This window comes from Ornithorhynchus anatinus, chromosome 4 (genome assembly GCF_004115215.2).
Source record: "Ornithorhynchus anatinus isolate Pmale09 chromosome 4, mOrnAna1.pri.v4, whole genome shotgun sequence".
NCBI classification, from domain to species: Eukaryota; Metazoa; Chordata; class Mammalia; order Monotremata; family Ornithorhynchidae; genus Ornithorhynchus; species Ornithorhynchus anatinus.
Genome location: NC_041731.1, coordinates 42,613,480 through 42,683,256, shown reverse-complemented (window position 1 = coordinate 42,683,256; position 69,777 = coordinate 42,613,480). Strand labels below are relative to the sequence as shown.

Genomic DNA, 69,777 nt, shown 5'->3' with positions numbered 1-69,777 from the left:
ATGATTAGAATGAGAATTGGAGCTTGGGGTTGGTGTTTACTTTGTGCCACTCTTAGTGCTTCTATAACGTAAAGTTAGTTTATTGGAGCTGATGTTGTTTGACCACTTAGTCTATCTTCACTCCATTATATTATCCTGTTAAACAATGATGAAAATCAGCTGTAGTATAAAATCCCTGTTGAACCACAATGAATGAAGGTTTCCAGAAGTCACCTAAGGTAAATTTGGGGCTTATGAAATGAAGGTGCTCATAAGAATGGGCTGAGAGAGGTTAGGGCACCATAGCACAAAATGAAGCAGAGGGTTGGCAATCAGTTAGCCATTCAGGCTCCCCCAAACCCTTCCTTTTCCTCAATAATTGAATCTGGGTAATTTGGACTCCCATTTTTTTCCCCATCTAAATAATTTGGAACACTTGCAGTATATATAATTGATCAGAGTTCAAAAGCCTCAGTTAAACAATAATCATATTTACTGAGCATTTACTGTGTGCAGAGCACTGAACTGAGCTCTTGGGAGAGTACAGTACAACAGACTTGGTAGAAGCATTCCCTGCCCACAAGGTGCTTACAGTTCAGATAGGGAGAAAGACATTAAAATAAATTGCGGTTATGTACATAAGTGCTGTCGGGCTGAGCATTGGGTGAATAAAGGGTATGAATCCAAGTGCAAGGGTGACACAGAAGGACAATTCTAGACTGTAAATTCCTAAACGTGTCCAACAACTCTGTAATATTGTACTCTCCCAAGGGCTTAGTGCAGTGTTCTGCATACAGTAAGCACTCAATAAATATGATTGATTGATTCATTGAATGATTGAGAGTGAGCAGTAGGGACAGGTCCCTTGGAGGATTTCTGATTTTAATAAAAAGCTATAACCTGAGATAGTTTGATTCCCCTAATAGGTCTGTAAGGTATTCTCAACCCTGAGATCTGCTCTTTAAAGTACCCACTGGACCGGATAGAAACACTGATCTGACATTTGCCTACACATAATTCATGGCTCTAAAAAGTGTCCATAGTGAATCTAATCTTAAACTGAGACATCCAACTGGGTGTTGGATTTTTTGCTGCTTTCTCTTAGCCCAGTTGTCTGAATAGTTTGAGGAAAACATAGGCTGTCCCACACCCAACTGAATCAAGGAAAATGATACTACCTTGTACATGGAAGAAAGCAACACCCGCTGGTTGCCATAATCTGTCAATCCAGGTTTATTTAGCACATCAGCCAATGAACGAATCACTTGGGCTTTAGAGATAACAAAACCAAAAATGTGAATTGAGCATAGAGGTGAACTGTTGGATTTCTTCAGTCACCTTCTAGTCTGCAAGCTTGTTGTGGGCAGGAAATGTGTCTGTTTACTGTTGTATTATACTCTCCTAAGCGCTTAGTACAGTCTCTGCACATAGCAAGCACTCAGTAAATATGATTGAATGAAAGAATGAACTTGACATAACCCAGCTTGACTAGCACACCAGCCTCATCACACCAGTCTCTCCCCACTCCTAATATGTCCTTTGGCAAATGCCTGCCCACTCCTTCCAGACCTCCCGTGGTTCCCCCATTTCTCTCAGTCAATCAATCACATTTATTGAGGGTTTACTGTGTGCCAGGCACTGTACTAAGCACCTATGAGACTATAACACAACAATATAATATCCACATCAAGCAGGAATTCCCGGTCATTAACTCTATGGCATTCCATCAGTTCTCCCCCTCCTACTTTATCCACTCTATTCTCCCACTTAACCCCAGTTTGCATTCTCATTCAATCCTAGTCAATTCATTCAATCATATTTATTGAACACTTACCTTGTGCAGCACTGTGCTAAGTATTTGGGAAAGTACAATACAATAATAAATAGACATATTCCCTGCCCACAATGAGCTTAAAGTCTAGAAGCGGGGAGATGGACATTAATATAAATTAATAAATTACAGATATGTGCCTAAGTGCTATGGGGCAAGGAGGGGGGAATCAACAAAGGGAGAGAGTCAGGGCAAAGCAGAAGGGAATGAGAGAAGAGGAAAGGGAGGCTTAATTAGAGAAGGCCTGTTGGAGGAGATGTGCCTTCAATAAGGCTTGTATTGTGCTATGTTCTTGCTACTTACCTCTCATTCACACCTTCCTCCCTATCTGGAACTCCTTTTCCTTTCATAGCCAACAGCCACCTTCAGAGCCCTTCTGTAAATGTATTTCCTCCTGGAAGCCTCCCTCAATTAATTTCTAATATCTCCTCCTTACTTCTCCCAACTCATACTTACAAGCCCCCAGATAGAACATGTACTGCTCTACATAAATAGAACATGTACTGCATTACTTTCCCCCTACATATAATTTAATGACCATCTTCCCCTCTAGATTGTAAATTCCTTGAGGGCAGGGATAGTGTTTACTGATTCTACTGTACCCTCCCAAGTGCCTAGAAAAGTGTTCCTTACAAAGTTCATTCTTTCATTCTATTTTATTTATTGAGCATTTACTGTGTGCAGAGCACTGTACTATGCACTTGGGAGAGTACAATAAAAGGATGAACAGACATGTTCCTTGCCCACAATGAACTCACAGTCTGGGATGTGGGGGCGGTTGGAGGTGGGAGTGACAGACATTAATACAAATAAATAAATTACAGATATGTACATAAGTGCTGTGAGCACTCATTCAATCGTATTTATTGAGCACTTAGTGTGTGCAGAGGACTGTATTAAGCACTTGGAAAGCAAAGTTCAGCAATAGAGACAATCCCTGCCCCCACTAGGCTTATAGTCTCAGTAATGAGTATTGATTGATTAATTGGAAAAGACCTGGGGCTAGGCAAAGATGTAAAGGACGTGATGTGTGACCTTATTATTTGAAGATGTAAATGGGAAATATTTGATTATCAAATTAGCATCCTCTCTGTGGCCCTTTTGCACCTGCGGGAGGGACTCCAATACTAGCTGTTAATAATAATAATTATTATGGTATTTGTTAAGTGCTTACTATGTGCTAAGCACTGTTCTAAGCTCTGGGATAGATACAGGGTAATCAGATTGTCCCACGTGGGGCTCACATTTTTTAATCCCCATTTTTACAGTTGAGGTAGCTGAGGCATAGAGAAGGTAAGTGACTTGCCCAAGGTCACACAGCAGACAAGGGGTGGGACTGGGATTAGAACCCACGGCCTTTGACTCCCGAGTCTGTGGTCTTTCCAGTAAGTCACACTGTTTCTCTAACATACTCCTTCTCTGTTATAATTCAGAAAGAGACAAGCGGTGGGCTGCTACCTTTCCCAGGTGTTGATCATGACAATGTCAGCCTCCATTACAGCTTGTGATGCAAAACGAGCAGCTGGACGGTATTTGTTTAGCCTCCCTCTCCATGTTTGAGCTCCTCCGTGAGCAGAAATGCCTGCTGCACTAATCCACAAGGCAGAAAACATCTGGAGTAAGTTGACCATTTACTGAAAAGAAGTTTAACCTCACCCTTTCTACAATAATAAATAAGAGAAAGAAATGATCCTCTAGACTGTAAGTTTCTTTTTGGGCAGGGAACATGTCCATTACTGATGTAATGTAGTCTTCCAAGCACTTAATACAGTGCTCTGCAGACGGTAAGAGCTCAATAACTACCATTAATTGACCATCTACTTTTTTTCTAAGAAACAAAGCAGTTTAGTGGTGGAGGGCAGAGGGTGATCATCCTAGTTTATCCAGAGTTTGCTTTATTTTCTGCTCCTTCATCTTCTTCTTCATCATCTTCTTCATCTTCTTCCCAATTGCGTGTCATGATCTGGACTTTTCTCATTCTCGCCTCATTCAGGAGCTTCTAAAGTTTAGTTGTGTTTTTTTTGGTCCAACACACAGTTCAAAATTATTTATTGGGGACCATGACAAACACTTCAGCTTGTTGCTCTAGGTCCAAACTCAAGGCCAGCAGAACAAGTCCTTTAATAAAGGACAGTGGCAGGACCAGCTGTTATAGCCTTTCGCAGGGAATGGATTCCCCCTAGTAATGCACAGTAAAGCAAGTCCATAATAATTAGGCAGCCCCAGGTTGCCACCTGAATGCTCTCCCCATACGAAGCTTAATTTAAGCAAGTTCATTCATCTCCCAACTCCCTGTACCTTTCCCAGAGTAGTGGATAATCTCCTTTACTATATAACTGGCAATAGATATTGATGAAAAGAGATAGGGAAACCCCAGGTAAATGAGAAGAAATGGAGGAATTGAATATTAAATTGATTATGTAATCTAGCTTTCAGTAGTTTCCAAGGCTAAGGGCCTATCCTTTTGGAAAACTGTGCTAAGAATTGCATATTTCTATTTCCAAAGTCACAAGCCAAGTTAGATAAAAAGAAACTCTTCCCATCATCAAGAATTTGGACTGACAGTAAGTAATAATAAGGAGCAGAATGAAAACTGATCCTCTTATTTTTAGGTATGCGAAATCTAGTAGTCAAGAGTCCAAAAGAGTCAGAGAAAGGTGGAGAAAAAGAATCAAAGAGATGAACACTGGACTATGAACTTTGTCTGATCTGCTTATATTCTATCTACTCCAGAGTTTAGTATACTAAGCACTTAACAAATATTGGTGGTCATAGTAACAGCAGTAGTAAAGGCAGGCAAGTCTGTGAGCCCGTCATTGGGCAGGGATTGTCTCTATCTGTTGCTGAATTGTACATCCCAAGCGCTTAGTACAGTGTTCTGCACATAGTAAGGACTCAGTAAATACTATCGAATGAATGAAAGTCAAAAATTTGGGATTCAAGTTGACAGCCAGAGAAATAGAAAAATCCAGGAAGGAGAAAATAGAAACTTCGTAGTACTTTCACAAATATTTGCCTAGAACTTCAAGTACATACATTTCATACTGGTTCTTGTAGAACAGGAAGGGAGATTCCTTCTTGTAGAAATACCATTTGAGTTTGTGTTTACATACAAGTTTTTACATATAAAAACTTTGTGTTTACATTTAAGAGAGATACTTGGGGAGGAACAGGACAGACTGGATGGGTAACAGTAAATAGTTGACTTTCTTTTGAAGAATCCTAAAAATTAACCTTTTAATGGTACCCTGATAATTTTATCCTTTTTTATAGAAATTAAGTGCTTACTATGTGCCAGACACTGTACTAAGCACTGGAGTATATAAAATCTAATTAGTTGAAAACAGTCCCTGTCCCACATGGAGCTCAAAATCTTAATCCCCATTTTACTGAGGTAAGTGAGGCCCAGAGAAGTTAAGTGATTTGCCCAAGGACACACAGCAGACAATTGGCAGAGCTGGGATTAGAACCCAAGGTCCTCTGACTCCCAGCCCTGTGCCCTATCCATTAGGTCATGCTCTTTCTTAGAATGATTCTTAAAAAAAAAAACTCAATTTAATGAAATATGACAATCTGAGTTTCTTTTAAAGGAGTCTTCCTCCAGACTGTGAGCTCACTGTGGGCATGGAATATGCCTGTTACATTGTTATACTGTACTCTCCCAAATGCTTAGTACAGTACTCTGCACACAGTAAGCACTCAATAAATATGGTTTATTGAATGGTTGATTTAGAAAGATCTCCCTAAAGGCCTAAGGAAGGAAAAATACAATTTTACCAGTTAAAACAAATACCCAATATATTGTATATCCTCTCAGTAATGCCCCCAATCACTTTGGAACATTCATGGTTTTTAAACTCTGTTGCATTCTACTCTCCCAAGTTCTAGGACAGTGCTCTGCACATAGTTAGTGCTCAGTAAATGCGATTGATTGATCAATTGATTAAACAGAAGAGGACTCCCACTTCCCAACCTTTCTTTCTCTCACCTACCTAGCTACCCCCTCTCTCCTACCTTTTCCCACCTTCCTATCCTCCAATTTCTCTCTCTCACTATGCAGTGTCACAAACCTACACTTATAAATTCTTCCCCTGCTTATTTCAGCCTCTCTGGCAGTATCATTGCTGTGTTCCTGTGTAATTTTCTCTCTCTTCTTTTGTTTCTTCACCTTTCTCTATCTTTTTGTCATAACTTTCTCTGTCTTTGTCCCTTCAACTCTATCTTTCTGTCTTTGAGTCTCTCCATCACTACTTCTCTGAACTTTTCTATTTCTGTCTCCCCGCGCCTGTTTTTTTTGTCTGTTTTTCAGCCTCTGACTCATTTTATTCCCTCTCCTCATTTAGTTTCTCAGTTCTTCTCTCTACCTCCCTGTCCTTTTCAGTTTCTTCTCTGCCCCACTTTTTCTCTCTCCCTTCCCTGTACTTATATTTTCTTTTCTTTCTCTCTCCCTGTCCTCTCCCTTTCTCCCCCTTGATGTTCTGAATGAGAAACCCAAGTCCTCCTCCCATAATCCTTCTCCCGTCTCTCCTGTATCATCTCTCCCTTCCCCTCAATGATAAACTTACACCTCCTTTCCAGAGTTACTCTGGTCCTGGGGACACTCTCCACTAGATCAATCAATCAATTGTACTTATTGAGTATTTACTGTGCATAGTACACTATAATAAGTACTTGGGAGAGTACAATACAACAGAGTTGGTAGACACATTCCCTGCCCTCAACAGTTGGAGGGAACCTTCATTTAGAGGTCTTTTCAGTGTGATACAGGGTCCCTTGGCCAGTTTCCTCAGTTAATATTTCTATCAGGGACCTTTCTTCCTCCAGTCTGATGGTGCATCTACCCCAGCTCCCTGGTGTTGAGGGGTGGGGGATGGAGAGAGGGCGAGGGTGGAGTATGGTGATGGCCTGTTTTCTCCCCCCTCACCTCCTTTTAGAATCAGAGATGGCAGTGATGGGAGGATGCTGCCTGGCAGTAGTTCCAGCTCTAAGGAAAGCCGGGAAGAGGGGGAAGGAATAGGAAGAATGAGAAACAGCATGGCCTAGAACAGGCTTGGGAGTCAGAGGACCTGGATTCTAATCTCAGTTCCACCACTTGTCTGCTGTGTGACCTAGGAAAAGTCACTTAACTTCTCTGGGCCTCACCTCATCGGTAAAATGGAGATTAAAATTATGAGCCCCACTTGGGACATGGACACAGTCCAACTTAATTAGCTTGTACCTACCCCAGCACTTAGTACAGTGTTTGGCACATAGTAAGAGCTTAATAAATACCATTTTAAAAAAAGTGGTGGCAGCTATGGCAGATGAGCAGGGCCACGATGTCAACCTGAGCAATGGGACCGACCAGCTTCCTTGGCCTTTCCTATCTGCTCTTTTCATTCACTATTCCCCAACCCGCTGCCTTCATTCTTCAAGTCATATTTCTTGCTAAACCTCGCTTTTGACCCTCCCAACTCTGCCCCCTTGCTCATGCTGTTCCCCCTGCTTGGAACTCCCTCCCTCCCCACATCAGACAACAGTTCTTCCACACTCAAATCCTTCCTAAAATCCCGCCTCGTCTCGTAGACTTCCCTAGATTGATTTCCCAATGCCCTGAGTTATGTCAACATTTCAGCCAATCCTATGGCTTAGGAATTTATTTACCTCACCCCCTTAAAACTCATGTTTATAATTCCTCTCACTATTTATTTCAATCACTTTCACTGTAAATAGTTGTAAGTTGGGAATGTATCTACCAACTCTGTTATATTGTTATGTTGTACTCTCCAAATAATAATGATATTATTTGTTAAGTGCTTACTATGTACAAAGCACTGTTCTAAGTGCTGGGATAGATACAAGGTAATCAGGTTGTCCCACGGAGAGCTCCCAGGCTTCATCCCCATTTTACAGATGAGGTAACTGAGGCACAGAAAAGTTAAGTGATTTGCCCAAGGACACACAACTGACAAGCGGCAGAGCCAGGATTAGAACCCATGACCTCTGACTCCCAAGCCCAGGCTCTTTCTATTGAGCTATGCTGCTTCTCCTGAGCACATAGTACAGTGTTCTGCACACAGAAAGTGCTCAATAAATATGATTGATTTATCAATTGACTGACTTTTTGCTTCCCCCAGCAGAATGTGAGCTCCACTTGGGCAGGGAACGTCATTTTATTATTCTGTCTTTCACAGTAACAGTAATAATAATAGTAATAATGATAATAATGATAACAATGGCACTTGTTTAGCACTTACGAAGAGCTTGGCAAGATAGTCAGGTTGCACACAGTCCCTGATCCATGTGGGGCTCACAGTCTAGGTAAGGAGGGAGTAGGATTTAACTCCCATTTTACAGATGAGAAAACCGAGGCACAGAGAAGTTAAGTGATTTGCCCAGGTTGCACAGCAGACAACTGGCAGTGCTGGGATTAGAACCCTTGTCCTCTGACTCCCAGCCCTGTGCTCTTTCCACTAGGCCACACTGCTTCTCTGCTTCTCCCAATCATCTAGTACAGAGCACTGCACTAAGTGGGTTCTCAATAAATACTACTACTACTAATAATGCTGGTATTTGTTAAGCGCTTACTATGTGTCAAGCACTGTTCTAAGTGCTGAGGTAGATAGAAGGTAATGAGGTTGTCCCATGTGGGGCTCACATTCTTAATCCCCATTTTACAGATGAGGAAACTGAGGCCCAGAGAAGTTAAGTGACTGGCCCAAAATCACACAGCTGACAAGTGATGGAGCCAGAATTAGAACCCATGACCTCTGACTCCCAAGCCTGGGGTCTTACCACTGAGCCATGCTGCTACTACTTACTGCAACTACTACAAAGACTACGATGAACTTTTTATAGCACCGTTAAATGTGTTCTATGTGCTAGACACTGTACTAAGCACTGGGGTAGATACCAATCAAAACAGGTTGGACACAGTCCATGGCCCAAATGGAACTCACAGTCTTAACTCCTATTTTACATGAGTAAACTGAGGCACAGAGAAGTTAAGTGACTTTCCCAAGGTCACACAACAGACAAGTGACAGAGCTGGGATTAGGACCCAGGTATTTATTTCAACTACTAGTATTACTGCTACTCCTATTGGGTTACTAAGGGGTTAGCTGGGAGTAAAAGGACAGGTTTCCTCCCTAAGCCTGGCCTGGGGAATAATAATAATAATAGTATTTGTTGTTAAGTGCTTACTGTGCCAGGCACTGTTCTAAATGCCAGGATAGATACAAGCAAATCGGATTGGACACAGTCCCTTTCCCACGTGGGGCTCACAGACTCAATTCCCATTTTAAAGATGAGGTGACTGAGGCCCAGAGAAGTGAAGTGACTTGCTCAAAGTCACACAGCAGACAAGTGGTGAAGCCGGGATAAGAAGGCATGACCCTCTGCCTCCCAGACCCGGAGGAGAAAGGGGTGCTGAGGTTCAGAGTTTGAATATTCCAGGAGTCGACCTGGCCAGATTTACTTTCCCTTGGACAGTTGGATTACCACTAGCCAGCACAGGATCTAAAATCTTTCTTACATGGGCAGTCTAAAATATTTATGGACAGAAAACCCATGGCCCATTCCCCCTCTGCTGGAGGAAAACTTATTTTTAATAGTATTTGTTAAGCTCTTGCTACTGTAAGCGCCACGGAGTATGTCCACCCCAGTTTGCTTATACCCACCCCAAAGCTTAGTACAGTGCCTGGCACATAGTAAATGCTTAGTAAATACCATAATTATTATTATTATTCATTCATTCAATAGTATTTATTGAGCGCTTACTATGTGCAGAGCACTGTACTAAGCACTTGGAATGTACAAATTGGTAACAGATAGAGACAGTCCCTGCCCTTTGGCGGGCTTATTACTGCGTACTGAGGTAGATTCAAGCTAATCAGCTTGGACACAATCCATGTCTTTTTCCCCATTTTACAGATGAGGTAACTGACACACAGAGAATTTAAATGACATACTCAAGGTCACATAACAGACAGTGGCAGAGTCAGAATTAAACCTCAGGTCCTTCTGACTCCCAGGCCCCTGCTCTATCCAGTAGGCTGTGCTGTTTCTCAGCTAACATCCTTCCTCCAAATTACCCACTGAGTTTGTGTGCTAGCTCTAACCCTCCCAACAAAAGCCATCTTGATAGTGTTAGAAAATTGACTTCCTCAATTAGTTGCCCTCTAGTTGCCGGTTCAGCTTTCTACATTTTCCCAGAGCAGATCGCAGTGACCTACAGGGTCAAATCCAAGTACAAGGAACAAGGAAAAGGCCTAGTAGCATATTAAACGCCTGGCTAGAAAACTTATCCGCTGGTCACTGATCCTATTGCATTTGATTTAAAGTTTCACAGAACAAAAAGCCCTGGTTTACATTAACTGTGAGTCATAAGTTGATGCTTCTGAAAAAATATTGCCTTTGTGTTTAATAAAACTACTCTCTTTACAAGTTCTTTCTCTAAATCTGCTTCTTTATTTGGTAATCAGCCCCCTTCAGGGATTGCCAATCTACCTTGGCAACAAACAGAAACTCCCTACCATCAGCTTTAAAGCACTCAATCACCTTGCCTCTTCCTACCTTACCTCATTGTTCTCCTATTGCAACCCAGCCGGCACACTCTGCTCCTCTAATGCTAACCTACTCCCTATCCTTCCATCTCGCTTATCTCCACCAAACTCTCACCCATGTCCTGCCTATAGCTGGACAGATAATTCCTCTCTCCACTTTCAAAGCCTTATTGAAGGCACATCTCCTCCAAGAGGCCTTCCCTGACTAAGCCTTCATTTCCTCTTTCCCCACTCCCTTCTGCATCACTCTGATTTCCTTCCTTTATTCACCCTTGGTTCAGCCCGACAGCACTTATGTACACATCCATAATTTATTTCTTTAAATTAATGTCTGTCTACTGCTCTAGACTGTGAGCTTCTTGTGGGCTGGGAATGTGTCTATCAACTCTGTTATACCGTACTTTCCCAAGCTCTTGTTATGGTGTTTTGCACACAATAAGTGCTCAATAAATACGATTGATTGATTCCTCATCCACCATTTCACTCTTTTGGATTCAAACTTCCACTGTCTGGCCTCTGCCTCTAGGCTCAGCTGATTTAGGTTTTGGTCAGGGCTAACAGCTCCCGCGATAATGAAAAACATAAAGACAAGGAAACCTCCAAGTTAAGAAAGAGTTCCACCCTCGGATTGTAATGGCTGCTCTGTCTCTAAGTACATGCATGCTTCTGGGTTGGCTTTTTTTTTCTTTTGACATCAACAGAGTCAAACACCAGTTCATTCTAGTACTGTAAGTTGCTAGGACTGTTCTTTACTTAGCTCCAGAGTAGAATGTTGAAAACTTTTCCTTACAGAGTTAATTACAGAGAGACGGCATCGTCTCTATTGTGGTGTCAGGCTATTTTTAGCATTAAGAAATGATTTCAGCTTGCTCCTATGACTAGTGTTCCACCAGTGTTCCTTCTTTTCCTAAACAAAATGCTTCTCCTTCCGGCGTGGCATAGGGTTTGTATATGATTTCTTCCACTTTATCATGGCTACGTCACTGCTCTTTGACATGCGCCTCTGACAACTGCAAACCAACTTTATGCCTCAGAAATCAGTGTGTTTTCATACATTTTCCACTGGTAGGAAAACTTCTGGATCTCCTGAAAATAACAAACCCTAGTGGGGTGAAGAAAAGTTACTTTTAGTAAGAAGAAAATTATCTTGGCTGAGGGCAGGATTTTCTAAAATCTGAAACCTTGTCACATTCATTACTAAATTAAATATGCTTGGAATGTTGTGCAAACACTTTATGCAAGGACATAGAAAAGGAACATTTGGAACATATGCAAATCTCAATGCAAAATAGATTTTCCCACACTTTCAAGGTGCATTTTGCAGTCACTGTTGTAACAAGGTCATTACAAAGACAAAGCTTGTGATCAGCAAGTGATTATTACTGAACCCAAAATACTTAACCCTAGCTTTTTTCATCTAGTTATAAGGCCTTTTCTAGTTAGTTGAAAGTACCCCCTTGGGAAGAGTAATTCTTGATTTTTGATTACCGGGGTTCAATTGCGGGCTTTTAGCTCCGCACTCGCCATGGGTTTGGGCTAGAAGCAGAGTGGTTCAGTGGAACGAGCCCGGGCTTGGGAGTCAGAGGTCATGGGTTCGAATCCCCACTCTGCTACGTGTCAGCTGTGTGACTATGGGCAAGTCACTTAATTTCTCTGTGCCTCAGTTACCCCATCTGTACAATGGGGATTAACTGTGAGCCTCACGTGGGACAACCTGATTACCCTATATCTACCCCAGCACTTAGAACAGTGCTCGGCACATAGTAAGTGCTGTGGCTCAGTGGAAAGAGCACGGGCTTGGGAGTCAGAGGTCATGGTTTCGAATCCCAGCTCTGCCACTTGTCAGCTGTGTGACTGTGGGCAAGTCACTTAACTTCTCTGTGCCTCAGTTCCCCCATCTGTAAAATGGGGATTAAGAGTGTGGGTCTCATGTGGGACAACCTGATTACCCTGTATCTACCCCAGGGCTTAGAACATTCAATAGTATTTATTGAGCGCTTACTATGTGCAGAGCACTGTACTAAGCGTTTGGGATGAACAAGTCGGCAACAGATAGAGACAGTCCCTGCCGTTTGACGGGCTTACAGTCTAATCGGTCAGTCTAGTCAGTCTACAGTCTGCACTAAGCAGTGCAGAACAGTGCTCTGTAAGCGCTTAACAAATACCAACATTAGTATTAGTAGTAGTAGTAGTAGTAGTAGTAGTAGTAGTAATATTTCTTTTCCGGAAGAAAAAGAACCAATCTGGTAGCAAGGACAGCACTGAATATTGGATTACAATTTTCCTTAGGCAGTTGTGAATTAATTGGATTATCTAGCCAGCAGATGGCACTGTTGTTTTGATGACTGCTGCTGAACGTAGAGCCCAACGAATGCGTCCAAAATTGGATTGGAGAATATACAATCGATTTTGATTGAAAATTTAGAATTATTCTTATTATTTACAATAATAACAAAAGCAGCATGGCCTAGTGGAAATAGCACAGGCCTGGGAGTAAGAGGGCCCTGGTTCTAATCCCAGATCTGCTACTTGTCTGCTGTGTGACCTTGGAAAAGTAACTTCACTTCGTGCCTCAGTTAACTCATCTGTAAAATGGGGATTAAGACTATCAGCCCCATGCGGGACATGGACTGTGTCCAACCTGACTGGCTTGCATCCAGTGCTTAATTCAGTGCCTGGAACATGAAGTGCCTTAACAAATACTATAAAAAAAAGTAACCATAATGGCATATAGGGTATTTTCTAAAAAATCAATGCCGGGCAAACTCTGTAGCAAAAATGTAATCTAAAGCAGAGATTATTTTTGCCTGAAAGAATTTTCTCCCTCAGCTACGTCCTAGAAATCCCTGCCTGAAAATAACTCCAAACTAGAATGACTAAGCACCCTCCTCTGGAGGCATAGTCTTCTCTGCTAGGGAATTTGTAAATTTAGCATTGGTGCTGGATCAGTCTAGGACTTAAATCTTTGTTTCTGACACCTGGTCACCTTGCAATTCTGCATAGGATGGAGAAAGAGTGAAGGATTCCTTTGAGATACAGTGAGACAATGATGAACTTTATGGCTCCTTCTAAAATACTTGAAGTTTATAAATTTCTCTTACTTTTACTTTTAACCCTTTTATTTATACTCTAGAGAGAAGCAGTGGTAATCAATCAATTGATCAATCAATAGTGTTTATGGAGTGTGCACTATACTAAGCATTTCGGAGAGTATAATAGAGGAAGAAGGTGTGACTCCTGCCCTTAAGAAATTATCAATCAATCCATCTATCGTATTTACTGAGCTAAGGGCTTGGAAGAATACAACAGTTGGTAGACATGTTCCCTGCCCACAAGGAGCTTACAGTCTAGAGGGGGAGACCGACATTAAAATAAATTCCCAATATGTACATAAGTGCTCTGAGGCTGAGATGAGGTGAATAAAATCCAAAAGCAAGGGTGACAACAGAAGGGAGAGGGAGTAGGGGAGATGAGGAAGGCCTCATGGAGGAGATGTGATTTTAATACAGCTTTGAAGGTGGGGAGAGTGATCTGTCAGATGTGAAGGGGGAGATGGTTCCAGGCCAGAGGCAGACTGTGGGCAAGGTTTACAATCTTTTGGGGGAGCAGACACCAAATAATTTTGAGAAATGAGAAAGAAATGCTTAAATATGAGTAAGTAAATATGAAGAGTTAATGGATCAGGCTGGTATCATTTAGAAGGGTAAGAACAGGGAAATCTGATACATATTATATAGGAAAAACCAAAGGGATTTAGTAACAGACTAAATGTGGGATTTGAAAGAGAGCAAGGATTCAAGGTCAAGATTAACACTGCGGACTTAATAGATAGGCAGTATGGAGGTGTTGCCAACTGTGATGGGAAAGTTATGGAGAGGGGAGAATTTAGGGGAGAAGTTTAGGAGTTTAGACTTGGAAATATTGAGGTTGTGGAAATACTTAGAAATACTGAGGTTATGGAATCAAGGACGTTGGCGGGGCGGGCGATATCTATGTAGAATGAGCTGCAGGCAAAAAGAAATGAAAGATTTGCAAAGGAGAGAGATTCAGTGGTAGCAAAATAGGTATGGCAAGCCATCCATGTAGAGATGGTAGCTGAAGCTTTGGGCACACACAAGCTCCTCAGGAAAATGAGGGCAAAGTAAGAAGAGCAGATGAACCAGGACAGAGCCTTGAGTGATGGCCACAGTCAAGGGGTGAGAGGCAGAAAAGGAACCAGCACAAGCAACTGAGAAAGACTGACCAGAGAGGTAGGAGAAAAGCCAGATGAGAATTGGTTTGGTAAAACTAAGATTAATAGAGTTTCCAGAAGGAGGGAATGGTCCATAATGACTAAGGCACCTGAGAGGTCAAAGAGAATTAGGATAGAGATAGGATAGAGAATTAGGATAGGATGGAGAGGCAGCGTGGCTCACTGGAAAGAGCACAGGCTTTGGAGTCAGAGGTCATGGGTTTGAACCCCGGCTCTACCACTTGTCAGCTGTGTGACTTTGGGCAAGTCACTTAACTTCTCGGTGCCTCAGTTACCTCATCTGTAAAATGGGGATTAAAGGCCTCAGTTACCTCATCTGTAAAATGGGGATTAAAGACTGTGAGCCCCACGTGGGACAACCTGATTCCCCTGTGTTTACCCCAGCGCTTAGAACAGTGCTCGGCACATAGTAAGCGCTTAACAAATACCAACATTATTATTATTATTATTATTAGAGAGAATTAGGTTTGGCCAGAAAATGGTCATTGAAATCCTGCGGAAAGTGCAGTCTCAGTGAAGTGAAGGGGTGGGAATCAGATTGAAGAGCATCAAGAAGGGAGGAGAAGAAGTGAAGGCAGCTGGTTATATAACCTGCCTGAGGAGTTCAGACAAGAATGGGGACAGGAAAGTGGGGCAATAGTTGGAAGATACAGCGAGATTTGGGAAATGCTCTTTATAGTACGGAGGAGAATCGAATATGTTTGAAGGCAGGGGAAAAAAGCCATTAGAGAGTTAGCAATTAAAAATAGGGAGGGAAGTGGGGTGGGGACCAGTTTCTTAAAAGGTGAGAGGGTAAGAGGTAAGAGGTAGGATTTTCATGAAGTCCCATGACAGAAATTAGAACAGGTCACATCACCTTGGACTGGTCACTTCCAAATGCTTCCAGACTTGTAATCAAAATGAGAGATATAATTTTCCTTAGATGCATTTGGGGAGCCCAGAATGTTCCATTCCCTAATCAATCAGTGGCATTTATTGAGTATTTACTATGTGCAGAGCACTGTAGTAAGTACTTGGAAAAGTACAGTATAACAAAGTTAGTAGGCATGTTCAATTTACAGTCTACAGTTTACAGTCTACTACATCCAAACTAATCCTTGCTGATTTCAGGCCAATTCCTTAATCAATCAATAAATAAAGTTGAAAGACACATTCCCTGCCCTCAAGGGGCTTTCAATGTAGTGAGGGTGGCAGACATTAAAATAAATAAAAATGTTTGTGAGGGTATCTTGATACTTGCCTGATTGATAATGCCCCTGGAAGAGGCTTTTTCAGATCTAATTATATATCCTCTTCGGCACCGTTCTCTATGATTCTCTTACAAATGATTCTTACAGATACTTTTTCTTTTTAATGGTATTTAAGTGCTTACTGTGTGCCAGGCACTGTTTAAAGTGCTGGGATAGATACAAGCAAATCAGGTTGAACAGTTGATGTCCTGCATGGGGCTCACAGTCTTAACGCCCATTTTACAGATAAGGTAATTGAGATGCAGAGAAGTTCAGTGACTTGCCCAAGGTCACACAGCATGCAAGGGGCAGAACTGGGATTAAAACCCAGGTCCTTTCTTTTTTTAAAAAAATGGTAATTGTAAGGACTTATTTTGGGCCAGGCCCTGCCTTCTGACTCAAATGCCCTTGCTCTATCTATCCACTATGCCATGCTGCTTCCCACCTGCAAATTTATCACCTGCAAATATGTTCTATCGTATATGAACACAGGTTGAATGAAAGAATATGTATTTTACAGTATTTTAAGGAAACAAGTAATTTGCCACGTATGAAAATATACACCAAATTGACTTTTGTAACATATGTTGTCACTCCTAATGGGGCCATTTAAAAAGTTATACCACCTGAGCTATAGTTTAGAAGAGAATGGCATCTCAAATGGTTTTGAGGGAGTGAAATGGATTTTTAAAAATTTTTTGTTCCTGCATATCAGGGGTGTAGTTTCGTAAGGCAACTGTTTGGGAAGATTGTGTACCTGACAAAATCACCAAGAACAGACTTGTTTTCCTTGAAGCATAGCACGTGCTTAGATAGCAAAGAAGGGAGATTTACTCAAAGATAGTCTCACCTCAAAACACAGGTAATGTGGTAGGTTAAAGAAGCATGACTTAATAATGCCTATGTTTGAAAGAAGTAGGAAATCCAGTTTACAAATTATGGCTTAGAGAAGGGAATCTAGAGTGGGCATTTAAAACCCCTTGACTTCACACTCATGTCCTCCTCATGACTTATTGCCATTTATTGCCATTGTTCTTGTCTGTCTGTCTCCCCGGATTAGACTGTAAGCCCGTCAAAGGGCAGGGACTGTCTCTCTCTGTTACCGATTTGTACATTCCAAGCGCTTAGTACAGTGCTCTGCACATAGTAAGCGCTCAATAAATACTATTGAATGAATGAATGAATGAATGAATGAATGACTTTCCCCATTAAACACCACGACCATCCTCCCTGTCTCACAAGCCCTTTAATTTTGGTATTAAGCTCAACTCATTTTTCTTATTCAACTCGCATATTCAGTCTGTCACCAAATCCTGTCAGTTCTACCCTGAAAGTCTCTAGAATTCATCCCTTCCTCTCCATCCAAACTGTTACCATGCTGGTCCAAGCACCTCTCATATCCTGCCTTGATTTACCGCATCAGTCTCCTTGCTGACTTCCTTGTCACCAATCTCACTCCACTACAGGCCATACTTCATTCTTCTGCCCAGATCATTTTTCTAATAAACCATTCTGTGCATATCTCCCCACTTCTCAAAAATCAGTGGTGTTCACTGGGCACTTAGAAACACAGTGTGGTCTAGTGGAAAGAGAATGGGCCTGAAAGTCAGAAGGACCTGGGTTCTAATCCCCATTCTTCCACTTATCTGCTGTGTGACCTGGGACAACTCAGTATCTCTGTGCCTCAGTGACCTCATCTGTAAAATGGGGATGAAGACTGTGAACCCTTTGTGACACAGGGACTGTGCCCAACACAATATGCTTGTATCTTCTTCAGCGCTTAGCACAGTACCTGGAAGATAGTAAGCACTTAACAAATGTTATTATTGTTATTATTATAATTATTGGTATTATTGGTATTACAGAGCACCATACTAAGTGCTTGGGAGAGTGCAATACAACAGAGTTGGTAGACACATTCCTTGCTCACCACGAGTTTATAGTCTGAAGAGAAACACTTCCAATGGTTGCACCTCCATCTCGGCATCTCTCCTCACAATTTCCTTCAAGGCACTCAATCAGGTCTCCCCTGCAGCCCACACACTTTACTCCTCTAATTCTAACCTATTCATTGTACCTTGGTCTCATCTTTCTCACTGATGACTCCTTGCTCACATCCTCCTTCTGACCTGGAACTCCCTCCCCTTTCATCACCAATAGACAACACTCTTCCCATCTTCAAAACCGAACTAAAATGACGTCCTCCAAAAAGTCTTTCCTGACCTCTCATTTCCCCACCTTATTCTCCCTCCCTTCTGTGTCACCTACGTACTTGGGTCTGAACCTCTTAAACACTTTGGTACCTCACCCACAGCCCCACAGTACTTGTGTTCCCACTCTTATACCTGATGCTTCCTCTCTCAGTAATTAATTTCAGTGTCAGCCTCCTCCTCTTGACTGTTAAACTCCTTGTAGGCAGGGATTGTTTTTACCAACTCTATTATATTGTATTCTCTCAAATGCCTATCCACACAGTAAGCACTCATTCATCACCATCATCACCAGTGGTATTAATTAAGCACTTAGTGTGTGAAGAGCACTGTACTAAGCACTTGGGAGTTGGTAGACATGATCCCTGTCCACAGTGAGTTTACAGTCAATCAATCAGTGCCACTGATGGAACGATTGATTGGATGTATCCCAATTCTGTCATTTTTTGGGTTTATGATCTTGAAAAATCATTTAAACCTCAGGTTATATATCCACAAAATGGAGGAAATACAGTCATAGTCACCTCAAAATGAGATTTTTAGGTTCAATCACAGTTAATGACTCATGGGAATCCTGCCCAGGACAGACCTAGGTTCTAATCCCAGGTCTGCCACATCTGCTGTGTAACCTTGAGCGAGTCATTTACCTTGAGGTAACTGAGGCACAGAGAAATTAAGTGACTTGCCCATCTGTAAAATGGGGATTAAGATCAAATGGGACATGGACTGTGTCCAACATGATTAGCTTCTACCTACCCCAGCGCTTAGTACAGTGCCTGACACATAGTAAGATCTTAACAAATACCATAAAAATGTAAAAAAGATAAAACTATTGATTACTTGGTATCATCAGGAATTTAACAGTCAGCAGAATTTGCCAGAATTGATTTAGTTCTTTGTCTTCTCTCAGATTTTTTTCTTCTTTGCAATTTTTTTTCTTCTTTGCTAACAAGGAGGATCAAATAATATAGCTCTTTGGGATTGAGAGGCAACATTTATGGAAGTTCTTTCTCATCTTCATTTTTGGAAATAGAATATATTCCCTGGAAAAGATTTTGAAGGTTTAGGACGCAACAGTAACAGAGAGCTGGATTACTTTAAATGCTGTTTGTAATGATCAACCAACTAATCACTGGTATCTATTGAGTGTTTACTGTGTGCAGAACTCTGAATAAGCACTTTGGAGGATAGAATGCAGTGGAGTTGACTGGGGGGAGACACAAACAAAAATAGATAATGGATAGGAGAAATAGTAGAGTATAAGGAAATGTATATAAGAGCTGTGAGGCTGGGGTGAGTATCGAAGTCATTATTATTCATTCATTCATTGAGTAGTATTTATTGAGCGCTTACTATGTGCAGAGCATACTAGCACTTATTATTATTATGAATAATAATCATATTTATTGAGTACTTACTGTTTGCAAAGCACTGTATTAAGCGCCTTGGGAGAATACAATATAACATCAGACACATTCCCTGCCCACAACGAGCTCACAGACTAGAGGGGGAGACAGACATTAATATAAAACACTACGTGGGCATGGAACTTGTCACTTCTTTATTCTGTATTTCCCAAGAACCTGTACAGTTGGCTATACCAAATGAGTGCTCAGTAAATATATCTACTACTACTTAAATGACTTTTCCCCATTTTAATTTTACTTTTATTCATTTTTGTACTTAAGAGAAGCACTTCACAGAGACATGTTAACTAAGAATATCAATCAATGGTGCTTATCACGTGCTTACTCTGTGCAAAGCACTGTAATAGGAGTACAATATGATCCCTGCCCACTAGGCCTTTACATTTGGGAAAAGGTGTCTCTCAGGTCAAATTCTGACCAAGATATAAGAGATCAGAAGTCATCTAGCCCTTTAATAAGGTTGTTCACTTTATTAAATGTAACACATTTTGCTTTTCTTTTAGAAGAAAATGTGATATGAAAATTCTTTTCATTATTTTGTTTTTATATTGCCATGAAACCACTTTTTAAAAATAGCATTCTTTTATAACCACTTGCTAAACCACTTGCTAAATTCCTCCATTGTGTTGGAGGACAATAATTGAGCGCTTAATGTATGCAGAGCACTGCTTGGGAAAGTACAATACAAAAGAAATAGTAGAATAATAGGTTTATTTATTAACCTTTAAAGGGCTTTTTTTGGTTCATTTCCAGTTTATTTTCTCATTAATGTTGATGGCAAAACTAATCAAGAAAACCATCAAGCTCAAAGCCCATAGGTTCAAATGGCAGGTCACAATCTAAAACCTCAGATTTAGAAAAATCAGGAGATTGATCATACTGGCTGTGGATATACTGAGTCATCAATCCGTGTTGCCTATTGTTTACCCGTTTTAATATCAGGTTCTCACGGATTCCGTATTGAACAGAGCATTTAGGGTGCTAAAGTGGAAATCCCTCTTTAATTTGCAAAGAGAAATACCTTCCAGAATGTACTCAGCCTAACCTTTGAAATTTTTGGTTCCCATTCTCGCCCCTTGTGGAGAGGGGAATGGGCATGTGTAAAACTAGGAAGATTGTTCAGTGCTATAGTTTAGTAAATGCCAAAATAATTAATCTTGGAACCAAACGGCTCCAAGATTAATGCTTCTACTACTCCAAGATTTTGGCTCCAACTTAATGCATGAAAATCATCATCATCATCATAGATGGTATTTATCAAATGCTTATTGCATACAGAGAACTCTATGAAGCTCTCAGGATGGTACAGTACAGCAGAGTTGGTAGACATGTTTCTCGGACACAATAAATTTACACACCGGAGGGGGAGACAGACAATAATATAAATATATTATTCATAATATAAAATGATCCTATGCTGATTGATTGAATGTGGGGAGGGAAGCAGTGTGGTTTAGTGAATAGGGCACGGGCCTGAGAATTATAAGGACCTGGTTTCTAATCCCAGCTCTGCCACTGGTCTGCTATGTGACCTTGGGCAAGTCACTTCACTTCTCTGGGCCTCAGTTACTTTGTCTGTAAAATGGGGATTAAGATTGCAAGGCCCATGTGTCCACCCTTTTTAACTTCTATCTACCCCTGTGCTTAATACAGCTCCTGGCACATAATAAGTGCTTAACAAATACCATACAAAAATCTGCATAGGTTTTTCCACTACATATAGAACACCAAGCAGATATAAAAAGATTTTAGACACCATCATTACCCACCTTTATTAGACTGTGAGTCCCATGTGGGACAGGGACTGTGTCCAACCTGATTAACTTGTTTCTACCCTAGTGTTTAAAACAGGCAGTCAGCCAGTCAGTCAATCACATTTATTGAGCATTTACTGTGTGCAAAGCACTGTACTAAGCACTATAAATTGCCCATAGTGAACTTATAGTCTCGGGCAGTGCTTTAACACATAGTAAGTGCTTAACAAATACCATAATAAAAAATACAGAAAGGCCAGCAATCTGACTGCAGAAACTCCTCTTCCTTGCTGTTAAGATCTCAAACAAACCCTTCCTGACTGGTTCCTTCAGAATATTGTTAACCATACATTCCCAGAATTATAAAATGACTTTAGACCACAACACAGCACAGGGGCCTATAATATCAATCTACTTACTGTGCCCTCCCTTGTCTCTCTCACCATCAACCTCTTGCTCATGCCTCCATGCCTGGCACTCCCTCACATCTGATAGGCCACTACTCTGCCCATCTTCAAAGCCCTACTAAAAGTTCATCTCCTCCAGGAAGCCTTCCCTAATATATCATCTCCTCATCCTATTTTCCCTCCCTTCTGCATTACCTATGCACTTGAATATGGATCCCCTATGCACTTAGAAACTTACCCCTTTCAACTGCACAGCATTTGTGGCATATTAGCTTTATGCTTAGTTACCCCTCCAACCTGTAATTTTTTTTAATGTCTGTCTCCTCTGCTAGACTGTAAATTCCTTGAGGGCAGGGATCATGTCTGTTAATTATATTGTACTTTCCCAAGTAATAATAATAATAATTGTGGTAGTGGAAAGAGCATGGGCTTCGGAGTCAGAGGTCATGAGTTTGACTCCCGACTCTGCCACTTGTCAGCTGTGTGACTGTGGGCAAGTCACTTAACTTCTCTGTGCCTCAGTTACCTCATCTGTAAAATGGGGATTAACTGTGAGCCTCACATGGGTCAACATGATTACCCTGTATCTACCCCAGCGCTTAGAACAGTGGTATTTGTATTTGTTAAGCGCTTACTATGTGCAGAGCACTGTTCTAAGCGCTGGGGTAAACACAGGGGAATCAGGTTGTCCCACGTGGGGCTCACAGTCTTAATCCCCATTTTACAGATGAGGGAACTGAGGCACAGAGAAGTTAAGTGACTTGCCCACAGTCACACAGCCGACAAGTGGCAGAGCTGGGATTCAAACTCATGAGCCCTGACTCCAAAGCCCGTGCTCTTTCCACTGCGCCACGCTGCTTCTAACAGTGCTCTGCACATAGTAAGCGCTTAACAAATACCAACATTATTATTACTTTGTACCATGCACTGTACTAAGCACTGGGGCGGATACAAGTAAATTGGGTTGGACACAGTCCCTGTCCCACATAGAGCTCACAGTCTCACTCCCCGTTTTACAGATGAGGTAACTGAGCCACAGAGACGTGAAATGACGTACCCAAGGTCACACAGCAGACAAGTGGTGGAATTGGGATTAGAACCCATGACATACTGACTCCCAGGCCCATGCTCTACAGGGCTCTGTGCAGAATAAGTGCTCAGTAAATACCAGTGATTGACTGAGTGCAAGGAATGATATAAAGCCCTCTTTCAATGCAATATTCCTAGATCGGGCAAAAGTGCTTAGTACACTATCATATTTGAGGTCTGGCAACTTTAAAACAAGTTTGACTACTTTGAGAAGTTTATCAAGATCCTGAGACCGGTTAAAGCTAGATGATAAAACTAGTTGTTTCAGAATTGTAGTTGTTGTATCTCACCTTTTCTCCATCAGCACTGGCGCAAAGCTGAGTTAAGACCAATATTTTCCAACCCATTCTGTCCACTCATGCTTGAGGATTCAACAAGGGAAATACAATACTTAGCATTTCTCTTCTCATTGGTTGATATATATAGGAGTCTACTACAGGTGGCCACCCAGTTTAGTTCACCCACCACCAACCACACCAAAGCTAGTCTTGCACCTAATCAATTGCATTTATTCCCTCCCTTCAAAGCCTTATTGAAAGCCCATCTCCTCCACGAGGGCTTCCTTAACGAGGCCTTCCTTAACTAAGCCCCACCTTTCCTCTTCTCCCCCTCCCTTCTGCATCTCCTTGACTTTGTCCCTTGGTTCTTCCCCCTTCCCAGCCCCACAGCACTTACATATATATCTGTAATTTATTTCTTTGTATTGATGTCTGTCTCCCCCCATCTAGACTATAATCTCCTTATGGGCAGGATATATGTTAGTTTATTGCTGTCTTGTACTCTCCCAAGCACTTTGTACAGTTCTCTGCAGAGTAAGCACTCAATAAATATTGAATGAATGAATGAATTGAGTGCATACTGTGTGCAAAGCACTGCACGAAGAGCATGGGAGAGTGCAATATAACAGAGATGGTAGACATGTTCCCTGCCCACAAGAAGCTTGTACTCACCCTTGCAAAATGTATGAGCCCCCCTCTGGATCCAAATTCTTCCTGATAGAATGCTAAGCACTTTGGAAAGAGTGTTAGCTCTTAAGATCAGAAGGGGTCTGAAAAAAAAATCACTTGATAATTAGAGGCACCAAAGGAAATCAGCTGGTTGTGGATTAATTTTTTGATCCAGTGGCATGAGCTGTTGGTAAATGGATTCTTGCACTTAATTTAGTGGTGGTGGTGGGAGGAAACTAGTTCTGAAAAGCTATTGAAAGTAATTTGGAAATTTTTGGCCTCCTGTGATTTGTATGGATTCAGTTTTAAGTAGTATGATGGATCCTACTTCCACCTTTCACCTATTATGTTAATGATAGCAGAGAGTAAAAATGGGCTCAACCCCCTCTAGACTGTAAGCTCTTGTGGGGCAGGGAACATGTCTACCAACTGTGTTATAATGTACTCTCCCGTGTGCTTAGTTTAGTGCTCTCCACACAGTAAGCTCTGGATAAGTATGATTGATTGATTGACTGAACGGGGAGCAGGGTGGAGGCATCTCAAGGTGGCTGGCCCTTCTGGGAAAATGAGGTATTAAACAACTGAGGGGGCTCAGCGAAGGAAGGGATGGAGACTGCAGCAAGCCTCCAGGCAAGAGAGGAGTCTCGAAGGCTGGCCCAGGCGGGCCTAGCTGGCCAAAAGAGCGGGAGGAGCAGGAGTTTCCCTCCAGGACCCACGTGGAGCAGATAATGGCCTTAGTGGCCACCTGGCACATTACATCCCAGGCCCCCAGGCCACTTGAGGCTAAACCCTCTTTTGGGGCACATGCCAGTGGTTGCAGCTCAGCCACCGTGGAAACAAAAGAGAAAAAAAAACCCATGTTTTCGCTTTTTGAAATTATTCAAGCCAGAACGTGTGCCCGGCACTGATTCTGTTCTACAGAGTTTCACCTAACTCCATGCCTGATGTTAACTGTTTAAATCTGGAAGGAATGACAGAGATAAATAGAAAATAAATTAGGTTGAGATAGAGATATGGATATAACATTTTGGTAATTCAATTACCAAACATTTATTCCTCTCTCTAACTCCATGTTTGTACAGGTTTTATGGGCAGCAATAATTCTAGCTTGTGAGGAATGTAAAAAATAATCTAATAAAAGTGAGTCCATATTATTTGATCCCATTGATATTCTACCAAAAATGTACCTGAATTCCTCTTCCCTGGGCCACATAAGGGTCACTAGCTTTCATACTCTGTGTCTGGATGACTTTTTTCAAAGTTCTAGAACATGTTTTTCTCTTACTGATTTAATGATTTATTTTTATTTATTATGGTATTTGTTAAGTGCTTACTACTTGTCAAGCACTATTCTAGGTACTGGGGTAGATACAAGTTCATCTGGTTGGACACAGTCCCTGTTCCACACGGGGCTCACAGTCCAGGAAGTGAGAGCCGGTATTTAATCCTCACTTTACAGTTGAGGAAACTGAGGCACAGAGAAGTTAAGTGACTTACCCAAGGTTACACAGGAAGCAATGGTCAGAGCTGGGATTAGAACTCAGATCCTCTGATTTCCAGGCCTGTACTTTTTCCACTAGGCTATGCTGTTTCTCTTCAGAAACCCTCAAATTAGGTCCATTAAACAAGACTGTACAATCTTCTACTCATTCAAGTGATGAAAAAAGTGGCAAATCAATCAACTACATTTATCAATGCCTATTATTTGCTTAGGACTTGACTGAGTGCTTGGGAGAATGTAGTAAAATATGAAGCAGCATGAACTAGTGGATAAAGCATAGGCCTGGGAGTCAGAAGGACTAGGTGCTAATCCAGGCTCTGCCATTTGTTTGCTATTTGTCCTTGGGCAAGTCACTTAACTTCTCTGTACTTCAGTTACCTCATTTGTAAAATGGGACTTAAGACTGTGAGCCCTATGTAGGACAAGGACTATGTCCAACACAATTACCTTGTATTTACCCCAGAGTTTAGTACAGTGCCTGCTACATAGTAGGCACTTAACAAGTACCACAAATATTATTATCATTATTATAAATGGATCCAGGCCCTGCCCTCAAGGATCTAATGCTCCATCTGGGAAGGCAAACACAAAAACAAATTACAGATAAGTAGAAATAATAGACATGAGGGCTATGGATAAGTAGATCAGGTAAGGCCTACTGGAGGAGGTGTTATTTCAGAAATTCTTTGAAGATGCAGAGTGCAATCCAGCCAGAAGGGGAGGAGATATGATCAGGTAAAAATGTCCTGGGCATATCACCTCCCACCTCCAAAATCTCCAGTGGTTGCCTATTGACTTCCTTATCAAGCAAAAACTTGTCACTATTGGCTTCAAAGTTCTTCATTACCTTCCCCTCTTCTACCTCACCTCTCTTCTCTCCTTCTACATGCCAGCCCACACACTCTGCTCCTCTGGTGCTAACCTCATTGTGCCTTGTTCTCACCTGTCCCACCGTCGACCCCTGGCTGACATTCCATTTCTGGCCTGAATGCCCTCCCTCCTCAAATCTGCCAAACAATCACATTTACCCCTTCAAAGCCCTACTGAAGGTTCGCCTCCTCTGACGAGCCTTCCCAAACTTTTCCCTCTTCCTCTACTTCCCCTCCCCTCCGCTCCCCATTGCCCCAACTTGACCCCCTTGCTCTATCCCCACAAGCACTTGTCTATATATGTTAATATTTATAATTCTATTTATTTATATTAATGATATGTAAATGTCTATAATTGTATTTATTTATATTGATGCTGTTGATGCCTGTTTACTTCTTTTGATGCCTGTCTCCCCCCTTCTAGACTGTGAGTCCATTGTGGGCAGGGATTGTCTCTGTTGCTGAATTGTACTTTCCAAGCACTTAGTACAAGCCTATGCACACAAAAAGCGCTTAATAAATACGATTGAATGAATGAATGAGGAGATAAGGCACAGTCAGTAGAAGGGTTTGAGAGGGACGAAGCACGAGTGCTGGGGAATAGTGGGAGAAGAGAGTGGATGAGAAGGAGGAGGAGAGGTATTTGAGAACTGAGTCTTGATGGACTCCCACAGTTAGGAAGTGGGAGGCAGAGGAGGAGCCTGAGAAAGAGAGTGAGAATGAGTGGCCAGAGAGATAGGAAAAGAACCAGGAAAGGACAATGTCAGTGAAGCGAAGGTTGAATAAAATTTCCCGAAGAAACTGGTGGTCCACAGTGTGTGGAAGGCAGTTGAGAGGTCAGTGAAGATTACGTTGGAGAAGAGGCCATTGGATTTGGCAAGAAGGAGAAGATGAGTGACCTTTGAAAGGGTAGTTTTGGTGGTGTGAAGGGGGTGGAAGCCAGATTGGAAGGAATCAAGAGGACTGAAAGCTCATTATGGGCAGGGAAAGTGCCTGCTAATTCCATTGTACTGTATTGTCCCAAGCACTTAAAACAGTGTTCTGCAGGAAGTAAGCACTCAATAAATACAATTCCTTGCTTGATTGATTAAGAAATGGAAGACAGGAAGTAGAGGCAGCAGGGGTAGAGGAAATGAGGGCTTAGTTAGGGAATGCATCTTGCTCAAGATATGACTTTAATAAGGCTTTCAAGGTGGGGCAAGTGGAGAGGAATGGTAGGAGGAAGATGGGATGATAACTAGTGGGAGGGGGTTTTTTAGGCAAGGGGAGACATGAGCATGTTTGAAAGCAGTGGGAAAGAAGCCATCTCTGCTTTCCCCCATTGCTGTGGCCCCATTCACAGGGTGGTCGTAGGGCTGAGGTTGCAGCTCCAGGAGTTGGATTGCACTTACACAGTGCTTTGCACACAGTAAGCACTCAATAAATACAACTGAATTATATTAAATTGGTTGTGAGAGGCGGCTCGGCCCCCTGGAGAGCAATGGATAGTCCAGCGAGGGACTGAACTCGGTGTGATGTTCATCATCTTTTGGACGTCTTCGAGGGGCAATCTGGAATGATGTTGAAACTTTCCCTTTCAGTGTGTGCAGAAATGGCAGGAAAGATTATTCTCCCAAGTGCTTAGTACAGTGCTCTGCACATTAGTAACGACTCAGTAAATACCACTGATGATGAGTCCATTAAGGAGTGGACTGGGGAAGAGTAGTTTCCCTCTCTCACCTTTCCATGACATCTGAACGTTGCGACTGCCATGTACTTGGAAAATGGGTCCACTTTGACACCCTTACCTTTAACTGTGTGCGTGGTATTCCTTTCCCTAAACCAAAGAAAACTTTTCCAAGAAAAATGATCTTATATCCCTTTCCATGGTTCCTTCTTCTTCCCTCCCTGTCATCCCTACTCCCCTTTACCATTTTTAATTGTAGGATTTATCCTTGTGATTTAGTCATTTTCTGGAACTTTGGATATAATCTGGGTTTGTTCTAAGAATCTTGCAGTATTGTCAGATTATTTCCTGAAATGAATTTAATCCAGAACTGCTGATTTGTCTTGAACAGATTTAAGTTGACAGGATTAAGGTGACTTCAGGATCGTCTCTGGCTTTACTTTGTGAACTTCTCCTTCTCATTCTCGACTATCACATTTCTTTTTGTGGATTTGTTAAGCACTTACTATAGTCAAATACTGTTCTAAGCTCTGAGATAGATGCAAGTTAATTAATTGGACCCAGTTCCTGGCCTGCATGGGGCTCACAGTCTAAGTAGGAGGGAGAACAGGGGAAGTGAGGCACAGAGAATTTGTGATTTTTTCAAGGTCACCCAGCAAGCATTGGGCAGACCAGGATTAGAACCCAGATCCCTGGACTCCTGTGCTCTTGCCACTACACCATGATGCCTCTCATTACATTGAGCAGTCCTTATTTTGGAGAGCATTGTGGTGTAATGGATAAAGCACAGAACTGGGAGTCAGAAAGTCATGGGTTCTAATCCTGGCTCCGCCACATGTCTGCTGTGTGACCTTGGGCAAGTTACTTTACTTTCTGTGCCTCAATTACCTCCTCTGTAAATGGGCATTGAGACTGTGAGCCCCACAAGGGAGAGGGACTGTGTCTAACCTGATTTGCTTGTATCCAACCCAAAGTTGAGTACAGTGCTTGACACATAGTAAGTGCTTACAAATACCACAATTATTATTATTGTTGCTTCAGTGTAAATCAGCATTCTAGTCTTTTCTAGGCTTTGGCATTATTCTCTGTCTTTTATTAAGGGACTCCTATAAGTTTTTTGTTTCTATTCGTGTGGCCCTTGTTAATTTTTTCTTCTCAATTTTGCCTTAGCACGGTGTATATTCTTTCACTGTTGTGCTTCCTCCTTTCCTGATATTTAGGAATTTCCATCTGTCTCCCAGTGGAAGAATATTTAACTATTATAAGCCTGCTACTTTTTTAACATCTGCTTTACACTGTTTCTTCAATCTGATCCCATGATTTGACTCTGACCACAAGCTTTGAGACTCAGCTCTGTTGTGTTGGCATGCCACATGTACTTACAAAGAGATCAGTAACTCTTTGACCCTTTGGTAACTTAGGCCAGGTCTGTAAAGCATGAATTATCTGGTTTGGCTGTTTTACATGACCCCAAACCAATTGATAGCTTCCAATCCACCATTTCACTTTGAACTGTGTAAGTAAAGCCTAACAGTCTCCTATATTTAGGATCTTGTACATTAACTCTCAAAATTTTCATGAAGGCATTTGATTTAATAATCCCTTGCACTAAAATTCAGAGTTGGTCCAAGGGCAGATGAACCTTGATCAAGCAGCATGGAGTGTATCAATCATTCAATCTATCAATCAATTCACAATATTCATTTTCTTCCTGAACTAGTTTTGAATTCCATATCAGCTTGACTGTATCTGTTTGTTTTTAGTGAGGTTCCCCATGAAGACTGACAGCCTGAAAAATTTAGCTATTGCACTCTTAAGTTATCTATTTGGTTTCCAACACTTAATCAAAGCTTCTGAAAATATTTTTTACGTATCCTATTGTACTTACTATGCGCAGTGCACTGTACTCAGGAGAGTACAGTACAACAGAATTTCAGACATGGTCCCTGCCCATAAGGAGTTTACAATCTAGAGGGGGAGACAGATATTAATATGAATAAATAATTTATAATATATAATTTAAAGATATGTGCATGAGTGGGGTTGGGGGGTGCAGGGAGGATGGATGAATATCAAATGTCCAAAAGCCACAGATCCAAGTACACAGACAACACAGAATAAAGAGCGTTCTGAGGGAAACTGAGCTTACTCAAGGAAGGCCTGTTGGAGAAGTGACCTTACTAATGATTTGAAGGTGGAGAGAGTGATGGTCTGGTTTATATGGAGGAGGAGGGAGTTCCTGGCTAGGGGGAGGATGAGGGAAAGGGTTGGGAGGATGTGGGAAAGGGTTGGAGGTGAGGTAGACGAGATTGGGGCAAAGTCAGTAAACTGGAGCTAGAGTGTGTGGGCTGGGCTGTAATAGGAGATCAGTGAGGTAAGGTAGGAGGAGGCAAGCTGATTGAGTGCCTTAATGCCAATGGTCAGGAGTTTCTGTTTGATGCAGAGGTGGATGGGCAGCCTGAGTTTGGTGGTGCAGTACATGGGCATTTACAACAGGATATGTAAAAAATCTTTTTCGGGAGCTTGGATGAAGTGTGGAAACCAAACAGATAATTTAAGAGTGCAGTAGCTAAATTTTTCAGGCTGTCTGTCTTCACAGGGAACCTTACTAAAAATAAACAGATATAGTCAAGCTGATAAGGAATTCAAAACTAGTTGAAGAAAAAAACCCACAAAAAAACAAAACCCAAAGCACTCCAGGAATAGCCTCCATTCTACCAAATTTGAGAAGTGTCTTGGGTTAGTTGTCAATTTCACATGACGTAGTATTCATGAATAGTCAGCACCACAATACGTAAATCCGACATTCAGCCCGGAAGATGGTAGGAGTTATAACTCAGAAAATAGTCCGAAGTACAGCACAAAAGACACATGAAGAATGAAACAAATGAATAATATATTTGCAGTTCATATGATTCATGTGTAAAATAAGGTATGTTTGTATAAGGGAGGGTGTAGAATACAAGAGTCCCAGGACAAACTGTCACCCATGGAATGACAACTTTCCAAATGTCATCCCTGGACTTGTCAGAGTGGAAAGGGGAGGTGGGCAACCCTTAGATCTGAACAAAGTGGAGAAGTAGAAAGACCCTTCTTCTATCGTACGAAACTTGTTCCCCGTAGATACGTAATAAATGTTTTTGATAATGAAGTGGTAAGGTCCACTGCTCCTCTTCCCACCTTCAGGCTTCTCATCCACTCCCTGCTTCTTTCCTGAGAAGATCCAAACTTGGGCAGTTGGGTTGTCATCTGGCATCACCTGACCCTCCGCCTGTAGTTATGGAAGACATATAATAATAATAATAATAATGTTGGTATTTGTTAAGTGCTTCCTATGTGCTGAGCACTGTTCTAAGCGCTGGTATTTGTTAAGGGCTTTACTATGTACCAGGCACTGTTCTAAGTTCTGGGGTAGATACAGGATAATTGGGTTGGACACAGTCCCTGTCCCACTTGGGGCTCACAGTCTTAATTCCCATTTTACAGATGAGGGAACTGAGGCACAGAGAACTTAAGTGATTTGCCCAAAGGCACACAGCAGACATGGGGAGGAGCAAGGATTAGAACCCATGACCTTCTGACTCCCAGGCCCATGCTTTATTTAGAGTGTCAACAGTCTGTGGGGAAGGAAGTTATTCTACATCAGAAAGCGAGCATAAACAACCTTTTTCCCTACCCCAACCACATCGAAGACTAAACTCATTATGGGCAGGGAATGAAATCTGCTAATTATGTCGTTCTCTCCCAAATGCGTAGTACAGTGCTCTGCACATAGTAAGTGCTCAATAAATATGATTGATTGATTGGGTTCTAATCCTGGCTCTGCCGCTTGGCAGCTGGGTGACCTTGGACAAGTCATTTAACTTCTCTGTCCCTCAGTCACCTCATCTGTAAAATGGGGATTAAGACTCTGAGCTCCATGTGGGACACAGATTGTGTGCAACCTGATCATCTTGTATCTACCCCAACGTAGCGGGTAGATACTAAGGAAAACTTCCTGGAACATCGTAAAGCATTTAACAAAAACCCTGAAAACAAACGCACACACACAAACACACCCACCAAAAAACCCCCCAGAAACATTGAAGTAGAAACCTTTTCTGCCTGCAACATTTTAGACTGTGAACCTGTTGTTTTTAGACTGTAAGCCCGTTGTTTTTAGACTGTGAGCCTGTTGTTGGGCAGGGATTGTCTCTGTTGCCGAATTGTATATTCCAAGTGCTTAGTACAGTGCTGCGCACACAGTAGCACTCAAAAAATACTATTGAATGAATGAATATTCTGAATAGAACTGGGCCAATATGGCACATAGTTGCTAGGCCAATGTGGCACAGAGTTGCTACCAAAGTCCGAAACAAGACAAGACAGAGATAGAGAAGGGACATCTGGGCAACTGCACTTCTGTCCAGACCCAGGTTCAAGGGGTATGCAAGAGAAGATGATACCTAACACTCAGCCCTGCACCATCTATGTACCTTATACTCTTCCATGTCTCCTGTCTGTAATTTCATGTATCAACTGTCTCTTCCACTAAAATCCATGTGGGCAGGGATCCTGTCTACCATCTTTATTGCACAGTACAGTCCCACTGTACACTTAGTATAGTGGTCTGCTCAAAGTAAGCGCTCAATGTAATACCACTGATTGATTGATGCAACTGGCTCGGGCCACACTATCACGAGGGAGACCATGGGAGAAAATTTGAAAGTGTCCAGTCTCCCTCTGCCTTGGCTCCCACTGCCAACTCCTCCACTCTGAAGTGGCACCTGTGTTAATAAGGACTTGGGAGGGGAACAGAATGACCCCAGAGAACACTGGCAGTGTCAAAAGTCTTCACAGAGAAATACCCTAAATCATTCCATCAGAGAAGCAGCATGGCCAAGTGGAGAGAGCACTGGCCTGGGAGTCAGAAGGACCTGGGTTCTAATCCCAGCTTCCCCGCTCAGCTGCTGTGTGACTCTGGGCAAGTCACTTAACTTCTCTGTGCCTCAGTTCCCTCATATGTAAAATGGAGATTAAGACCGGGAGCTCTATATGGATCAGGGGCTGTGTCCAACCTGATCAGCTGATTCACCCCAGCACTTAGTTCAGTGCTTAACAAATACCATAGAAAATGAATCATATTGATCCAATACTTACTCTGTGTAGAGCACTTTACTAAGCGCTTGGGAGAGTACAAAGCAACATAGCTGGTGGACACATTTCCTGCCCACAATGAGTGTACAGTCAAAACATGAACTTGCAAGTCTAAATTTAAGCAAACTTTTACATGACATCATTGGTTACAGTGGGTGCCTGGCATAATGCATGCAAGTACCATGCAGGGATGGATTTCAGTTATTTGCAACCTAGAGAGAAAGATGCCACCTTAGACAGAGGGCTACATTTTTTTTCTGACCTTTGGGCGGCCAAATGTCTGAAGCCACCTCTGCTTTCGGATTGCCCTCATTGGTCTCCTTAAGATGGGACTGTTGACATGTCATTAGCTTTACTTTCAAAGGCCCATTTCTGGGAGTCATTAACCAAGGTAAGCAGAAACCCAGTCATCATAGTTACAGTGCAGAGCCAGAAAAGAGGGCAGGACCAGAGAGATGGAAGAAAGGAAAAGGAGGAAGAAGGGTAGAAAGGAAAAAATGGGAAAGAAAAAGGAGAAATACAGGGAAAAGAAAAATAGGAAGAACAAAAGGGGGAAGATGAAAGAGGAACAAAGGGAAGAGCCAGGGGGAAGGGTGAGGGCTGAAAGACTAAGGGGAAACTCTGGATCTAAAGCTTAATTTTTTTGGGAAGCATCTTGGCCTAATGAAAAGAACATGGACCTGTGTCTAATCCCAGCTCTGCCACTTGCCTGCTGTGTGACCTTGGGGAAGTCACTTAACTTCTCTCTGCCTCAATTTCCTCATCTGTATAATGGGGATTCAATACCGCTCACCCACCTACTTAAACTGTGAGCCCGATGTGTGAAAAGGACTATGCCCATAACAGTGCTTAGCTCGTAGTATGCACTTAACGAATATCACTCTTCTTACTGTAAGTTTACACAACGCTTAACTTGCCGGCCTGGGGCTTACCATAGTCATCCTCCCTTGCTTTCCTTCACATCAGCTGGGATGTATCTACAATACCAGAGACCATTTTCAAAAAATATATATTTCTTTGTGAGGGGGGATACATGAAATGTTCTCAAGAACCTAAAAGAGCTGGTAGGGCAGAACCTGAAATTAGGGGACTGTCCTGCCTCAGTTGACTGGCTACCTTAATAACGGCCCCCATCATCCTTATCAAAGTTGTCACCTAAAATTGCAAGATGTTTTGATAGCTATAAGGAAAAACAGGCTTAGATGAGAATAGCCTCCTCCCACTCCCTTTTCTAATGGTATTTATTAAGTGTTTACTACATGTCAAGCAGTATTCTAAGTACTGGGGTAGATACAAGTAAATCAGGTTGGACTCAGTCCCTGTTCCACATGGGGCTCACAGACACATCCCTATTTTACAATTGAGGAAACTGAGGCACAGGGAAGTTAAGGGACTTGCCCAAGATCACACAGGCAAGTGGCAAAGCTGGGATTAGAACTCTGGTCCTCAGACTCCTAAACCCAGGCTCTTTCCACTAGACCACACTGCTTCCCTGGACTTTTCCATCCTTTCCCATCCACTTAGCCGCACGTGGGCACACTCAGGTATGACAGGATTTTCTCCTCCTGGACAGATAACATAGATGTTAACCTTCAAGTCTTGTCAATCAGTCAGTCAATCAGCAGTGTTTATTTAGCACACAGTACTTTATTTAGCAAAACATATAATAAAAGTCAAGGACAAAGTTCCTGGGCTCGAGGATCTTACAATTCAATCCAAGTGCTCAGTAGAGTGCTCTGTACAAAGTAAGCACTCCATAAGCATTCATTCATTCAATTGTATTTATTGAGCACTTACTGTGTGCAGAGCACTGTACTAAGCACTCTGAAAGTACAGTTCATCAACAGAGAGAGACAATCCCTGCCCACAGTGGGCTCACAGTCTAGAAGCGGGGAGACAGACATCAAAACAACTAAACGGGCATCAATAGCATCAACATAAATAAATAGAATTAGAGACATATTAGAGATAGAGAATTAATTAGAGAATTAGAGATAGAGAAGCAGCGTGGTTCAGTGGAAAGAGCCCGGGCTTGGGAGTCAGAGGTCATTCATTCATTCAATAGTATTTATTGAGCGCTTACTATGTGCAGAGCACTGTACTAAGCGCTTGGGATGAACAAGTCGGCAACAGATAGAGACAGTCCCTGCTGTTTGACGGGCTTACAGTCTAATCGGGTTCAAATACCGGCTCCGCCACTTGTCAGCTGTGTGACTGTGAGCAAGTCACTTAACTTCTCTGTGCCTCAGTTGCCTCATCTGCAAAATGGGGATTAAGACTATGAGCCTCACATGGGACAACCTGATTACCCTGTATCTCCTCCAGCGCTTAGAACAGTGTTCTGCACAAGTAAGCACTTAACAAATACCAACACTATTATTATTATATATGCATACACATCAGAACAAGTAAACAGGCATTAATATAAATAGAATTATAGATATAATGTTGGCATTTAAGCGCTTACTATGTGCAGAGCACTGTTCTAAGTGCTGGGGCAGACACAGGGGAATCAGGTTGTCCCATGAGGGCTCACAGTTTTAATCCCCATTTTACACATGAGGGAACTGAGGCACAGAGAAGTTAAGTGACTTGCCCGCAGTCACAGAGCTGACAAGTGGCAGAGGCGGGATTAGAACCCACACCCTCCGACTCCCAAGCCCGGGCTCTTTCCACTAAGCCACGCTGCTTCTCTTAGAACAGTGTTTGGCACACAGTAAGGGCTTAGCAAATACCAACATTATTATTTATCATTATTATTATTATTAGACTGTGAGCCCGTTGTTGGGCCGGGATGGTCTCTAGCTGTTGCCGAATTGTACATTCCAAGTGCTTGGTCCAGTGCTCCGCACATAGTAAGTGCTCAATAAATACGATGGACTGAATAAAGGTCCAGTAGGTAAATGAGTGCCGCCCCCCCCCCGCCCCTATTAATAATGGTGGTATTTGTTAAGTGCTTACTATGTGCAAAGCACTGTTCTAAGCGCTGGGGGATGCAAGGTAATCAGGTTGTCCCACGTGGGGCTCACAGTTTTAATCCCCATTTTACAGATGAGGTAACTGAGGCCCAGGGAAGTTAAGTGACTTGCCCAAAGTCATACAGCTGGCAAGCAGCAGAGTTGGGATATGAGTAGACTGTGAGCCCGTCATTGGGCAGGGATGGTCTCTCTCCGTGGCCCAATTGTCCATTCCAAGTGCTTAGTCCAGTGTTCCACACATAGTAAGCACTCAATAAATACGATTGAATGAACGTAGTAAGCACTCAATAAATTCTATTGAATGAATGAATGATCAGGGATTGTGTCTGTTGCCGAATTGTCCATTCCAAGCGCTTAGTCCAGTGCTCCGCACAGAGTAAGCGCTCAATAAATACGATGGAATGAATAAGGGCCCAATAGGCAAGTGAGCGCCGCGTCCCTCGATTAGACTGTGAGCCCGTCATTGAGCAGGGATGGTCTCTATCTATTGCCCAATTGTCCATTCCAAGAGCTTAGCCCAGTGCTTTGCACAGAGTATTCATCCAATAGTATTTATTGAGCGCTTACTATGTGCAGAGCACTGTACTAAGCGCTTGGGATGAACAAGTCGGCAACAGATAGAGACAGTCCCTGCCGTTTGACGGGCTTACAGTCTAATCGGGGGAGATGGACAGACAAGAACAAGCGCTCAATAGCATGGCTCAGTGGAAAGAGCCAGGGCTTGGGAGTCAGAGGTCGTGGGTTCGAATCCCTCCTCTGCCACTTGGCAGCTATGTGACTGTGTGTCACTTAACTTCTCTGTGCCTCAGTTCCCTTATCTGTAAAATGGGGACTAACTGTGAGCCTCACGTGGAACAACCTGATTACCCTGTATCTCCCCCAGTGCTTAAAACAGTGCCCTGCACATAGTAAGCGCTTAACAAATACCAACATCTATCCCATTGCCGGCCTCCATCCCAATGCTTAGAACAGTGCTGGGCAGTGTGGCTCAGTGGAAAGAGCATGGGCTTTGGAGTCAGGGTTCATGAGTTCAAATCCCAGCTCTGCCACTTGTCGGCTGTGTGACTGTGGGCAAGTCACTTAACTTCTCTGTGCCTCAGTTCCCTCATCTGTAAAATGGGGATTAAGACTGTGAGCCCCACGTGGGATAACCTGATTCCCCTATGTCTACCCCAGCGCTTAGAACAGTGCTCGGCACATAGTAAGCGCTTAACAAATACAAATACCAACATTAGTAAGCGCTCAATAAATACTATTGAATGAATGAATGACTGTGGGCAAGTCACTTCCTCTCTCTGGGCCTCAGTTCCCTCGCCTGCAAAATGGGGACTAACTGTGAACCCCACGTGGGACAACCTGATTCCCCTGTATCTCCCCCAGCGCTCAGAACAGTGCCCTGCACATAGGAAGCGCTTAACAAATCCCAACATTTTTAAATACTATTGAATGAATGAATGAATGAGGACAACTAGGAAAGAGAGGCGGGGCGGCCTCCATTGCGCATGCGCGCTGCATCACCCTCCCACCCCCCGTCGGGGGAGCGGCCTCCGTTGCGCATGCGCGTTGCTTTACTCCCACCCCCGTCGGCGGAGCGGCCTCCTTTGCGCATGCGCGTTGCTTTACTCCCACCCCCGTCGGCGGAGCGGCCTCCTTTGCGCATGCGCGTTGCTTCATTTCCCCCCCCCCCACCACCCCCGTCGGCGGAGCGGCCTCCTTTCCGCATGCGCATTGCGGCGGAGGGAGACGAAGGCGAGGGAGCGCGCACCGCCCGGCCGAGGCGGAGCAGGGAGGGGCCCGGGGCTCTCGGAGCCGTCGCCCTAAGACGCGCAGGGCGCGCGGGGGGCGTGGCCGGGCCGGCGCGAGCCGCCGGGGAGGCTGCGCGCGCATCCTCCCCCCCCCCCCCCCCCGGCCTTCTTTTGTGGTCCGGCCCATTGCGAGGGTGACAGGAAACCCTGTGCAGGCTGCGCCGCCATCTTGGAGGAGTGCGAGGAGGACCGTGAGGGAGCCGTCGCTGTCGCCGCCCCGCGCCCTGCCGTCCCTCCCTCCCTTCCTCCTCCTCCTCCTCCTCCATCTCGCAGCCCGAGCGAGGCCGCTGCCCGTCCCCGGCCTGTCCCGGTGTCCGCCGTCGTCCCCTTCCCTCCCCCCTCTCGACGCCTCCCGCCCCCTTCGGAAAGCTGCCCGGCCTCCAGCCGCCCCCCAGGTAACCCCGGCCTCGTCCGCTCTTTTCTCCCTCTTCTTCCCCGACCCCCGCACGCCTTGCTTCCCGGGGTCCCTCCGGTCCGGTCCTGCGGGCCCGGTCCGGTCCTCCGGGCCCCGTGCGCCGCCAGGCCTGGGCGGCCGGGCCCTGCCGCGGGTCCTCGGGGCCCCGATGGGGGGGGGGGGGGAGGAAATCCGGACCCCTCACACCCCCTTTCCTGCACCGCCCGCTCCCCCTCCCCGACGCCCCTTTTCGGCCCCTCCTTTCCTTCCCGTTGCCCACGGAGGGGGGAGACTGCCGGGCTCTTTCCCAGTGCTTAGAACAGTGCTGGGCACATTGAGAGGTGAGGGGCGGCCTTTATCACAGTGCTTGGCACATTGAGGGGGTGAGTGCCGGCTTTTATCCCAGTGCTTAGAACAGTGCTTGGCACATTGAGGGGTGAGTGCTGGCCTCTATCCCGGTGCCGGCCTCCGTCCCAGTGCTTAGAGCAGTGCTTGGCACATTGAGAGATGAGTGCCGGCCTCTCTCCCAGGGTTTAGAACAGTGCTTGGCACATTGAGGGGGTGAGTGCCGGCCTTTATCCCAGTGCTTAGAACAGTGCTTGGCACATTGAAGGGTGAGTGCAGGCCTCTATCCCAGTGCTGGCCTCCACCCCAGTGCTTAGAACAGTGCTTGGCACATTTTGAGAGGTGAGTGCCGGTCTTTGTCCCAGGGCTTAGAACAGCGCTGGGCCCATTGAGGGGTGAGTGCAGGCCTCTATCCCAGTGCTGGCCTCCATCCCAGGGCTTAGAACAGTGCTGGGCACATTGGGGGGGGGGTGAGTGCCGGCCTCTATCCCAGTGCCGGCCTCCATCCCAATGCTTAGAACAGTGCTGGGCACATTGAGGGGGTGAGTGCCGGCCTCCATCCCAGGGCTTAGAGCAGTGCTTGGCACATTGAGGGGGTGAGTGCCGGCTTTTATCCCAGTGCTTAGAACAGTGCTTGGCACATTGAGGGGTGAGTGCTGGCCTCTATCCCAGTGCTCAGAACAGTGCTGGGCACATGGAGGGGTGAGTGCCGGCTATTATCCCAGTGCTTGGCACATTGAGGGGTGAGTGCCGGCTTTTATCCCAGTGCTTAGAACAGTGCTTGGCACATCGAAAGACCACACGATTTTGTGCTGTTACATAATGGCCCATCGCAAGCGCTCCTTCAGCCCGGAAGCCCGTGGTTGGGCCACGCTGCCTCTCTAATTAATTGTACGACCCAAGCGCTTAGTCCAGTGCTCTGCACCCAGTAAGCGCTCAATAAATAACATTGAATGAATGAACAAATACCATCCTTACTATTATTATTATTGTTCGGGGTTATTATTGTTCAGGGTGGCTTCCTCTCCTGCTTTCACCCACCCACACAACCGCACCAGTCGTCGCCCTTTCCCCTCCCCGCGCCCTGCCCCAAGCTTCCTTCACTCCATCGCATTTATTGAGCGCTTACTATGTGCAGAGCACTGGACTAAGCGCTGGGAATGTCCATTTGGGCAACAGAGACCATCCCTGCCCTGTGACGGGCTCACAGAAGGCTTCATTCCAGCCGCCGACCCGGGAACGTGGCCCTTTCCCTTCCTAAATTCAGTCGTATTTATTGAGCGCTTACTATGTGCAGAGCACTGGAGAAGCAGAGTGGCTCAGTGGAAAGACCCCGGGCTTGAGTCAGAGGTCACAGGTTCGAATCCCAGCTCTGCCACTTGGCAGCTGTGTGACTGTGGGCAAGTCACTTCGCTTCTCTGTGCCCCAGTTACCTCATCTGTAAAAATGGGGATTAAAGACTGTGAGCCCCACGTGGGACAATCTGATTACCCTGTATCTACCCCAGCGCTTAGAACAGTGATCGGCACATAGTAAGCGCTCAGCAAATACCATAATTATAATTATTATTATTAAGCACTGGGAATGTACAATTGGGCAACGATGGAAAAGACCACATCCTTACCCCAATCCAGACAACATCCCTTAGAGCGCGGGGGCTGTTGGATTGTATGCCCTCATGGATCTGGGGAGAGCATCCTTTTTTTAATTTAAGTCACGGAGGGTTGTGATGTTGGATTTTTTTTGTTGTTCGGTGACTTCTATGAGTCCCCATTTAATAATAATAATGTTGGTATTTGTTAAATGCTTAATAATGGTATTTAAGCACTTACTATGTGCAAAGCACTGTTCTTCCACGTGCCAAGCACTGTTCTTAAGCGCTGGGGTAGATACAGGGTCATCAGGTTGTCCCACGTGAGGGTCACAGTCTTAATCCCCATTTTACAGATGAGGTAACTGAGGCACAGAGAAGTTAAGTGACTCGCCCAAAGTCCCACAGCTGACAGGTGGCGGAGCTGGGACTAGACCTCCGACTCCTAAACCCGGGCTCTTTTCACCAAGCCACGCTGCTGCTGTAGAATCGTATGGAGCGCTTACTCGGTGCTGAGCACTGTGCTAAGCGTTTGGGAGAGTATAATGCAATAGCATACTCGGGATGGCATCGGGTAATTTTAAAAAAGAAAAATTCTCTGGTTTCTGTCAGCTGAAAGGGTTAAGTTGTTTTCTTGTGGCTATTTTGACAGTGTTTCACCTCCTCCTATAATGCTCCTTTTTGATAAGATTTTGGCAAGCAAGAGGAGATCAAAAATCATAATTTAGTGCTTAAATCACTACAGGTAATTTGAATCTTGTGTGGTTCTGATTTAATTTCAATGTTTCCAAGAAACTTTGTAAATGAGAAAATACTGTAAAATATTGGTTGAGTAGCAGCTTTAAAACCGATATTTTGACATTCCGAAAACATTTCACACTATATCCAGTGCATAGTGCAGTGCTCAGCACAAATCAAACCCTCAAAAAATAAAAAATTCCATTGCTACTCCTATATCTAGAAGGGTCTGATTAGGTAAACTTGGGAGCAAAGCCCCTAATTTTTTGTTTTTGTTCCTATTTGTCACCTTTCCAACCTGACAGGTAAGGGAAAAAGACCTTAGAAAAAAACGTTACCTGCTTTGTAAATACCATTCTCAGACATTGCCAGTAACTACAATGAACCAAGGGGAGTGAAATATACTGCTAAACCTTTAATACCAAGGAGGATCAACACTTTGTAATCGCTTTGATTTAACTTACCAGTAAAGACTCATTTTAATGTCAATTATACTATACACTAGGACTAGTTCCTAGTGTTGAACTTTGGATTAGAACATTTATCACATTTCACAATATTTCATGCCCAACAGGTACTGCAATTTATTGATCAGAAGTACCCTATGTGAAGGAAAACTATTGTTTTAGGTGGTTAGAGTATTATAAACTCCATCTGAAAAACTATTTATTTTACATTGACTTTGAGTCTCTTGTATTGGAAATTTTCCCCTACTAATAAACAAAAATAGTGCACTTTTTTCTCTCCTTCCCTTTTCAGTTCATTTACTGAACGATAATAGTTAACTGCGAACATTTGGCATCTTAAATGACCCAATTCAAGAGCAAAGGAGTTGGTAAAACATGGTTTTTATTTGTGAGAATCACCTTAGAGAGACTCTAAACATACATACGTCTTGGTAATAAAACCACAAATGTGGTTTTCCTGAATGAAAAGTTGGCCGTTACATACTGGAACTTTATCATGTATCTGTATGACAGATTTCATTCATTTAAATCATTTAAAATTTAATCTGCAAATAATGTGATGCTGTTTTACGGGCTAGTACCCAGAAGAGCATCTGATCTTGCCTCATGTTTATTTTTGGTTGAGAGTCCTTTGGGAAGAAACATTTAGTGTTCAGTTGCAAAAATATAAAGAACAATTATTTGAAGAGTTATCTTGGTAGATTTAATTGTTTAGTATTAGAATAGCTCTGGTGATTTATTTTATTTCAGAAGAGTTGCAGATAATTCAAACTCCCACTAGTTATTTAGTGGTTTCTGGTTTTTTTGCTGTTCCTGCAAACCAATCTTAAAAAGTTCTACAGTAACACTCCTGTGTTCCAGGACACAGCCATAAATACCCTAGCCGTTTTTATAGGTTCAAGATCCTAAACAGAATCCTACTGAAAGCAAGCGAGAATTTCATTAAAAATTGAAGTAAAATCAGATGGTCTCATGATAGCAGCATGGCATAGTGGATAGAGCCCAGGCCTTAGAGTCAGAAGGTCATGGGTTCTAATCCCTGCTCCACCGCTTGTCAGCTGTGTGACTTTAGGCAAGGCACTTCCCTTCTCTGGGCATCAGTGACCTCATCTGTAAAATGGGGATTAAGACTGGGAGCCCCACGTGGGACAACCTGATTACCTTGTACCACCCCCAGCGCTTAGAACGGTGCTTGGCACATAGTACGCGCTTAACAAATGCCATCATTATTATTGTATGCACCCCAGTGCTTAGGATAGTGCCTGGCACATAGTAAGTGCTTAACAAGTACCTTGATGATAATCATGATAACAAGCAGGTTCAACATCAGACTGGTGAAATTTTTGTAAGCTGACTTCATTAAATTCATTCTGATGATTGTTTTAAAGGGGTGCATCCAAGCTCAGCATCATCACACACTGATTTTGCCACTGAGGCAAACGTGCTTACTTCAAAGGGAGGATTTGGTGGGCTAGCAGGACCACTCTGCTCCACATCTGCTTTAGTAGAGGCAATTGGAAGCTGACTGTTCCTACCAGCCCTGCTGGAGCTCCCAAGTCCTGTGTTTATCCCAAGATGTCTTGGGACTTGGGGGATGACTTACTTGCATCAAGCTGGGCAGTTGGGATGGCTGGAAAGACTCCCTGGAGTCCCTTAACCCCTCCTTTAAAGCTCTCCAAACCAGCCATCCACTGGAATCCTTTAAGGAAGGAGAGCGGAGAGGAAATGCTTCCCTCTTGATTCTGTCTCCAGAGCCCGGGCTCCATTGTTGCTCAGATCCATCAGGTCCTGTTTGCTCCTGCCCTCATCAGTCAGTTAATCGATCAATCAGTGGCATTTGAGTGCTTCCTGTGCATAGAATACTGTTCTAAGCGCTTGGGAAAGTACAGTATAAGGGAATGGGTAGACATGTTCCTTGACCGCTAGAAGCTTACAGTCTAGAGTGGGAGACAGACACTAAAGTAAATTGTTATAGATATGAACGTAAATGTTGTGAGGTGAATATCAAAGTTTTAAAGGGTACAGGTCCAGGTGTGTAGGTGATACCGAAGGGAGAGGAATAGGGGAAATCAACAGAGTGGGTGACCAAAGGGCTATCTAGAGTCCTACAAAGCTGTTAAAACTCAGCTTTCCTAACCCTGTCCCCAAATCAGTCCATCAGTGATATTTATTGGGCCTTTACTTTGTGCAGAGCTCTGTAGTAAGCCCTTGGGAGAGTAAGTATTGGTAAATGCAATCTCTTCCCAAAGGTATCTTACATCCTAGTGGGGAAAACAGTAAAATACATTACAAGGAGGGGAAGCCTCAGAGAAGGAGGATATGCGTTTCATAAGTGCTGTGGGGTGAATATCTGTGCTAGGGGATATGAATGCAAGTTCCTAGGTGATGCAGAAGGGAGAAACGATACTCGTGTTGATGGTCAACAGATGCAGAGTGGGTATAGTTCCCTATTCAGAATGCAAGGGGGGCAGGTAGTGAGCCAGTCTCTCCAGGCTTTTCTCCCACCGTACTCTGCAGATCTATGCTGCTCTGTTTTTATCCTTATATAGAGGGAGAAAAGGGCTCATTATTTTCAATAGTAACAATTAGCCGAGACCCATAGAGAATGTTAATAATAATGGGAATTTTTTGTTAGCCTGTCATCTTTCTTATGCCTCTTTCTATTTCCCTTCCCAGATACCCTTTTGTCTCTTCCCTTACTCCTTCATCATCGGTTCTCTGTTCCTCTTATCTGTATCTCCAGGGCCTAACCCCAGAATTGCCCTTTCCCCCTTCCACTTCCCCATTCTTTTTCCTTTCCCTTGGTTCTTTACCTTTTCCTACCAGGTCCCCTGTACCTTTTCCTCCTGTTGGGACTCATCCAACTGCACCCCAGACATTCTTTGTTTTCACACTTAATGTCTAACTTCATGTCCATGTCTCTTAATCAGTCCTCCAACTCTTAAGTACTCCCCAGATCTCTCCCCCCCAAAAATGGTAGTCACTTCTGCCACCACCATTGCCACCATTTTTGATGGCAGGAAGCCTGAGGGGGGTGACGTAAAACTATGGGAAGGTAAATTCAGTCTACCAGGCTGCCTGCCATCAAAAATGGTGGCGGCTACAGCAGACACGATAAATTTCTGTGCTGTTGCCTTGGCTGCTGTCTTAGTAGGGGCAAGACCTGGAAGCTGGCATTGGTTGCCTCGCCTTTTGCCATCATCATTGTTATATTCCCTAGCTGCTCTCAGCAGGTGCAGTAAGCTTGGCAAGTCTCAGAAGAACATGCCCAGATCTGCAGACATAGGTTGCTACTAGAATAAGTAATTAGTTAGTGGTATTTATTGAGGGCTTACTCTGTGTAGAGCATGATCCTAAGCACTTGGTAGACTACAATAGGGCATGATTCCTGGCCTCAAGGAGTTGGCAGACAGTAAAATAAATTCCAGGTAGGGGGACAGAGATAGAGTGTAATCGATCAGCAATATTTATTGAGTACTTACTGTGTTTAGAGTAAGCGCTTGGGAGGGTATTGCAGAATTGGTAGACATTTCCGCTGCCCACTAGCTTGTGGCCTAAAGATATATGAACTGGTGTGAAGACAGAGAAAGGATGTAGTATAAAAGCATACCAACTCATTAACTACCTAAGTGCTTAGGTGAGAAAGTGCTGAAATCACAGGAGGGGAGGAAATAGGGTGCGGAAATGAGATTAATCCTGCAGATGTGGTTTCAGAAGGGCTTTGGAGATGGGGAAAGCTATGGTCTGTCAGATGTGGAGTGGGGAGGAATTCTAGGTAGAAGGAAGGTGTGAGCAAGTGGTCAAAGGTGAGAGATGTGAACAAGGCAAAGTGAAGAGTTTGCCTAGAGAAGAACGAAACTTGCAAGCTGGAGTGTGGGAGAGAGGATAAGTAGATGTGAGAGGAACTGATTAAGTGTCTGAAAGTCAAGGGTCAGGAGTTCCTCCTTGTTATGGAAAAGAATGGGGAACCATTTGAGGTTTTTGAGGAGTGGGGAGACATGTGCAAGACAGTGTTTTGAAAAGCAATCTGGGCAACAGTGAAGTGACTGGAGTGGGGAGGCAGGGGTTTCAGCAAAGAGGCTGAGTCCAACCAGAATATGACAAGTGTTTGGATGAGTGTAATGTTCATTTGGATGGAGCGGAAAGAGTGGATCCTGGAAATGTTGTGGAAGATGCATGGATAGGATTTGGCAGTAGATTGAATGTGGTGCCTGAAAGAGAAGAGTCAGTGAACGTGCCAAAGTTGTGGGCTTAGAGACACGGTGAGGGTGGTGGTGGTGTTAGCAGTGTTGGGAAAGTTTGCTGGAGGAGGGGTATTTGTGAGGGAAGATGAGGAATTCATTCCTGGACATGTTGACTTTGAGGTGCTAATAAGACCTACTTGTAGAATATGACGGCAGAGTTAGAGAACATTCTTTTGACGGTGCAAGCCTGTCTGGATAGAGTATAGTGTGTAAACAGCTGTGCACACGTGCAGTATCAGACGCGGTGAGCACCACATTGTGAATTTTCTTGTTTTCCTAATTTGGTGTTTTGTGTTCCAGCGTTACAGAACTGGGTGTGCTAATTTTTTTTCAAGGCAATTTAGAACATAGACAGTTAAACTTAGGGAGCAAATAGAATCACAAAGGAATTGAAAGGAATGGAGAGAAGTACCTTTTTTTTTTTTAAATGGCATTTGTAAAGCATTTACAATATACCAAGCACTATACACAGTGGGCTCAGTCCCACTTTGGGGTGCACAGTCTAAGTAGGAGGGAGAACAGGTATTGACACCTATTGAGGACACCAAGGCACAGAGAAGTTAAGTGACTTACCCAAGGTGTCATAGCAGGCAAATAGCAGAACTGGGTTTAGAACCCAGGTCCTCTGAATTCCAGGCCTCTTTTCTTTCCACTAGGCCACACAGCTTCCCTAAAGCTAAAGCCCTTTACCTGAGCAAAGTACTGTTATCCTAAAGTGGAACTTAAATTTCCCCTTTGAAAAGACATCAAAGGGAATAAAATAGTGATTAGATAACTTTCCTCTGTGCGAACAGATATTCTAAGTGTTCAACTAAACACTTAAATGTATTTCTCTTAACTTTGCAAATAGGGAGGGTTTCTCATGAGGTCATTTAATATTGCCAAATTTTGTAGTGTCTAACACTGGTAGTGTGGCAGAGTGGATGTATTGTGTGTTTGAACTAGCATGAGCTATTTTTGGTGTACCTGAATGATCTGGTGGTGGCATTACTGAGAGCAATGTGAAAAGCATAAATTATATGGGAAGAATCTGTGGAATTCTCACTCAAGCCAATTGACAGTCCGTGTTTACTGCTAGACGGACTTCAGAGCCAAGTATACAATTTACTTCTACGGTGGGGTGTATTGGGTCTGGGTAATAAGGATTACTGATCTACTGTTTGAAGGCCATTCTAAGCAAGGATGATGTTTAAAATAGGATTTCTTGACTACTGATTAACAATAAATATGATTTTTGTGGCTATTTCAGGAAAGACTGAGTACTTTTGAACTTAATTTCCTGTAAGATATTGCTGATTATATTGCTTGAACCTGCATTTCAGTTTAATGTATTCAGTTACTCCGTGTAACTGTTTTCAACCTGTGTTTAGTCATTTCAAATTTGAAGATTTAAATCTGTTTCCTTAAACTTTTTCAAGTATTAGGCATATTAAAAAAATTAGAAAATCATAAAATATAGAGAATTGATGGGGGGAATAAGGCAGTAGCTATTCCATGTGAAAATGATTTTAATGATCATATGTTCATTCCTATATCTGGAAGTAGCATTGCCTAATGGAAAGAGTGTTGGCCAAGGAGTAAGAGGTCTGTCTTCTAATCCTGGCCTTGCCACTTGCCTACTGTGTGACTTAGGGCAAGTCACTTAGCTTTTCTGTGCCTCAGTTTCCCCATGTATTGAAGATTCAAAACCTATTCTCCTTCCTGCTTAGACTGAGAGCTCCATGTGGACAGACTGTTGTTGTTATTATTACTGCTGTTACTACTGAATCATTCTTCCCACTAGTCTCTAAGCTTCTCCTCCTTTCAGCTAAGCTTCTTCCCCTTTGGGGCAGTATTCCATGCTATTGCCCAGATAACTTCTCAAGAATCTACATTGGCTGCCATTCCCTATCCATCTCAAACAAATATTCCTTACTATTGACTTGAAGACTCTCCACCAGTTTTCTCCATCCTTCTTGTCAGCTACCTTTACTATTTCCCAATTCACACTCTTGCTCATTCCTTACGTGTTTCTAACTATACCCTTCTTTCCCATCTCCAACCTCCTGCTCACACTAGTCTCCTGTCCTAGGATTCCTTCCCCTCCAGAATCTTGCCACATCACAGCCCTCTCCACCTTCAAAACTCATCTGAACTCTTATCTTTCATTGAGAACCACCTCTGCTTAATTCCCAGCATGACAAAACTATCAATCGAGAAGCAGATCCATACTCCCAAGAGTCAGAGGGCTTGGATTCTAATTCCGGCTCTGCCGCTTGTTTGCTGTGTGACTTTGGCCAGTTCACTTCTCTGTATCTGTTACCTCGTCTGTAAAATGGGGATTAAGGCATGGAGACCTATGTGGGGATTGGGACTGTGTCCAACCCAATTATCTTTTATCTACCCTAGCCCTTAATACAGTGCCTGGCACATAGTAAATGCTTTACAAATATTTAAAAAAAAAAAACCACAAGCCAAGCAGCCACCTTTAACTGTTGTGCATTTATGCCTATTCTTAGCACTTATGTATATATGTTTATTCAATCAGTCAAATGTATTAAGCGCTTACTGTGTTAAGAGCCCTGTATTAAGTGCTTAGGAGAGTACAATACAAGAGTTGGTAGACATGTTCCCTGCTCACAAGGAGTTTACAGTCTCAAAGTGGTGACAGATTAAAATAAATTTTGGATATGTACACAAGTGCTTTGGGTCTCAGGGCACTTAAAGGGTACAGTCAAAGTACATAGGAAACCCAGAAGAGAGAGAAAGTAAGGGAAATGAAAGAGAGCTTAGTTGGGAAGACCCCTGGGAGAAGGTGTGATTTTTTTTCTTTTTTTTAAATAGGGCTTTGAAGGTGGGTTGGTGGTGTTCCTATGAAGGGGGAGGGAGATACCCCAGAGGGAGAACATGGGCAAGGGAGTTGGTGGCGAGATAGACGAGACTGAGGTACGATGAATAGAGTGGTATTAGAGGAGTAAATTAGGTTGTAGTAGGAAATCAGCGAAGTAAGAGGGAGTGAACTGTTTGAGTGCTTTGAAACCGATGGTGAGGAATTTCTGTTTGATACAGAGATGGATGAGCAACCACTGGAGGTTCTTAAGTGGGGAGATGGGGACTGAATGGTTTCGTAGAAAAGTGATCAGGGCAGTAGAGTGAAGTAAAGACTGAAGTGGGAAGAGACAGCCGGCAGGGAGGCCAGGAAGGAGACTAATGCAGTAGTAAGGGCAGGATGTTTTAAGTGCTTGGATCATGTGCTAGCAGTTTAGAGAGGAAATGGCAGATTTTAGCCATGTTGTGAAGGTAGAACTGACAGGATTTGGTGACAGATTGACTGTGGGTTGAAAGGGAGAAATGAGTTGAGGATAATGCAAGGTTATGGGCTCATGAGGCAGGGAGAATAGTGGTATCTACAGTGATGGAAAAGATGGGGGTGACAGGTTTTGGGTGGGAAGATGACTTCTGTTTTCGACATGTTAAATTTGAGGTGCTGGTGGGACATCCAAGTTGTATATTCATTTACTCTCACGGTTCATTACCATATATTTGCTCAACTACCCGTTTTACACTTACTCTTCCTTCTGCCACTCTCTGTAAATTATGATCTCCCTCATTAGACTTTAAGCTCTTGTAGGTAGGGATCAATTGTTTCATTCCTGTTTGAATTTCTCAGGAGCTCAGTACAGTGCTTTGCATTCAGTAGGTACTCAATGAATACCCTTGATTGAGTCTAAGAACTTATTCAGCATCTTGAATATTTTGCACAAGTATCCTAAGCTCAGTAATCACAGTTTTCGTGGATAACATTTTGAAGAGGAATGCAGTTTTTCACTGCAAAGTACGAATTTATGAATTAGCAAAATGAAAATTAGCGGGAATGTCTGTAATGTGATTGTCGTTTGCAAGCTATTTCAACTTCAGGCTGATTAAGTTAGTAACCGGAGTCTTTTCTTTAGTTTAGAAATATGAACTTTTAAAATGAATTAGTTTAACTGCAAAAGGGTAGAAAGCAGGAAAGGGAGGGGAAAATACAAGGGGATGAAAGTAAGAGGGTGAGCACTATCGGGCTGAAGAAAGAGACCTGCAGAACAGCCTTTCCTTTTGCATAATGAGGAAAAGAAAAATGTAGAAAGGAGTGAATAAATATCAAATCAAGGTGTCAGGGGTAAAGAGTAATAGCTATTTGGGAAAGAGAATGTGAGTTTATGAATGAAATTTATATAAAACTTTTATCTCAGAGTAACTTGATGGATGTGCCTCTAATGGGGAGAAATTTCTCAGCTGCACAGGAATTTGAGCCAGAAGGATGAGTGATTAGTCCAGGCTCACAAGTTGTTATTGGAAAGTTTTATTCTTCCCAATAATTCCCATTATTGTAAAAAGGAAATTCAGTAATGTGATCTGCATGGTCAGAGTGAAAGCGAATGCTTCTTGATTGTCTAACTAGGAAAGCTTCCTTCCTTTAAAGCACTGGTAAAAGGAATTTTCAGTGATGCAGAGGAAAATTCATCCATGAATGCAACATGTTACACTAACAAGGAAGGCACAGAAGAGCTTTATTTTCAATTTAATATGTGGAAGAATGGCATTTTTAACAGTATATAGTGAAATGGATGTAAGGATAGTTATTTTTAATTGATCATTTATAGTAATACCCTTAACTATAAAAAATTTAATTATTTTAATCAAGTACCCAATTTTAAAACTGAATCTTGTAGCCACCCACCAATACTTGTTGAAATTTTTGAGCTGGAATTCTGAGTGTTTTAAAAATTTGAAAATTAGCTCTTATTTTTAATCAGGTTCAGAAATGCTCAAATTACTAAGTGTTGTGTAACTTGATTGAGATAATAATAATAATTGTGGGATTTAAGTGTTATTCTGCCAAGCACTACAAGAAGCACTGGAGTAGATAAAAGATCATCAGTTTCCAAATGGGGCTCACGGTCTAAGTAGGAGGGAGAGCAGGTATTAAACCTCCATTTTGCAGATGAAGGAACTGAGGCACAGAGAAGTTGACTTGTCCAAGGTCACACAGCAGGCAAGTGACAGTGAAAAAACTGAGGTCGACTTCTTAAAACCTTACATTAAATTTCTGGTATTTCTCAATAAATTTAATTATTTCTAAGAAGAAGCTGACCCATTTGTAGTTATTGAATAAGTGAATTACTCCTTTTTGGGGTTACTATTTAAATTCCATTAAGTGTACAGAAAGCATTTTGGTTATTAAACTTAATATAAGACCCCCCCCATATAAACATTACCAACTACTTATGAATCAATTGAATTTTTTCCCAGCCTTCCTTTCTCTGAAAGAACTTTAGTAATTTTTAAAAAAACTGCATTATTTACTACTTGGAACACATTCTTACTTTTCCTGGGTGAATGACACTTCTTAAGGCTGCCTGTTAAAATTGTTGATTTATACTAACTGTTTACATTTTCTTCAAAAATTTCAGGATTTAAAAATCAGTATTTAGATTTTTCAAGGCTGTAGAGGCACATCTGTTTTCTATTAACATAGAAGCATCAAGACCTAATGGAAAGAGCTTTGGCCTGGGAATCAGAGGACCTGGTTCTACCACTTGCCTGCTGTATGACCTTGGACTTGTCTCTTTTCCATGCCTCAATTTCCACAACTGTAAATTGGGAATTTAATACCCGCTCTCCCTCCTACTTAGACTGTGAGCCAACCTGATTATCTTCTATCTCCCCCAGGGCTTAATGCAGTGCCTGGCAAATAGTAAGCACTTAGTTAAATATTATTATTATTGTTATTATCGTCATTGCTGGAACAATAAAAGTCTTCTTCAGGAGAGCATAGAGGAAGCTCCCTGAGAGAGGACTGCTAGACACTCGAGTAGAGAGTACTAACACTGTGGAATCACCTTCTCTGGAGGTTGTAAGAAAAAATGGTTTTGCAAGACAGCAGGACTAGATGACCTCCCTATCTGTTTCAGCCATATGACTAAGATTTCACAACCACACAGTTATTCTTATGCCACTGTTTTTCACTCACTCTAACTCATATTTAAATAATGCCAGTTTCATTTGTATAGCTGGCTGTTGATACTCGTCAATACAAGAGGGAAAGAACTCATTTTCAAAACGAACTCTTATTTTCAAAACTTCTTCGTAAACTGAGGTTCTAGTTCTTTGCCTGAAAATGAAAGTTATTTGGAAAACTTTCAGTAAATATAGACTAACTGAAATAGGACGTATGGAGATGGTTCGGCCCCCTGCCTCCAGGCAAGTGAATAATTAAACTGTTTAGTGCCTTGATTGTCTATTATTTCCTTAAAGATCTCTAGAGATAGAAACTCCATTATCTCTTTGTAATCCATTACAATATCGTCTTGAGGCAAGGGTTTGCCTGGTTTGAAATCTCTTCTCCCTGTCCAGGGAGGCCTGATGAGGAAGAAACTTAAATGAAAGCAAAAGAAAGAATTGATTAGAATTCACACCATAAAAGCCTTGTGGAGTTGATAATTGTACTCCACCTAACTGTGCCTTCCCCAGCCATATAGTCCCCATTCCTATACCGCAGCATTTAAAAATCATTTTGTTGCTCCAAACTGAATTATATGCATAATCCCAGGAATAGTTTTCTGATTTGAAATTAGCTAGTTTATGGAGCATCTTGAGACATCGTTTTCTCCTGCTTCCTTCCCCCACCTCCACAATGATGTAGATATTGTAACTGCCTTTTGGGGGTGACCTTTGATTCATTTTCTAGTTCGGTCAAGGCCGTACTTTGACATTATTGTCTGAGGATAACATATAATATGGAATCAAGCCTTTTTGAAGCCTACAGAGATTACAGCTGTTGCTTTCTCTGGACTATGAGGGTTGATACTGTCACGAAAGGAAATTACCTTTGGCACAATTTGTAGTTCTAAATTTTGAATGAGTGCTAAGGAAAATATAACGCGTTTTTGACAAAGGAAGGTATATTATTGTTTTCTTGGTCTTCGTTCTCAATGTGAAATGGGAAGTTTGAATTAATGCCCAATAAGTAGAATTTAAATTTGCCTTAACATAAAATTATATGACTTTCTTGATGCGAAGCGTTTTGCCCTGCTGTGTAATAATATGATATAATAATGGTGGTATTTGTTAAGCGCTTACTATTTGCAAAGCACTGTTCTAAGCGCTGGGGGGATACAAGGTGATCAGGTTGTCCCATATGGGGCTCATTTTACAGATGAGATAACAGGCACAGAGAAGTTAATTGACTTGCCCAAAGTCACACAGCTGGCAAGCAGCGGAGCTGGGATTAGAGCCCACGACCTCTGACTCCCAAGCCCGGGCTCTTTCCACTGAGCCATGCTGCTTCTCCTTGAATTTATGCATGGTGTTCCTAAGTACTCAAGAACTTTGAGGTGTGCAAGACTTTTCACAAGTATCTTTGTCTCACATTAGGCCTATAAATTAGGATTGAATAAGGTATTATTTGTCTCATTTTATTTATGGGAAAATTGAGGTTTGAGAGGTCGATCAATTGTATTTATTAAGTGTTTGCTTATTAGGTACAGAGTACTGTACTAAGCACTTGGGAGAGTATAGTATAACAGAGTTGGTAGACATGTTCCCTGTCCACAACAAGCTTACAGTCTAGTTAATTGATTTATCTAAGTGGCAGAAATTGGGTGGAGAGGAAAGGGAATCTGAAGAACCAGAACCAAACGGCTACCTTACTGCTACAGGCTCTCGTTATATCCCGGCTAGACTACTGTGTCAGCCTTCTCTCTGATCTCTCTTCCTCCTCTCTTGCCCCGCTCCAGTCTATTCTTCGCTCTGCTGCCCTGCTCATCTTCCTGCAGAAACGTTCTGGGCATGTCCTCTTCTTAAACACCTCCAGTGGTTGCCTATCAACCTCCGCTCAAAACAAAAACTCCTCACTCTAGGCTTCAAGGCTCTCCATCACCTTGCCCCTTCCTACCTCTCCTCCCTTCTCTCTTTCTACTGCCCACCCTGCACGCTTCACTCCTCTGCCGCCCACCTCCCGTCCCTCAGTCTTGCCTATCCCGCCGTTGACCCCTGGGCCACGTCCTCCCGCGGTCCTGAAACGCCCTCCCTCCGTCAATCTAATTCTCTTCCCCTCTTCAAATCCCTACTTAAAGCTCACCTCCTCCAAGAGGCCTTCCCAGACTGAGCTCCCCCCTTTTTCCCTCTGCTCCCTCTACCCCCCCTCACCTCTCCACAGTTAAACCCTCTTCTCCCCCCTTTCCCTCTCCTCCTCCCCCTCTCCCGTCCCACCCCCTCAGCACTGTACTCCTCCGCTCGACTGTATATATCTTCATCACCCTATTTATTTTGTTTAATGAGATGTACATCACCCTGATTCTTTTTATTTGCCATTGTTTTTATGAGATGTTCTTCCCCTTGACTCTATTTATTGCCATTGTTCATGTCTGCCTGTCTCCCCCGATTAGACTGTAAGCCCGTCAAAGGGCAGGGACTCTATCTGTTGCCAACTTGTACATTCCAAGCGCTTAGTACAGTGCTCTGCACATAGTAAGCGCTCAATAAATACTATTGAATGAATGAATTCCCAACCCAGGCTTATTATGCTGCCATAAATATAAATATAGCTTCTCTGGTCCCCAAATCTTATTAATTGCAATTGTTGAAAACATTATTCTACATATACTTACCCATAGGTTAAAAATGCATTGACTTCAGTTGGTTATGCCTTTTTATTTATTCAAGAAATGCTAGCATTGGGGCTTTCTTGTTTAAAACGTTGATAGTAAGCAAATATTGCTGTAAATGTCAACACATGTCATGTGTAGCAAACCATTTATCAAACTCAAACATTAGCAATTTCCCAATTTCACCAAAATATTTCATAGGTGATGAGCAGAGTGTACAGTGTAACACTGGTAAGGGCAGGGAATGTGTTTATTGTTATATTGGACTCTCCCAATTGCTCAGTACAGTGCTCTGCATACAGTAAGTGCTCAATAAATACGATTGAATGAGTGAATGAGGCATGGGACCTAGAAAGTTGTTTTTGGAGCATTTAGGGGTGTTTTTAAAAAAATTTTTATTATTTCCCCCATGGGGGTTGAGAATTGTGTCCTGACAGGAGGAGAAAAGTCTCTATTGGGTAGATGTGATGCGTAGTAGACTGAGCTATGCATTGTTACAGTCCTAAGGTTTAACTCATAAACCATCATGATATTTGGGGAATTAATTCTCTTGAAGATTCAGCCTTGACACTTGATATTGTTGATGAAATGTTTATGCTTGTTAAATTTTGATTTTTCAATAATTTCTCATTTCACAATTGGGGTTACTATTCTTCTGTAGAAACCTCATTAAAATTTTTTGAAGAGATTGCAATTAATCTAAATCCATCAAATAGGATAAATAGAATCCTTTTTGCTGCTTAAGTAACAAAATTTTCTTTACTTTTAGTGCCACAATGGCAACTGCTCCTTACAACTACTCGTACATCTTCAAGTACATTATTATTGGTAAGTTAATTTAATTGTCATCTTTGAAGCCAAAAGTATAAATGAAGCCATGTTTATTAATATTTGCTTTTAGGAGATATCAAAATGTTAATATTCATTTGTTACTGCAAGATTAATGTTTTCTCTACAAGGTTAAGTTTTGTATTAATAAGGTAATGTATCTTTTTTGTTCTGTAAGCTAATATAAAACTAGATACTATGTTTCATATGCTTTATTTTAAATGGCAATGGAAACCTTATAATTACATTTCTTAATCTAAACATTGAATAATATTGTAATGACAAAATACTTTCTTTGTCACTCCTGGCTATTTGAAAGTTGAAAATATAGATTGTGTACTCTCCTGCACTTGAAAAATTAATATAGACTGTTTGATTCAGATTTACTAGTGCAGTTTCATATAGTGTAGTGTTATTTTGGTTACAGACTTAAAACTGAAATGTTACTGCATTTTCCCCAGTTCTTAGTACAGTGCTCTGCATACAGTACCTAGAAGCGGTGTTACCTAGTGGATAGCGCATGGGCCTGTGAGTCAGTAGGACCAGGCTCTGCTACTTGTTTGCTCTGTGACCTTGGGAAAGTCACTTCATTGTGCCTCAATTCCCTCATCTGTAAAATGGGATTAAGACTGTGAGCCCCCTGTGGGACAGAGGATTTGTCCAGTCTGATTATATTGTATCTGCCTCAGTGTTGAGAACAGTGCCTGGCACATGCCAAGTGCTTAACAAATACCGCTTTTATTGTTATTGTCATTAAGTAAAAATGAAAGTGCTAATGGATCAGTTAATTTTTTTTATGTTATTTAAGTGTCTGCTATCTGCCGGGCACTCTAATAACCCCTGGGATAGATATAAGATATTCGGGTTGGAGACAGTCCATGTCCCACATAGATTTACAATCTTAATCCCCATTTTACAGGTGAGGTAGTTGAAGCACAGAGAAGTGAAGTGGCTTGTCCTAGGTTACATAGCAGGCAAGTGGCAGAGCTGGGATTGAAACCAGGGTTCTCTGATTCACAGGCCCCTGCTCTATCCACTAGGCCATGCTGCTTCTCAAATTCTCATCTTGGAAGCTAATTCATAGACTAACTCTTAATGTTTATGTTAATTTTATCCCTTACCAAGAAAAGGTGCAAGTGAAATCAGAGATGCCATTTTCTGTAATAAAGTTGTGCATTTTTAATGTGGGCTAAATTGGGTGTCACCAGCTTGGGGAGAGGGAATAATTGAAAACAAGATACTTAAAGTACCCTACCAATATTTTCCTTTCCATTGTCTGTGACACATTTGCTGAATCCTTGGCCCTCATGCCGACCACAAAAGGTTAAAATAATCACTTTCTTACACATTCTGTCATTTCATTTGGTAGTGTGGTTCAGTAAAATGAAATTAGGTCTGAATAACGAAAGTGTGGTTTTGCTATCAGACTCCTAACTTCTTTTGGTTTGTTTTTTTTTGGACAGGGGACATGGGAGTTGGGAAGTCCTGCTTACTTCATCAATTTACAGAAAAAAAATGTAAGTGTTATACTTGGAATATGGCATTAATAAATACCTCAAACAGTGTGTTTATGCTCTGGAAACCAAATTTGAAGCAAAGCTTTTGTGTTGAATTTGAGATAGTTAGCCATGCTATCTAGTTGTGTTTGTCATTCAAATGATTGGGCTGATAACTCAGATTTTGTCAGTCAAGAAAGCATCTACATTATTCTAATTCTGTAACTGAAAATGTATTTTCTTGTTTATCTTATTTCAAACAAGAGTTGTAACAAACTACTCTGTTGTGCTTTTTTGGTGTGATGACTAGAGATTAGAATCATATACCATCAAAGACAAAAAATCAGTTGGAAGGGACGATCAGAAATCAGGTTTCTTGAGCCACATGAATGATTTTTAAATCATTCAGGTCAGATGGTTGTCTATTCAAGTTGTCCAGGAATGGAGACACCTCAGTGCCCCTTGGGAGTCTTTATCACTGGTGTATCATTCTGACAATTGAGAAGTTCTTCCTTATGTCTAACTGGAATCTTTCATGTTTAACTTAATTTCCTCTTGTATCCTCTCTGCACATGGACAACAACTAATTAGCATTCTCTCCATTTAAACCTTATTAGGCTCGAAGAGTTGATCCTTTAGACTTCTCAGCTCCAGGTTAAACAGTCGCATTTTCCTCAAACTATTTTACTCATTCCTTTTTTTTTTTTTTTGGTTTTTTGTTTTGCTCTGCTCAGAACCGCTCCAATTTCTTCATATCATTCTTAAAATGTTCTGAACAGAATTGTATACATCACCATAAGGGTCTGACCAGTGCAGAATGTAGCAGGGTGACTCCTGATTATGGCATAGCCTACTTCTGTTCATGCCCAGTATTATTTTGTCAATCTATTTGACAGCAGTGATTATCGTTAAGTCAGTATAGTCAACTCTGACTCCCCTTTTTTCTGTGCCTTTCCAGTTTTTTTAATACAGAACTTCAGTGTTTTGAGTGTGAGCCATCTTTGAAAACTAAGTACTCTAGATGCAGTTTTCTGTTAATGCAGGGGTTGCATTAAGGAAGCATGCACACAAATCTCCTCCAAATAGGCTTGTGTTGTCAGATGACTGTAGCCTAACATTTCCTAACAGTGTTCTAACCAAAACACTCATTATGACTGCTTCCAGCTGGGGTAGTTTGCCCAATGAATTGTGGAGATGGTTTTACAAGGGAGAGGAGAATTTACATCATATTATATGTATATTAGCTTTCTAGGTAGTTAAGCAGTTATTTGGGCCTAGTATTATTTGAGCCATTTCTCACTTTATGGTCTTACGTTGATGATGTATCTGAATTAATAACTTAGAAGTAATACAGTATTGGGGCTGTGGACATTTTCATTTTCTTTACTCCGAATTTTTATTGGCCAGTCTGATTTTTCAGACCCTGAATATTTAGTTTTCTGTCAGCCGTGCAAATTATTAGCGATTTGAATTCATTGCCCCTGGTGTTCAGGTAGAGCCACGTTGCTAAAATGCCTAGTCACATGAATAATCACCCTTCTTCAGATCAGGCAATTCAAAAGGAGTAAATGAGAGGTGGAATGTGGCTGGAATATGAAAGGGGAACTCCATTTGAGCACTTTGAAGAACTGTATAAGACTGTGGTTACGTAGGCCTGCTAAATTATACTTTAAGATACATTTGGAAAGAATGCTCAGTACAAAGTAAACTCAATAGAAATTTCAAATCACAAACCAAGATTTACACTAGAAAAAACTCCCAACATAGATCAAACTCCTCCACTTCCCTGACCTACCTTTCAGTCAGCTTAATTAGGAGGTAAGGGTTTATCCATGTGGAGCCAGCCAGAGGTAAAGACTCCTTCCTTCCTGCAACTGATCAGATTCTGGGAAGAAGAGGCCAGAGCTCTTTCTCCCACTTCAAAAAAAGTGACTGTGCCTGGGACCGTCACCAACTGTGGGACAAGAAGGTCACAAGTCAGTTCCTTTGCTCCCTGGGATATGTTTTTTCTCATTTCTTTCCTTGCCATTCCCTCACCATCTTTCTACACCCTCCTATCCACTTCCAGTCCTTCAGTTCTCACCTTGACACCCTCCAATCTGCTCTGTGTCCTTCACTCCATGGGAACCGCCCTCTCCAAGTGTACCCATTCCTTCCATTTTGTCCTCATATCCCCTGCTCCCTCTCCCTTCTGCTTCACTTGTGCACTTGGATATGTACCCTTTAAGCACTTGATGTTCACCACATCCTTTCAGTCCCACAACAGTTATTTACATATCTATGACTTATTTTAATGTTGATCTCTGGCTAAACTGCAAGCTCATTGTGGGTAGGAAATGTCTACCATTTCTTTTGTATTGTACTCTTTCTTGAGTGCATCCAGTACAGTGTTTTGTTCACAGTTAGCGCACACACACCCGGCTCCCACGGTGTAAACAGTAACCTCCATTTGGACAGGGATTTCCTCTACGAACTCTACTGTATTATACTTTCCCAAGTGCTGAGTACGGTGCTCTGAACACAGTGAATAAATACTAGTGAGTGATTGATTTCCAATACACACAGCTCCTACCAAAGACTCTCCGTACTACAGCACAGCCAACATGCTCTGCATTGATCAATTTGGTATTACACGAGTCTCTCATTTAGTTTTAGAAGGGATATTTTTCTCAGTTCCAGTTTTCCAAATTTTGGGGATCCTGTATTTGTTTTTACAGTGACAGAAAGATAAATGACTTTTAATTCAAATACAATATGTTTAGTCGTCTTTTCCTTTTTTATGGCAGTTATGGCTGATTGTCCTCACACAATTGGTGTTGAATTTGGTACAAGAATAATTGAAGTTAGTGGACAGAAAATCAAACTGCAAATTTGGGATACAGCAGGACAGGAGCGATTTAGGGCTGTTACACGAAGCTACTACCGAGGAGCAGCAGGAGCACTCATGGTCTACGATATTACTAGGTAAGATGTCACATAGCTTCTGTCCCGCTTGAAGTTGTCACATTTGGGTTTTGTGATTTTTATGATTTTTTCTCCTTAGTTTCCTTTATAAATTAATTTAAAAAATTGTACTATCATCTCTAACTGTATAGTGTGTAGTCCTTCTCCAAGGAAGAAAAAACACCTAAAGCTAGGTTTGGTAAAAAGAGAAGCTGTATTAAGGTAGCATTTGAGTAAGATTTCAAAGAGGTTTTTTTTTGTTCTTTAATTTAAACTGCCACCTGGAGATCTGCACTACAGCTTTCAGGGTGAACGGAAAGAATATACACCTTGTCTTCAGGGTTTTAGAGTAGAACATGTATGGTGCAAAGGATCAGTAAATTCTAGAATCGAGAGTTCTGTCAAGGATAAGCAGTGGAACACCTAGAATGATCGAGGTTAAGCAGGTGCAGTAAATGAAGGAGGCAGTCATTGCTTTATTTGGTAAAAATACTGATCCCTTTTTAAAAAAGCATTTGGGTTTTTTTTAATAGGATGTAACTTGAATTTTCTGGTAAATGATTTACTTTTGCTGTTTGAAGTGTGGCCTATAGTGAATTAACTCAAAGTGTTTTGTATTTGCATACAAATCTAAGAATAATACAGAAGATTCTAAATTGACTGGTAGTAATCCCTAAGAGCAGGAGGAAGTGAGTAATAAGGGTTAGGTTTGTGTGTTTTTTTTAATAAAGACCTAGTTTGAGTTTAACTATGAATGACTTTAAAAATTCATTTTAGTCCCAAGCCATTATCAGTTCATATTGGTTTCCATTAGAAATTATGATTAAAATTGTTAATTTTTACATACTTGGATTCAGTAAAATCCAATAAATCAAAATTCCTGTTGAAGGAAGAAAAATGTTTTGGAGCAGTTTTGGCTGAGTCTTTGCTCTGATTTATTTTGAAGTACTTTTTGTAGGTATGACTGAACCTAGAGTACACTCAAACCTGAAACTGTGGATTTTTAAAGCATTTCAGAATTAACACTGAGAGATTGATAATTATAGTAAAGTCATTGTTGTTTTGAACCTTCTTAAACCATTTTCATTGGTTTTTCACTGGGAGATTTTTTTTTTTAATAACTCTCAGGGTGGCGAAGATTTGATACTTATGCGAGTTATTATATGCTAAGTGCCTTAGTAGATATTAGTTTAGCCATTGGACAAAACCCCTGTCCTACATGAAGCACACTATTTTATCCCCAATTTATTCATAAGGAAACTGAGGCTTAGTGAGGTTGTGACTTGCCTGAGGTCACACAGGAGGACAGTGCTGGAGCTGCAGTTCAAACCCGAGTTTCCCGACTCCCAGGCCCACATTGTTTCCACTCGGTCAGACTTTATCTCTTAAAAAAAAAAGGGGGGGAAATGATTAGGGCAGTGTTTTGTCTTCATACAGGACTTGTTTAGTCACTTGATAAGCAAGTTAGAAGTTGTGTCTCAGTTTCTTCAAATTTGGCAAAATAATCCTTTAACAATTAAGAATCTAGGAATGATATGTAAGAGAGTACCAGGCCTAGGTCAGCCAATACTATATTCTGAATGGATTTTAAGGGGCCTAAAATATTTTCCTGAACAACGATTGTTCATATACTTCAAAATAAGGTGTGTAGGTGTTCTGTCTTTTGTGTTTAATAACTACGTCTGAAGACAGTGACTACTTTTTTGTCCTTCCTCTTTAATGTAGGGGGGGGGGTGTGGTGTGTGTGTGTGTGTGTGTGTGTGTGTGTGTGTGTGTGTATAGATATAACTATAGACATATATATTCACTTGAAGGTCTCAGTTCATTCCATAATTCAGCGTACCCCAAGGTGAGGGTCAGCATGCTCCAATTGGACTTGTATGAAAGCAGAAAGCTAATGGTACTCAAACTCCTTTTCCTTCAAACTTTTATATCCAGTGGCTCACTTACCATTCTGGTCTGTATAAGGATATGCTTTGAATTGTCTCCAAGTCACCCTGAAAACATAATTACCAGTAGTCGCAGGGCAGTCTCAAATCACCTTAATGTATCAGACCTGGGGCCTTGGGATTCAGACCTGGGGCCTTGGGATTCAATAAGTAAATATTTGAAAACTTTTGATAGCCATCCATGGAAATGCTAATTATTAACATCCAAAGAATAATTTTTATGGTCTTGGAGAAGTGGAGATAAATGTGTAATATAAACATTTTTGCAATATCCTATTTATCTCCATTCTTAATTACAAAAAAGACACATGTGATATGGCAAACCGTATGTAGAAATTGCAGCTTTTTACTTTTTTTATTTTCAGAAGAAGCACATATAACCATTTAAGCAGTTGGCTGACAGATGCACGGAACCTCACCAATCCAAATACTGTAAGTTCCATGGTATTTTGTTTGAGTTAACTTTGTCTGTACTACTCAGGTGCAGAAAAGGGACTGAAATTAATGGTCTTTCGGCCCCAAGAAAAATAAAAATAAAATGTTTAGTTAATTCTTAATGTATTTAGGATCATTTATATTTTTGTCAGCTTTACTGCTTTTTTGGTCAGCTTTGGAATTTTGTTGTTGAAAGCTAATATGAAAATGAAAGGCATTATGTAAATGAAGTAATCATTTGTTGTTCCCTCCCCCAACACTTCGCAGCCAGGTGTAATTCTCTGTCAAATGGTCGCTAAATGATTTTTTTTTACTGATGCTCGATGATGATGACAAAGCCACAGTGCATTTTAGATTGTTCAAAACTTTCAAACAAATAGAATTTAACTGGTTTCCTTTCCCCTTTCTAAAAATAAAATCTAACCCATATTTAGTGGGAAGTAACATTTTGTGCAGGCTGACAGTCTTCTTCCCAACTTGAATTAAATATCGGTTATGACGCTGTTTGGTTCTGAGCAGGAATTGAAGTGAATCCCCGAGTGTTTAGGTGTGGGGGAGGGCTCATGGATGGTGCACTTTACGTGCAATTGTTGACATTTTGTCACATTGCTGCCTAATTAGTTGGCACTGGGGTTCTTGGAGAAGCATGCAGGCTCCATGGTGGACATAGAGAGTCTTTGTTGGCCCAGTTTGGCCTGGCCCATCACCTAGAAATCTGCAGGTGGCCATGATATTGGGCAGCTCTCTAGAGGGAGGACCTCTGGTTGAGGAGAGTTTTTGCAAAAAGTATTAACTTCAGGTATTAAGTATAAATATTAAGTAGAAAAGTATTAACTTGGTCCATGTAATACTGCCACGTGGACCGTGGAACTAAGCTGTCCCTGTCTCAAAAGTGGAAGTGTCTTGGGTAGAGGGGAAACCTTTCAAGGCAGTCATTTGGCATTTAGTTTGAGGATGAAGATAGTTATAAAAATCAACCTATAAAAGTTATTATACTGCTCAAAACTTGACTCAGTCTTCCCCACACTACTTACCCTTTCCACCCTGCATATGAGGGCGATGAGGGTTAGTAGTGAGAACAAAATTACCAGGGCTGAAAGTTGTGGAGTAAAAGATGGGTTTTTTTTTTTGTTTGTTTGCTTTTTTTGACTTCTTTCTTGCCTGCAGCTATTTACAGGGGGGCATTTCATCTTTTTATGCTAAGCCTGGCCTATCTTTCAAATTCTGGACTTTCGCCTGTAGTAGTTTATGTCGTAGTTTTTTGTAGTTCTTCAGTGTTGTTTTTTGGTCTTGCAACAGGTGATAATTCTCATAGGAAATAAAGCAGATTTGGAAGCACAGAGGGATGTAACATATGAAGAAGCCAAACAGTTTGCTGAAGAAAATGGTGGGTTTATTTTGGAAGTGTTGTCTAAAATGGCTTTCACATCACAACTACAATGAAAAAGATAAAACTTGCTGACTGAAAATTACTTGGCACTTTAATTGTAAAGCTTCAGTCAATCTTCAAATAATCTCAAGGATGAGGTAAAAGTTTTTCTTTAAGGTTCCTTTTTAAGGTTAAAGCTACAAATGTGTCCACCATTAATATAGGACAACTTGTCTTGGTGGACCTGTCCAGTGAACGATTCTAAGATGAAAAACTTTTCTGCTCCCACCTCTGCATATTTTTTTCCAGTGATAAGAATCAAAATTCCTTGGGGAGGTACATTCATATTGTAGCTAGAATTCCTGCCAAGTTTTTTTTTTCCTTAATGTATTTTACAAAAGTTTCTTAATGGCTTACATTTTCTCTTTAGGTTTATTGTTCCTTGAAGCAAGTGCAAAAACGTAAGTATAAACCATAGCCTGATCATCAATCAAATAGATTTGAATTGTACATTAAGAAAAATGTTTCATTGAATAAAAATTGCACTAAATAATGTTTGGAATGAAATATTTTATCATAAACTAGGTTTTTTAACAGAATAGGCTTGACTTTGGAAGTTGATTGGAGATGAGGTGTATGGAAGGGCTTTAATAACTTGCGGTAATCTTTAAACTAGGCCCCTTTCCAAGACCTTTGGTCTTCAGTCTGGGGATGTGGCAATAAATGCTATCAAGTCTATTCTCAGGGGTCGGCAACCTTTTTCTGCCCAAGAGTCAAACAAAATGAAAGCTTTGCACAGGAGGTATACAGAGTCAGTTGTGTAATTTAAATACATATGAACATATCTGTCGTCTCTGTAAATCTAAAGGCTTTTAATGACAACCCATGCTCCCCAACACAACAGCGTGGCTCACTGGAAAGAGCCCGGGTTTAGGAGTCAGAGGTCATGGGTTCTAATCCTGGCTCCACCACCTGTCAGCTGGGTGACGTTGGGCAAGTCACTTGACTTCTCGGTGCCGCAGTTACCTCATCTGTAAAATGGGGATGAAGGCTGTGAGCCTCATGGACAACCTGATTACCCGGTATCTACCCCAGCGTTTAGAGCAGTGCATGGCATATTGTAAGCACTTAATAAATACCAACATTATTATTATTATTAATGCTTGCTTGCCAGTTCCTGGGCTGGATTAACCACCCTTAGGGACCCAGGAATACTTGGTTTTTATGGGATCCTCTGAGGCAACATCATGCTGTGCTTGGTACAATGGGAAAATGTACAATGGCAACAGTTGTTGCTGCAGCAGGGAAAAGGACAGAAAAGAGCATGGCCTAGTGGATAGAGCACAGGCCTGGGAGTCAGGGGGCCCTGGGTTCTAATCCCAGCTCTGCCACTTGTCTTCCGTGTGACCTGTGCAAGTCACTTAACTTCTCTTCGACTCAGTTACCTCATCTGTAAAATGGGGATTAAAAGTGTGTGTCCTGTGTGGGACGGGGAATGTGTCCAACCTGATTAGTCTCTACCCCAGCTGTTAGTACAGTGCCTGGCACATAGTAAGCACTTAATAAATACCACAGTTATTATTACTGTTAGAGGAAGGAAGGAAGGATTGGTTTGATTGGCCAGCCCTAATAGAGGGTAGTCTTTTCCTTCCACTCTTCTCCACTTCCCTTTCATTTCCCCAGGGATGTGAGGGGACAGTGCCCACATGGCTAAGTGATGGTGTAGCCCCCTTAATCCCCTTCTGGACCCACCAGTGGAGGACAGGGGCACAGTGAGGCCTCTGGGGCAACTGGATCCTCTTCTGCCCGCTGAAAACATGACGTGGTTCCTTTTTGTCCCATTCCCAGCTACAGGTTTCAGCTGTGCTGCTCAGGCATAGGGGAGAGCTTTCCTAGGCTTCATGGTGGGGCTCTTAAGACCACCTCTTGCCGATATCCCTTTACCTCCTTTCTCCTGTAGCTCTGAGGACCTGCTGAGCCTGAGGGATATCACCTGGATAGGTGGAGATTCAGCATAGGAATTCCCTCTCTGGGTAGAATAGAGTGAGGAATCCCCAGTCCGACTGGGCCTGGCCCCATGGGGTCCTAGATGACCTCAAAGCAGGGGACAGGAGCCGTGGCCTTCAAAGAGTTGGTTGGTACCTGGGTCCCAGGCTGATTGACTGTTGCTGACTCCCCCCACTTCCTACTCCAGCCCAGGGCAGCAGTTGGGCTGGAGAGAGCCTAGTGGCCTCGTGTTGTCTGCCAGAGCTTTTAGATGGTTGTTAGGGGCAGGGAACGTGTCCGTAATTCTGTTGTACTCTCCCAAGCACTTAGTACAGTGCTCTGCACATAGTAAGGGTTCAGTAAATATGATTGATTTTAGGGTGGTTGGGTGGGGCCCCTTAGTTTGAAGCTCTGCATCCATTTGGAGCCATTTTGAATCAGATCAGGGAAGCAGCGTGGCTCAGTGGAAAGAACCCGGGCTTGGGAGTCAGAGTTTCCCCTATCCACCACTTTCCAGCTTTGTGACTTGGGGCAAGTCACTTGACTTCTCTGGGCCTCAGTTACTTCATCTGCAAAATAAGGATTAAAACTGTGAGCCCCACGTGGGACAATGTGATAACCTTGTATCCCCCCCCCCAGCGTTTAGAACATGCTTTGCACATACGAAGTGCTTAACAAATACCACCATTATTATTATTATTATTATTACTTGGAAAGAATGTATGAATGTCCTTAAATTTAATATCTACAAGAGCCTACGTGCATTGTCTTGTGTCTTCATGACTTCAATTTTGAGATAAAACCCTAAAATCTTTTTTTTTTTTTTAATTTTAAGGAAATTTTCTGCCAGCCTGGTTAAAACCAGAAGCTTTTCACCATGTTTGCTCCATATCCTACATGGGTATGCAAAGGGTTATAATGCACACTTTTGTAGAGGCAGTAACACAGGCCCTGTCTCTCCTCATTCCAGTGCACCGCTCTTTCCCAGTGTTCTCTTTACAGATTGTTGAGTTTAAAGATCATGGTGGGTGACTATCTTTAAAGAAACTTTAAAGAAAGGGTGAATACGCTCATGAATTAAAAAAGAAAAATGTATTTTTTGGGTTTAGCCCTGTCCCCTCAACATGTTCGTTGTTCCTTAGGGGAGAGAATGTGGAGGATGCATTCCTGGAGGCTGCCAAGAAGATCTACCAGAATATCCAAGATGGAAGTCTGGATCTGAATGCTGCAGAGTCTGGGGTGCAACACAAACCGTCAGCTCCGCAGGGAGGACGCCTGACTAGCGAACCCCAACCGCAGAGAGAAGGCTGTGGCTGCTAGTGACCTCTGTGCCGTAGCCCCGATTCTGACCTTTCACCTGTCTGTTGGAAGCAGTATTTTTTGCTGCCCCATTGTCTTCTGTACATCTTACTGGGTTTCATTAAAAAAAAACTCCGCTGAGGAAACAGTTTAACACAATACTAAACTGCTAAACAACTTTAGATGGAATCAGGTTATCAAAGGCAAGTAGAGTAATCTCTCCTGCATGGTAAATCTCTAGAAGTTTTTTTTCCTTGATTGTCCTTGTGATAGATGTCACCAATACATGATTTAAACTGAGCACTGATGCCGGACTCATGATTTTTTCACTTCTTGGCAGGGCTTTGTCTCCCTTGTACGGTTTAATTTGACGGTCTCTTTAAGCCTTTATCCCCATCTATAACTTCTAAGTATGTTCATTGTAACGGATCAATTTATTTGCTGTGAAATAACTTCTGACGGTAGAAAGGGGGTTCTGTAACTGTATTTTTTTTGTTGAAGTTCCCTGGTGTGTGGGGTTTTCTTGCTGCAGGGGTATTCATCTACTTCTGTCTTAGCCTGTCACAGGGAAAAAAAAATCTATTTCCTCTTTTTTTTTTTCCTTGAGCTCAAGAACTTTATCTTTTTGGGCCATTTTATCTTTTACATTTGTTAATGGAACGTAAATATGTATAAAATTGAAGGAATTGAACTAACGTACATTCTGTGTATATGATTTTAATGAAGAAAATAAATTGATTACTGGCACTAGAGCAGTATATAAGGAAATATCAGTTTGTACAGGATGACGTATCTGTGACCATGTTAGACCCATTTAACACAAGGAAATAGAAAATAACTGCAGTTCACTCAGTTATATTGGCTTTACTCCTTAGAGCTTTCTGTCTTGGGAGCATCCATTTGCTGGCAGGGGACATTATTCTGGGGAAGAACATCCCGATGTAAAAAGATTAACACTAGCAGCATTTAATGATAATATCTTTGTTCCATCTTTGCACTGTGGTATATCTGCTGTCTTATTAACCCTGTACTTGTGCAATCAACTGTGCTAATCTGCTTTTCTCTTTTTGTAAACACTTTTGCATTATTGGGCTGCATTTCCTGCCTTATTGTATAGAAGAAAAAAGGCTGGGTTTATTGCACATTTTAAGCTTTTATACCTTTATCTTTTGGAATGGTCAGATTATGAATTGGACAGCCAGATTAGACAGTCTGTTGTTAAGGGATTTTTAACTAGTGTTTGTGCATTTTTAACGCTACAGTGAAATTAAAAATCATTCTCCTCCTTCAGTTAGCACTTTCTGGGGCTAATATGTCATGTTGGCATAAGTCGTTTTATAAAAGGGGAAAGCATTTCTAATAGTGTTCAAATGCACATGCAGATGTGATCAAGTAAACCTGTTTATACTAGCTGGTTTGACCATTCAGAGCAGACTGTGCATTTCAAGAAGAAAAGTGATTACCGTGCCAGTCATGACTTAGAATACCCTCACCTGTTTCATTTCTGCGGATGAATAGCGTTTATTCATGGCCAGAAGGGTGAGAAGCAAGGTGTTGCTTTCAGGATGATCAGTAACCCTAAGCATATAAGAATAATGCACGTAGTCCGGCTGCAGTGTTGAAAATTCAGAACAATTTTTAAACTTCTGTTTACAGGCACTAAACGGAATTCTCTATCTTTCAGAGTTGTAAGCAGCGAGTGGTACCAGAGTATAGTCAATGTTAAATTAAAAGCCAAAACTGGAATGTGCAGACACCAGGATCTGGGTAATTTGTGCACTGTCCCTTGTTTTTTGTCTGGTTAATTTTTATTTTAAACATAAGATTCCTGAAGGAGATTGGTATATACTGTTAAAGGATTACAGTTGATCCTGCATTTTGCTGAAACTTGCACCCCAAGGAGCTTGCCCAGGGACCATGTTCTGCTGGTATATATATATATATGTATAAAAACCCCCCCATCGAGATACAAGGTAGAAATCACCATCCAGAGCCTACAGCTGGTTTAAGGTGCAATACCCTAATTCCCAAAGTTGCAGTGGGCCTTACCGTTTCTGTGACTGAAGGATTTGTTTGGACTGCTGTACTCTTCATTTGATGTAACAAAATGCTATTACTCTAAATATTTGTAAATAAAGTACCTGTATCTAGATTAAATTATAATCAGTTGCATTATTTTCTGAGTTGACAGGATTTAGATCTCAGAGTCAACATGTTTGCTTGCCATAGAAGTTGTCAGTAGCAAAAAGAATATCTAGGGCATTTATTTATTGTATAAAGCAACCTGGTATACTTTAACGTGGCATCTATCCAGGATCACTCCAAGTAAGTGGTCCCCTGGTTTTACCCTTTGAATAGAACATACAATCTTTTTTCAGTGGCAATTTTGACTTTCTCATCTAACTTCAGTGTAACTTGAGCACACTGGGCTGGTGGAATTCTTGGGCGTGGAATTCTTGTGCTGTTTTAACAGATGGGGCCAAATTTTACTCTTGCTTGCATGTGTGGTTTTCCTAGGATGAATTGGAATACTCAGAGGTGGATGGAGTTGACGGTTTATAGTAATATCTCTTGCTAGTTTGATTTCCAGGCACCAACCAGTAAACTCAGTTTCAGAGGGAGGTAAATACTGCAATCACAACTTGCTGGTTCACACTTCATTAATCTGCTTTTTACTAGGTTGCAGGCTATTTACTACAGTTCCTGTAAGAAGGCCCCTGGTTTGTAACTGGTGCTCAGATATTATTTATGCTGTTAGATTACATTCCAGTACAATGTTCAAGTAAATTTCATTGTACAATAAAGTACGTGTTTAATGCTGTAACTTTGATTTTTTTTGTTGTTGTTGTTAACCTGCAATACTTATATTATTCCTCTTATTAGAAGTTTGGGAATAGCAAATTTCTGTCAATCGTCTTATATAAAATTTGAAGTCTTGTAAATACACAAGCATGTTCTGGAGGGGCAGAGTTTTGTTTTTAGAAGAGGGGTTCACTGAGATTAAGTAGTGCAAGTGAAATTTCAATTAAAATGAGTTAGAAAATTTCAAAGAGAAGCTAGTTTGGAGTTCTTGTATCCAAAGATAGTCATGTGGTCCTGTATTACAATTGTGCCTTAGTACTTCTGTTTAAATGGTCTTATTATAGGTCACGCTCTTCTAAAAGTGTAGGGGTGAAATTCTGGATTTCGGAGGTGGGGGACTACTTCTCCATCTCAGCCTCAGTATGGATCACAGACAGGATTTTGTTCTGTCCTATAAGTGGTCTCCTCCCTCCGGATATAGTGAGTTGACCCCACTTCTGTTGCAGATCTCCAAATCTCTCCTGCTGCCCCTCCTAAAGCAAGGCAGGGATTATTGCTCTGTGGAACCTTCCCGCTTGAAATTCCTGCCAGAGAGAGGAGGAGGTAATGCCCCTGTCCACTCTCACCCCTCCCCGCTT

At 42.1% G+C, this 69,777-nt stretch overlaps 1 protein-coding gene across 1 annotated transcript; it reads left to right on the top strand.

The window, feature by feature from the left end:
- Positions 1 to 37,738: 37,738 nt before the first annotated feature.
- Positions 37,739 to 69,161, top strand: RAB14 (RAB14, member RAS oncogene family). The gene is made up of 8 exons (XM_001512591.5): positions 37,739 to 38,018; positions 54,802 to 54,860; positions 56,324 to 56,377; positions 59,143 to 59,320; positions 61,614 to 61,680; positions 62,983 to 63,070; positions 63,483 to 63,513; positions 66,181 to 69,161. The coding sequence occupies exons 2-8, from the start codon at positions 54,809 to 54,811 to the stop codon at positions 66,356 to 66,358; spliced, it is 648 nt and encodes a 215-aa protein (XP_001512641.1). The 5' UTR covers positions 37,739 to 38,018; positions 54,802 to 54,808; the 3' UTR covers positions 66,359 to 69,161.
- The last annotated feature ends 616 nt before the right edge of the window (positions 69,162 to 69,777 follow it).

Excerpts from the sequence above, each read along its gene's own strand:
- RAB14 (XM_001512591.5), top strand. The coding sequence starts at position 54,809 with ATGGCAACTGCTCCTTACAACTACTCGTACATCTTCAAGTACATTATT. Across the intron at positions 61,681-62,982 it reads ACCTCACCAATCCAAATACT|GTGATAATTCTCATAGGAAA; the intron begins GTAAGTTCCATG and ends GTCTTGCAACAG. Across the intron at positions 63,071-63,482 it reads ACAGTTTGCTGAAGAAAATG|GTTTATTGTTCCTTGAAGCA; the intron begins GTGGGTTTATTT and ends TTTTCTCTTTAG.